The following is a 67,969-nucleotide window of genomic DNA, read 5'->3' as shown; positions in this document are numbered from 1 at the left end:
GGTGATCAGGCAGGCAGGCAGGTGAGTGGTTAGGATTCCAGTGGTCCCAGATTGCAAGAGGGATGTCTGGCAGTCAGACATCTCCCAAGGGGTCCCCAATTGGAGAAGGTGCAGGCTGTGCTGAGGGAACCCCCCCTCCATGCATGAATATCGTGCACTGGGGCACTAGTCTATATATATAAAAGTCTAAGTGACTGTTATGACTGGTCGACCAACAACTGGTCGACTGAATGACTAGTCGACTGGTCGCTATGACACACACTGACCACCAGGGAGCAGACACTCAAAGCAGGAGCTACTCCCTGGTGGTCAGTGCGCTCCCACAGCCAACCTCCCATGGCCAGCCAACCTCCCGTGGTCCCTCCCCCAGGCCAGATGGGCCCGATCGGCCTGATTGTCGGCCAGGCTGAGGAACCCCACCTGTGCACGAATTCGTGCACCAGGCCTCTAGTATTACAATAAAGACCTATTTATAGCAGTTTCTTTTGCACAGTACATCATGTTCAGCTACAAAAAAAAAAATTTACAAGGCATACCAAAAGGCAAAACACATTTTGAAGATACAGAGCAAGCTGAGAGATGACAAGAGTGTTGGAATTATCAAGAATGAGAGATAAGAATGTTGGAATTATCATAAAGGGAATTTAAAACAATGACTAATATGGCAAGAGCCCTATTGGATAGAGAAGAGTTGTGCAGTATAAGCAGAGAGATGTAAATCCTAAGCAATAACTAAAAATAATGCTAAAGATAAAAAACACTATAACAGAAATGAAGAATTCCTTTGGTGGACTTATTAGTAGCCTGGATATGGCTGAGCAGATAATCTCTGAGCTTGAGGATATATAATAGAAACCTCCAGAACTGAAAAGCAAAGAGAAAAAAATACTGAAGTAAACAACAACAGAATATCTCAGGACTGTGGGATAAGTACAAAAGGTGTTAACATGTGTAATTGGAATACCAGTAGAGGGGAAAAGGGAGAAAGGAACAGAAGAAATTTCTGAAATAATAATGACTAAGAACTTCCCCAAATTAATGTCAGACATTAAATCACAGATCAAGAAACTCAGATAACATCAAGCAGAATGAATTCCAGAAAACTATACCTAGGCATATTTTTTTTCAGATTATAGAAAATCAAAGATAAAGGAAAAATTCAGAAGGAAACAAGAGGGAAAACACTTTACCTATAAGAAAACAAAGATAAATTACATCTGACTTCTCCTCAGAAACCATGCAAGCAAGAAGAGAGTGGAGAGAAATAAAGTGTTAAGAAAAACCCACCAACCCAGAATTCTGTACCCTGCAAAATTATCCTTCAAAAGTGAAGGAGAAATAAAAAACTTTTTCAGACAAACAAAAACTGAGAGAATTTGTTGCTAGTAAATCTGCCTTGCAAGCAATGTTTAAAGAAGGTGTTTAGAGAAGGAAATAGGATAGGTCAGAAATTCAGATCTACATAAAGAAAGGGAAAGCATCAGAGAAGGAATAAGGAAGGCTTTCAGTCAAGATAGCATGTAGGTAAATGTGTTACTCAAATCCTCCCACAACCACATTAAAATTACAACTAAATTGTAATAGAACCATCATAACCAACTGAAATGTAGCTGAGTGGAAGTCCTACAACTAGGGATTTAAATAAGAAGTCACATTAAAACTAATAGGAGGGACAGAGACATGGACCATCTGGACCCACACCCATGTGTGGCAGATAAAAATTAGGAGAGATATCTTGGCTATGGAAACCCATCCTGAGGAGCAAGGGGTCCCAGCCCCACACTAGACCTCCCAGCCCAGAGATCCAATACCAAGAGGAGAAGCTCCCATAACTTCTGGATGTAAAACCCAGCAGGGATTGCCCAGCCTGTGTGGTTGAGCATCAACCTGTGACCTGGAGGTCACAGTTTGATTTCTGGTCAAGTCACATATCCTGGTTATAGACTTGATCCCCTGTAGAGGGCATGCAGGAGGCAGCCATTTAATGATTCTCTCTCATCTTCAATGTTTCTATCTCTCTTTCCCTCTCCCTTCTTGTCTGAAATAAAATATATATGTGTGTGTGTGTGTGTGTGTGTGTGTGTGTGTGTATTAAAAACCCAGCAGGGCTTGTAACTGAGTGAGATGGAAGGCTTGCTTGCTGGAGTTTGTCTTAAAGGGCTCGTGCATAGACTTACTTTGACTCACTCCCTCTGAGCTCCAGCACTGGGGCAGCAGCTTGAAAGGAACCAGGGACTGGGAGGAACTGAATTGTCTGGCATCAGGATGAGAGCTGGTGGGCAGCTTTCTGCCAGACAAAAGTGCTGGCAGAGATCATTTTTCCTTTTCTGATACCTGCCCACTCCTCCAGAGCCAGCAGGCAGGTGCTATATCTGAGTCTCTACCAACCTGGCTATTACTATTTGCCCAGCTCTGTTGATTCCCTGAGACGCTGGCCCACTCAACTTGTGGGCCCAACCCAAGTTGTTTCCAGTGGCTTTTCCATACAAATGACCTCTCTTGCATCATGCTTATAACTTTCCAAAAATCTCCCAAAAAACAGCATCTGACCTCTGTGTGCCCAGTACCTCTTGGTAAGTGGCCCCAGGCATGACACTAACAGCAACTGGCCATGGTTCCCACCTTGGCCTCTCCTGGGTACCTCCAAGCCTAGCGCAAGTGATAGCCATCTGCAGATTGCTCTATAGCTCATGCCTGGTGGCCCCAGGCAGGGCACAGGTGCTGGCTGACTGGTACCTCCTGGGAGGCCCCAGAGCCAGTGAATTTTCTGGATAGCTATAGACCACACCAGATTACAACCTTCACCAGCATCACACTCAGGGGGGCAACTCAGTGAGCACCAAAGACCCACAGAAGTAAGTCCTGCTCCATAGTGTCAGCCCCTGCCAACAGCTCTTCCTCTGTAGTCAGAGCTGGTCCTCACAGCTGATTGGCCTAGGGGTCAATACCTCCCACTGATGCCAACAGCAATCAAGGCTCAACTACAAGAGGACAATGCACATAGCTCACACAGAGGCACACCTGGAGCATCCAGCTTGTATGACTGGGGAGGTTGTGCCATTGGGTCTGATAGGACACTTATTACTCAAGGCCACTCTACCAATTCCATAAGACATAGCAGCTCTACCTAATACATAGAAACAAACATGGGAAGCCAGTCAAAATGGGAGACAGCCCTAACCGGTTTGGCTCAGTGGATAGAGAGTCAGCCTGCGGACTCAAGGGTCCCAGGTTCGATTCCAGTCAAGGGCATGTACCTTGGTTGCGGGCACATCCCCAGTAGGGAGTGTGCAGGAGGCAGCTGATCGATGTTTCTCTCTCATCGATGTTTCTAACTCTCTATCCCTCTCCCTTCCTCTCTGTAAAAAATCAATAAAATATATATTTTTAAAAATGTGAAGACAAAGAAGCATGTCCCAAATAAAAGGACAGGGGAAATCTCCAGAAAAAGAGCTAAGTGAAATGGAGGCAAGAAAACTACCAGATACAGAGTTCAAGTCAATGGTTATAAGGATGCTCAAATAACTTAGTGGGAACTTCAAGGAACTTAGTGAGAACTTCACAGCTTACAAGAGGACATATAGACCATAAAAAAGAGCCAGTCAGAAATGAAGGATACATTAACTTAAATGAAGAATACTTTACAGTAGAGTAAATGAATCAAATCAGTGATTTGGAATATAAAGAAGCAAGAAACACCCAATCAAATAAGCAAAAAAATAATAATTTTAAAAATGAAGATGCTGTAGGAAGTCTCCAGGACAACTTCAAACATTCCAACATTTGCATCATGGATGGAGAATAGGGAGAGCAAGAAATTGAAAGCCTATCTTAAAAAATAATGACATAAATCTTTCCTAACCTGGTGAGGAAATAGACATACAAGTTCAGAAAGCACAGATAATTCCAAACAAGAGGAACCCAAAGAGGCCCTCACCAAGACACATCATCATTAAAATGCAAAAGATTAAAGACAAAGAGAGAGTCTTAAAAGCAGCAAGAGAAAAGCAGTTGGTTATCTACAAGGGAATTCCATAAGACTGTTAGCTGAGTTCTCAACAGAAATTTTGCTGGCCAGAGGGATTGGCAAGAAATATTCAAATTTATGAAAAGCAAGGACCTACAACCAAAATTACTCTACCAGCAAAGCTGTCATTTAGAATCAAAAGAAATATAAAGAGCATCTCAGACAAGAAAGAGCTAAAGGAGTTCATCACCACCAAACCAGTATTATATGGAATGTTAAGAAGAAGAAAAAGAAAAAAGATCAAAATTATTAACAATAAAATGGCAATCTATATATATATAAAAGCCTAAGTGACCATTACGATTGAATGACCGGAACAACCAGACGACTGGCCATAGCTATGACATGCACTGACCCAGACCTTGCTGCTGGGGCCCTGACAGCCTGAATGTGGTTCACCTGCACCCCAAACCCAGACAGGAGGGAGGAGAGAGCCCAATTTATCGTGGAATCAGCCACTGGTTTGCTTGCTGCTGGGGCCAACCTCCGTAGTCCCTCCCTCCAGCTAGCCAATCTCCTAGTGTCCCTCTCCCCGGCTGGCCAACTTCCTGCAGTTCCTCCCCTCAGGGGGCCGCCCCCCCATCAGCCTCGGTTGCCGGCCAGGCCAAGCGACTCCATCTGTGTACAAATTAGTGCACCAGGCCTCTAGTAAATACATATCTATCAACAATTGAATCTAAAAAGCAAAATAAACCAGCAGAACAGACTCAGATATACAGAACATTTTGACAATTGCCAGATGAGAGCAATGTGTGTGTGTGTGGGGGGGGGGGTAGTGGTGAAAAGGTGAAGAGATTAAGAAGTATAAATAGGATGTTACAGAATACCTATGGGGATGTAAAGTACAACATAAGGCATATAGTCAATAATATTCTGATCTTATTATTTCCTTCCCTCTGCTTACGCTAGGCTTTTCTTGTTGCTCTCTTTCTAACTCTTTGAGTTGTAGGGTTAGATAATTTATTACCATTTTTTCTTGTTGTTGTTGTTTTTTTTTGTTTTTTTTTGAGATAGGCCTGTAGAGCTATGAACTTCCCTCTCAAGACTGCTTTCACTGTGTCCCATAGATTTTGGATTGTTGTGTTTTCATTGTCATTTGCTGCCATGATGATTTTTATTTCTTCTTTGATCTCTTTGGTAACCCAATAATTGTTTAATAACATGCTATTTAGCCTTCAGGTGTTTGATTTTTTAATTGTTTTTATTGTAGTTGATTTCTAGTTTTATTCCATTGTGATCTGAGAAGATGCTTGATGTGATTTCTATCTTCTTGAATTTGAAGAGACTTTGCCTGTGTCCCAATATGTGGTCTGTTTTTGAAAATGACCCATGTGCACTTGAGAAGAAAGTATATTCTATGGCTTTGGGGTGAAATATTTTGAAGATGTCAATTAATTCCAACTGATCTAGTGAGTCATTTATGATTGATGTTTCTTTGCTGATTTTTTGTTTAGAGAATTTGTCCATTGGTGTTAGTGGGGTATTAAAGTCCCCTACTATGATTGTATTGCTGTCAATCTCTCCTTTGATATCCTCCAGAAGTTTTTTAATGTATTTGGGTGCTCCTATATTGGGTGTATATATGTTTACCAGAATTATATCTTCTTGTTGAATTGCTCCCTTTAGTATTATGAAGTGGCATTCCTTATCTCTTATTATGGCCTTCATTTTGAGGTCTAATTTGTCAGATATAAATATTGCTACCCCAGCTTCTTTTTCATTTTCATTTGCCTGAAAAACCTTTTTCCATCCCCTCACCATCAGTCTGTGTGAGTCCTTTGCTCTGATTGGGTTTCCTGTAGACAGAGATATATGGGTCATGTTTTATTATCCACTCAGCTACCCTATGTCTTTTGATTGGGGCACTTAATCCATTTACATTTAAAATTATTATTGATAGGTACTTGTTTGTTGCCATTTTTATTCTTTATGCCTGTGTTCCTTCTTCCATTCCTATTGATTCTTTTTACAGCAGACTCTTTAGCATTTCTTGCATTGCTGGTTTGGTGGTAATAAACTCCTTTAGTCCTTTTTTTTGTCTGTGAAGCTCCTGATTTCACCCTCAATTTTGATTGATAGCCTTGCTGGGTACAGTATTCTTGGATTCAGACCCTTCCTTTGCATGATTTTGTATATTTCATTCCATTACCTTCTAGCCTGATGTGTTTCTGTTGAGAAATCAGTTGCTAGTCTGATGGGGGATCCTTTGTAGTTAACTTTCTGTCTCTCTCTGGCAGCCTTTAAGATTCTTACTTTGTCGTTGGTTGTTTGCCAATTTAATTATAATGTGTCTTGGTGTCAGTCTTTTGGGGTTCATCTTGTTTGGGACTCTGTGAGCTTCTTGGACTTGTGTGAGTTTTTTCTTCCCTATATCAGGGAAGTTTTCTGTCATTATTTCTTCAAACAGGTTTTCTATTCCTTGCTCAGTTTCCTCTCCTTCTAGAACCCCTATTATGCAGATGGTGTTTTGTTTCATGTTGTCCCAAAGTTCCCTTAGGCTCTCCTGTTTTTTAAGTGTTGTTTTTTTTTCTAGATACTGCTCTGCTTGGGTATTTTTTCCTACCTTGTATTCTAGTTCACTGATGTGGTCCTCCGCTTCTTCTTGTCTACTGTTGATGCTGTCTATTGAGTTCTTTATTGCAGCAATGTCATCTTTCATTTCTTCTTGGTTCTTACACATATTGTTGAGTTTATCTTCCATCCTTTTCAGCAACCTTACCACCATTGCTCTGAATTTTTTCTCTGACATATTGCTTGCCTCCATTTCATTTACTTCCTTTTCTGGTGATGCCTCCTTTTGTTGTGGGCTGTTTCTTTGTCTCCCCATAATCACTCTCTCTGGGTGTCTGGTTCTCTCTCTCTCTCCTGCATTGACTTAAAGGCAGAAAATACAACACAACAAGACACAATGCACAGGGCACCAAACACAAATGTATTCACAATACTAATAACCCCAAATAAAGGTGATCACCAGAGAAAAGAGAATTAGGGGATAGAAAAGAGTGCAAAAATGATATTGAGAAAAGGAAAAAATGTAAGAGAGAAAAGAAAGAGAAGAAAAAAGAAGGGGGGAAAATATATGTATATGGGGAGAAAACTCCAATAAAACAACAACTAATCCAAAAAAAGCAAATGACAAACAGTCAGATATGAATGCAAACTACAAACAACAACTAATCCAAAATATGTAAACTACAAATACCCAAACAACAAACACCCAGATGAATCTGAGGAAGCAGAGCTTATTTCCAGAAGGTAAGGTCAAGGAATTGAATGAATGGGGAAATAGCCACAATTAAGTATAGAGGAGATAGAAAGAGAATGACTGTATAAGAAGAAAAGTAAAAAACAAAATACAAAAAAAGGAAAAATCCATCTATGTATTCATTTACTATTGGAAAAGGAGAAGAGAGAGAGTAAATAGGCCTGAGTTGGTGATTGGAATTAGTTAAGCTATTAGTAGAAGAAAACTAGCAAGGAGAGGAAGAACAGAAGCAAAAAAAAGAAAACAAAACAAACAAACAAAAAAAAACAAGCAAAAAAACCAAACTAATCAACAATTGAACAACAACAGACAGCAAGATAGAAAAAGGCAAAAAAAAAAAAAAAAGGAAGAAAAAGAAAATTTGGATAGTGAAGAAAGAGAAGAGAGAAGTGTGTATGGACTTGGAGCAGGGAAGCAAAAATTAGATATATGAGTAAGATCAATTTTTAACAGGGAGTAAAAAGAAAGAATAGAGAAAAACTAAAGCAGGATCAGGGTAAGAGAAACAGGACAAAAAAGGGGGAAAGTGAGGAAGAGAATATTGGTATAAAGGAAAAATTGAGATAGAGTAAAATAATGCTAAAGGAAAAATAAAAATGTAGAACACTAGTCCCAAAATAAAATAAAATAAAGGAAAAATAAAATAAACTTTTAAAAAGGTAAAATAATAGTAGTAATAAAAATAATATAATAAATAAGGTAAAATCAACTGAGAAAAAATTTAGTTTCTTAAGTAAAAGATAAAAAATAAAAATGTGAAGTAATGAAGGTCATTCACATCCTCTACTGTTCTGCTTGGCAGGTCTGTTTCCTGTCAGGTAGACAGCACAGTATTGAAGTTCCCTGTGATCCACCGCTCCTCTGTGTCATAAGCCACAACCCTGTTTTCAGGCAGGCAGGATCTCTTTGTTTCTCAGCCTGCCTTCAGTTGTATTTACACAAGAGTCAATTTCTGATACAACCCCTGGGTGGCAGTGTTTCTGTATTAATATCCGGGGCTAAAAGGCCCCTCTACCCAGTGTTTAGATTGCTTTCCCTGCAGCACTTAATACTGGGTTGGAGGGACAGACTGCCCCAGAGCTGGTTTTCTGTTCGTCTCTCCCCACTCTGATCCCCAGGTTCCACAAAAACAATTTTCCCCTGCAGTCTTGGTGAGTGTTTTTAATTGGAAGATCCTATGTACTGGACTTAGCAATCAAAAGCAAGGATTTAAAAAGAAAAAAGAAAGCCAGAGGACTCCTGTCTTTTTCCCCTGGCACTGTGCAGCCGATATATTGGTAGAACTTCAGGCTGCCTTTCTGGGCCCAGCCCTACTGTGGGTTAATTTCTAGAATCCCCTTCTGCCAGCAGCCCTGTGGACCCCCTTCCACATTTGAGGGCTACACGGACCCCAACAACCACGGATTTTGTGGGGCGCAGCCTTCCTCTGAGACTCTAGTTTCCACTGCACGCGTTTTGCTCGCGTTTCTCCCTCCAGCCTGGATCCCAGATCTCACCTTTCTCTAGGCGATATCTGACCTTTCAGTCCATGGATTGCCTCGCCGGAATTAATTCGCCAGTTCCGGGTGGATGTTATTCAATTCAGCTGTTCCTTCTATCTGCTCTGTGAGAAGGTGCAGGGCACGTCCACATATTCGCGCGGCTTTGTCTCCCCCTTGACAGACTTTTTAGGCACCCGCGGTCGGAGAGGCTGGAGTCCCAGTGTTCCTGGGTTTGCAGCTGAGACAGTTGGTCCCTGGACCATGTGGTTGTAGGGCCCCGAGAGATCTCCCAGGTCTGCCCGGTTGAAGGTAAGGCTGGGCTTCAGATCACAGCTATTCTCCCCTTCAAGATGGTGCGGTCTCTGTGGCAGAGCCGGCCACTCCAGGAGAGATTTCAGCAGCAGTAGAGGCTGCCCGGCCAGGGGAGCCCGGTCCGCTGGTCTGCCAGTCCCCAACAGTCCCTTGGAACATAGCTGTCCCTCACTCACAAATACAGACACTCCCTGCACATCCACATACTCTCCTTTTGCTCTCTCACTCACACTATCTTGCAGCCTGCCATCCTGTTGGCCGCCATCTTGGATATTTTGGGCATGAAATTTAAAAAAAAAGTATAATTGATTGCTAAGAAAGAGAAAATGAAATAATATAAAATGCTCAATTAAAACAATTTATGAGAGTGCCTCTATTTTCCCACATCCTCAAAAATATGGTATTTATTTTTTTCTATATTTTTATTGATTTTAGAGAGAGAGGAAGAGAGAGATAGAAACATTGATGAGTGAAAAACATCAATCAGCTGCCTCCTGCATGCCCCCTACTAGATCTCGAGCCTGAAACCTGAGCATGTGTCCTGACCTGGAATTGAACCAGAAACCTCAGATGGTACTCAACCAACTGAGCCACAGGGCCAGTTGGTATTCATTTTTTTTCTTTTTGCCAATGTAAGGAAACATGATTTATATATCACACAGTAGTTCTAATTTATTTTTCTTATTATAAGGAAGTTTCTTTTTTCACTAGTGTGTTTGAAGTATTTGTATTTTCTTTCTGTGAGCTGTCTGTTGGTTAAAGACTTTTAAGGGGGAAAAAATGAGTTTCAGAATACTTTTTAAAAACATTATAGACCGGAAAATACTTTTGTGATTTAACTTTAGATTATTCCAAAAAAGAGTTGGAGAAATTTGTAAGGAACAATGTACTTACATATGATAGCTACAGTGACCTTAATGTATATGTAACACAGAGTAAAACTGAACATTTTCTGTCAACCTTCTAGTACATTTATCTTCATAATACATGAGTCAGAGAATTTGTGTCTAAAAGACTTGGAGTGAAATTTATAGGGAACTCATACAACTTAACAAAAAGAAGATAAACAATCCAATCAAAAAGTGGGCAAAGGAGCTAAATAGACACCTTTCAAAAGAGGACATTCAGAAAGCCAAGAGACATATGAAAACATGCTCAAAGTCACTAATCATCCGAGAGATGCAAATCAAAACAACAATGAGGTACCATCTCACACCTGTCAGAATGGCCATCATCAACAAATCAACAAACGACAAGTGCTGGAGAGGATGTGGAGAAAAGGGAACCCTCCTGCACTGCTGGTGGGAATGCAGACTGGTGCAGCCACTATGGAAGACAGTATGGAGTTTCCTCAAAAAATTGGAAATGGAACTCCCATTTGACCCTGTGATCCCACTTCTAGGAATATATCCCAAGGAACCAGAAACACCAATTAGAAAGGATATATGCACCCCTATGTTCATAGCAGCACAATTCACCATAGCTAAGACCTGGAAACAGCCTAAGTGCCCATCAGTAGATGAATGGATTAGAAAACTGTGGTACATCTACACGATGGAATACTATGCTGCTGCAAAAAAGAAGGAACTCTTACCATTTGCAACAGCATGGATGGAACTGGAGAGCATTATGCTAAGTGAAACAAGCCAGTCAATGAAGGAAAAATACCACATGATCTCACTCATTCATGGATAATAAAGACCATTACAAACTTTTGAACAATAATAGATACAGAGGCAGAGCTGCCTCAAACTGATTGTCAAACTGCAATGGGAAGGCCAGGGAGGGTTGGGGGACAGGAGGGAGGGGAGTAAGAGATCAACCGAAGGACTTGTATGCATCTATATAAGCATAACTAATGGACATAAGACACTGGGGGGTAAGGGAGGGCAGGGGTTTGTCAAGGGTGGGGGGGATAAAAAGGGCACTTATGTAATACCCTTTGTAATACTTTTAGCAAAAAATAAAAAAAATAAAAATAAAAAAAATAAAAAAGAAATCTTGACACCCTGGTCACATCCCAAACCAAAAAAAAAAAAAAAGACTTGGAGTGACATCAGCAAGGTGGCAGAATAGGAAATTTTAGCCCTTGATTCCCTACAGATACACAGATTTAACAATGATCTAAGTAACAAAATACCTTTATGAGAAATACAGAATCCAGTTAAGAAGTTGCAGTACTCCACACAAACACAAAGCTGGTCAGGTGCTGAATGGGTAAAAAGAGCAATTTCACTGTATCTGTATCACAGCTTAGCACAAATAAATTGTGACTCCTACTTTGGGGAGAGGTAGAGAGAGTGGGGCAAACTTCCACCTCCCTGGCCTTTCAGTGCACTTGCACCAGCTTCTGTCTCATGTCACGCAGAGCACTGAAAGAACTGGTATATGCTTTGGATAGCTAAGGAAATGGATACATTCCTGCAGCTGGTGTGGTTCTGGAGAAGAAAGAGCGGAGCATGCCCCCAAAGGAGCCAGTCTTTTAGTGCATCACCCAAGGGCTGGTTTCTTTCTCACTTCACACAGAGCACTAACATAGTCAGGGACCAGAGGGTACAAGAGATTGTGGACTCTAGGGAAAAAAAGAAAAGCCTGGATGCCTGGGAAAGCTAAGAATAAAGTCCCCAAATCTCTAGCCAGGTGCAGTGATGGAGATCTTTCCCAGTCAAAGCCAGTCTGTATAGTCTAGGAGAGGGGACTGTTTCTTAAAATGTGCAGGCATCAACATGAATCTACAAGGGATATGAAGAACTAAGAAAATACATACAATTAAAAAACAAACAAACTAAACCTCCAGTAACAAACACTTAAAAATGGAGATCTCTGAATTATTGACAAAGAATTCAAAATAATTGTTTTAAAGAAGCTCAGAATTACAGAGAACACAGGCAAAAATACAAATTTAGGAAAATTAAATGAAACCAGGAAATGGTACATAAACAAAATGCAAATATTAACAAAGGCATAGGAACAATAGCGGAGAATCAAACAAAAAATCTGAAGCTAAATAATACAAAAATTGAACAAAAAGAAAATCAGCAGAGGTATTCACCATTATATTTGACCAAACAGAAGAAAGAATCATCAAACTCGAAGATAGACCATTTGAAATTATTCAGTTAGGAGAGCAAAAAAGAAAAAAGAATGAAAAAGAATAGAGAAAGCCTGAGGGAATTATGGAACATGATAATGTATATCATTATGGAAGTCCAAGAATGAGAAAAAAAGAGAGATAAAGGAGCAGAAAGCTTATTTAAATATATAAGTGAACACTTCCCATCTGGAGAGGGAAATTTACATCCAGATGCATGAATCCCAAGTAGAAAGAACACTGAGAAGTCTGCTTTGAGACACATTATAATCAAACTGTCAAATTTAAGGACAAAGAATTTTGAGAGCAGCAAGTAAAAAGTGACTCATTATGTAAAAGGAAGCCCCCATAACACTATCACCAGATTTCTCAGTAGAAACCTTTCAGGCCAGAAGAGAGTGGGATGATATATTCAGTGCTAAAAGAACAAAACCTGTAAACCAAGAATACAGTTCTTCAGAATGAAGGAAAAATACTTTCTCAAACAAACAAAAGCTGAGGGAGTTCATCACCACTAGATCTGCCTTATAAGAAATGCTAAAGGCAATTCTACAAGTTGAAATGAAAGGATGCTAAAAATAGCACCATGAAAGTGTAAAACTCACTGTTTCAGTAAATATATAGACAAGTACTGGATACTGTAATAATATAATGGTGACGTGTAAAACATTTCTGCTTTAGTATAAAAGTTAAAAGACAAAAGTCACACAAATAACTATAAACACAAAAATTTATTAATGGTACACAATACAAAAATGTAAAGAGTGACATCAATAACACATAAGGGGAGAAGTAAAAGTGTAGAGTTTTGTATATGATTGAAGTTAAGTTGTTATCAGTTTAAAATAGACTTATAATTATATGATACTTGAGGTGAGCCTCACGGCAATCACAAAGAAAATACCTGTAGTACATACACAAAAGAAAAAGGAGGAAGAATCAAACCATATCACTACAAAAATCAACAAATCACAGAGGAAGACAGCAAGAAAGAAAAAGAGAGATAAGAACACCTACAAAACAGAAAACAATTTAAAAATTGGCAGGATTAAGTCTTCACTCATCAATAATGACTTTAAACCTATGGAATTAGAACTCTGGCCGAGTAGCTCTTAGACCGTCATCTCCATACACCAAGGTTACAGGTTGAATCCCCGGTAAGGGAACATACTAGTACAAGAATCAACCAATGAATGCATAAAGAAATGGAATACCAAATCCATGTTTCTCTCTCCATCGTTGTCCCTTCTTTTCTCTCTCTCAAATCAATCAATAAATAATAAAAGGAATCTGGGCTTTGAAGTCTTGAGTTACATTTAGGACTACTTACTAGCTGGGTGAACTTGTTGAGTTATAGAACTATTCAGAGTTTCAATTTCCTTATCTGCAAAGTAGAAATAATAGTATCCCTGAGTGATTAAACTTAAATTTCCAAAACAGTTTTTTCTTTTTAAAAACCTACTTTGTATCAATTCCCATGTTTTAACAGATCCCAAAGTTAAATCAGTATATAATTACAGTAGCATACACACCTTTATATTTATATGTCAGCATACATATACACTATACATACTAAAATATGTCAGACTAAAATATAATATACTTGGTGTATTCAGAATCAACCGGCCAGTTTGAAATTTTACATAAGCATTAATGCAGAAATACTTTAAAAAAGAAAAAAAATAATGCTGGAGCTGGTTCAAGAATTTACTTATATAGTTGAAACCCATTGAAAGAGATTAAGGAAGATTACTTGCCAACATTTTATTTTATTTTTCTTAAACTCCATTTTAAAATTTGTATTTGTTTTTCCATAAATACCTTCATTTTTCATATTTCAATATAAATGTTTGCACAGTTCAGCTGTTTGATAAAATATCCACAAGATGGTGCCATGGTTAATATGTTGACATGAGAATTTGAAAACTAGAAGGGAGAAAGTGTTTGACACACCATTACATGTGATAAAATTGCCGTCAAATTTTCATTTATTTGCTATAATACTCATTTATATATTTAAAATGTTCAAATTATTACATTTTATTATCAAAATTTTCATTGTTTGGAAACATTTCTTCAAAGGAAACATTAAACAATGAAATATTCAAAGTTGCTATTAGAGATACACATTACAAATTAAAGGATATGTTTTCAATCTCTTTCTCCATTTTTACCACCAAGATTAAGAATAATATCCAAATGGCATCCCATTATATATTTAAAATTATACACAGGCAAGGTCTTTGCTATGGACTGAATTATGTCTCTCCCTACCCCCAAATTCATATGTTGAAGACTTTACCTTCAATGTGATGGTATTTAGAGATGGGGCTAAGATGGGGGGGGGCGGTTATTAGGGTAGATGAGATACTAAGAGTGGGGCCCTCATGTTGGGATTGGTGCTCCTATAAGATAAGACACCAGAGATCTTTCTCTCTCACCAGAAAGGAAGAGTTTTCACAAGAGACTAATTGTACTAGCATCTTGATTTTGGACTTTAGGACTGTGAGAAAATAAATGTCTATTGTTTAAGCCACCCAGTCTATGGTACTTTGTTATGGTAGCCTGAGCAGACTAAAGAAGTCTTTAACAAAGAAAATTACCCAAGTTACAGAAAACAATTATTAAAAAATAAAAATTGCTTACACAGTAGATGGAAATTAGTATAGCTAATAATAATTAACTATTATTTATAATTAACCATATATAATTGTTAATATTTAAGGCTATTGCAATTCACCATAGCTGTAGTAATAATAGTTATATTGATGAAATATCTAATATAATCATTTTAAGGGCATGATCTGAAAGAAGAATTTAGAGGAGAACTTGATGAGTGGGTAGGGACAATTTCCAAAATAGCCAAAGGAGTACAGCAGGGATACATTGTAGTTTATGAAACAGCTGAATAGGGAAGCTAGAAAATGGATAAAAGTGAAGTAAAAAACCTGACTATGGAAAAGAGGAAGTTGAAGATGTATTTTGAGAATAAATTCTTAGGTATGGAATTGCTGGTCAAAGCATAAATATATAGGGTGTCCAAAACTGTATACACAAACTTTAAATAATTATAAAGGCAGTGCTTATTCAAATACATTTCATTTTCAAAATTGAGTTATCAGCTGTTAGAGTATGTCCCATTTGGGGGGACACCCTGTATATATAACTTATTAGATATTGCTGTATTTACCTCTATAGGGAATGTACTATATTTCATTCCCATCAGCAATGTATGCAAGCATTGTTTCCTGAAAACCTCGCCAGTGCAGTGTATTGAAAAACTTGTGAAGTTTGGCTAATCTGACGGTGAGAAATGGTAGCAGTGTAGTTTTTACTCAGAAGGATTCCCCTTAGAATTTCTTTTAGTGCAGGTCTGCTAGTAATGAATTTTCTCAGTGTTTGTGTATCTGGGAATGTTCTATGTTTTCCTTCAGTTTTAAAGGATGGTTTGGCTTGTTTGACAGGTTTTTGTTTTGTTTTGTTTTTTTAGTACTTTGAATATGACACTCCACAACTTCCAACCTCCAGATTTCTAATTAGTAAGCAGGTGTTAATCTTATTTAGGATATCTTTTACCTGAAGAGTTGCATCTCCCTTATTGTTTTCAATATTCTCTTTTTGTCTTTCAGCAGTTTGATTATGAAGTGTCTAGGTGTGGATCTCTTTCAGTTTATTCTACTTGGAATCTAATCTGCTACTTGGGTAAGTAGGTTAATGTTTTTAAGCAAATTTGGGAAGATTTTTAAAAATACATATTTTATTTATTTCAGGGAGGAAGGGAGAGGGAGAGAGCGATAGAAACATCAATGATAAGAGAGACTCATTGATCTGCCTCCTGCATGCCCCATACAGGGGAATCAAGCCCACAACCTGGGCATGTGCCCTGATTGGGAATAGAACTGTGATCTTCTAGTTCCTAGGTCGAGGCTCAACCACTGAGCCACGCTGGCCAGGGAGATTTTACCATTACCATTCAATATGATTTGGGGAGGTTTTGACCATATGTTTTCAAATATTCTTTCTGCTCTTTCTCTCCTTTTCTTCTGGGACTCCCCATTATGCATATGTTATGTTTATGATGTTCCACAGGTCTCTGGGTCTCTGTTTATTCTTCTTTCTTTTCTTTAGACTGGATAATGTCAATTATGTGGTCTCATATGCATAATGGTATATGTGTATAATGCATAATGGTAGTCCAGGAAGTATAGGAGAGCGAGAAAGGAGCAGGAAAAAATGAAGAAATTATAGCCAAAACCTTCCTAAATTTGATGTAAAATTTGATTAATCTATACATCAGAAAAGCTCAACAGACTCTAAATAGGATAAATAAAAATATCCATACCTAAACACAGTCACAGGCTTCTACAAGCCAGGCTTATGGTTTCTTTGGCAACACAATTTCCTAAAATGTTTAATAAGTTTCTTATTTACTTCCAGACAGTTCTGTGTGCTAATAATCACATTCCAACTTGTTTTCTCAAGGCTAATTTATCCATTTATCTATTTTTAAAATATGTTTTTATTGATTTTGGAGAGGAAGAGAGAGAGATGATTAGAGAGAATAATCTATCGGCTGCTTCCTGCATGCCCCCAAGTGGGGCTCCATCCCACAACCTGGGCATGTGCCCTGACCAGTAATCAAACCATGACCTCCTGGTTCATGAGTGGAGGTCATGAGCCACACTGGCTGGGCTATCCACTCATCTATTGATGATCACTTGGGTTTCTTTCATATCTTGGCTATTGCAAATAATACTGCAATGAACACAGGGGTGCATATATTCTTTTAAATGAATGTTTTTGAGTTTCTTCAGATATATATGCAGAAGTGGAATCACTGGGTCATAAGGCAGTTCCATTTTTTAAAATATATTTTATTGATTTTTTTTACAGAGAGGAAGGGAGAGGGATAGAGAGTTAGAAACATCGATGAGAGAGATACATCGATCAGCTGCCTCCGCACATTCCCTACTGGGGATGTGCCTGCAACCAAGATACATGCCCTTGACCGGAATCGAACCTGGGACCCTTGAGTCCGCAGGCTGATGCTCTATCCACTGAGCCAAATTGGTTAGGGCAGGCAGTTCCATTTTTATTTTTATTTTTTGGAACCTCCATATAGAATGTAAATTGTAATTAAAACAAAAAAGACTATTTATATTTGTCTGGTTTTTTTGTGTTTTTTTTTAATCCTCACCCAAGGATATTTTTCCATTGATTTTTAGAGAGAGGGGAAGAGAGAGGGGAAGACAGAGAAAAATATTGATGTGAGAGAAGCACATTGATTGGTTGCTTCCTGCAGTGCTCCGGCCCCTGCTAGGGCAATTTTGTGTGACTTTAGATACAGTGGTTCTCAACCTTCTGGCCCTTTAAATACAGTTCCTCATGTTGTGACCCAACCATAAAATTATTTTCGTTGCTACTTCATAACTGTAATGTTGCTACTGTTATGAATCATAATGTAAATATCTGATATGCAGGATGGTCTTAGGCGACCCCTGTGAAAGGGTCGTTCGACTGCCAAAGGGGTCGCGACCCACAGGTTGAGAACCGCTGCTTTAGAAGATAGGGTAGAAACAGGATAAAAGCTTAAATGAGGAAGATTTTAGAAAAATACTTAATTTCAGAAAATACAATTGTCCACTTCAATATAAGTTCCCTGTCACTGGCGGTGTTCAAGTAAAATTTCTATGATCATTTGTTGAAAAACTTCATGAGGAATTGAACTGTTTATAGGGAGTTTTAGTAGAATGTAGTTAATGCCTTTAGGCTTTATATTCTTTGATATTTTGTTCAACTAAAAAATTTCAAAATATCCCTAGGTGATTTGGCTCAGTGCATAGAACGTTGGCCTGTGGACTGAAGAGTCCCAGGTTCGATTCCCGTCAAAGCACATACCTTGGCTGCAGGCTCCTCCCTGGTCAGGGCCTGGTCAGGGCAGGTGCAGGAGGCAACCAACCGATGTGTTTCTCTCACATCAATATTTCTCCCTGTCTGTCCTTCTCTCTTCCACATTCTCTAAAAAGCAATGGAAAAATATCTTCGGGTGAGGATTTTTTAAAAATTTCAAAATACATTATTATTTCATTTGTTAAAAAAACCAAACTCCACATAATGAATAAAACAAAGCAGAAAGATGAGATTATTGCAAGATTTTTGACTTACAAACTAGAAAACTAAAGGCTCTGGGAGTAATGAGTTCCAAGTTGCTCACAGACTAAGGGATTTGTATGGGATTAATAAAGAAATTTTTTTGCTTTTTCAGCTAATTGGCTGCTTAATGGTCTTCTTTCTTATTTGGATCAGGGTAGCCAAGTCAGGGGAACAAAGAAATCCAAAGATGAACAGACTTGGCATTTGGTTATTGGCTGGTATCCTCTGCTGATTTCTAAGAAGAGCTGTATTCTTATAAAGTTAGGTTAAGTTTCCTTTATGTGCCTGCATTGACCATCTCCATTTGGTCCTTGACATAAGTGACTTCATTTTAGTTTGGTTCTAATGTTGTTAATTAATCTTCTGAAGACCTAATATTAGGCATTGGTGAAGCACCATAGCATATAGTAGATATGATCATAGTTTTTGGAGCAATTATCTGAGTTCAGGTCTGGTTCTGCCACTTACTAGCGTTGTCACCTTGGACAAGTTACTTAACATCAATATTTTGGAGGTTTTACCTAGCCAAGAGCAATGTGTTTTCTCATTTGTAAAATGAGAATAATAGTACCTACTCCATGAGATTATTATAAAGATTTAATGTCTTCATATTTGTAAAGTGCTTAGAACAGTAACTGACACTTTGTAAGCATTATAAAAGTAGTGTTAAAAATATTGAGTGTTTTGCCTAGCCAGTGTGGCTTAGTGGTTGAGCGTCAACCTGTGAACCAGGAGGTCGGTCACGGTTGGATTCCTGGACAGGGTACATGCCTGGGTTATGGGCTTGATCCCCATTGGGGGGCATGCAGGAGGCAGCCAATAGATGATTCTCTTCATCATTGATGTTTCTATTTCTCTCTCCCTCTCTTTTCCTCTCTAAAATCAATAAAAATAATATTGAAGGTTTTTAGTAAAAGTTTTAAGAGGCTCTAAGGTTAAGACTGAACTCTGTATTTTATACGGTGCATTTAAATGTTAAAATACATAGTGTTTCTTCTAATATAGACTTTTTGGTGCTGTTTTTATTGTTGTTGTTGTTAATCCTCACCCGAGGATATTTTCCCATTGATTTGTAGAAAGAGTGGAAGGGGTGAGGAGAGAGAGAGAGAGAGAGAGAGAGAGAGAGACATCAATGTGAGAGAGACACATCAGTTGGTTGCCTCCCTCACACAGTCTGACCAGGGCTCGGGATGGAGCCTGCAACCAAGGTACATGTCCTTAACCTGAATCAAACCCGGGACCCTTCAGTCCTTGGGCCAACAGTCCATCCACTAAGCCAAGTCGGTTAGGGCTTGTTATATTTTTTAATGAGGGGATCTTTGCATGTCACAGCTTAAAATAATAGCTCTAATAAGATAAGTAAATTAATGATTCTCTGCTATGTAGATATTTATACATTCAAACCTTAATTACTTTGTTATTTTCGCCCCCCCCCCCCACATTTACTCCACATCAAGTTTAAATTCCAAAGTGTTTCTCCCCTAAGTTATTTTAAGGCCTGTCTTTCATCACTTTGTTTTTGCTCACCCCAAATGCAACAATACCCTTGCTTAATCAGGTTAACTTATGCATCTGGAATTGCAACATAAAGTCCCAAAACAGCACTTGAGAAATTATGATTTATACTTAATGTGTTACAGGTGGCTTCTTAGGACAAATGCTTATTTCTTGTGTCATTAAAATGATAAATTTCTAAATCCTCAAATTGCATTTCTGTTAAAAGTTTCCTGTAGTTCAATTTCTTCTTAATATGGTTTTGCATACACATTCCAAAATAATACTTTGACCTTATGTTTACAAGAGCAAAATTACCATTAAAATCCTAGAAGCAGATGAATATTAACAAATTTCCTGCTATTAAAACATCATAAGTTATTTAGACTAAACTGTACCAGATTTTATAACATGTTCTAGAGATTGTCTGGTAAAAAATTTGCATCAGATCACTATCAAAACCAACAGGAATGTAATGGATGAGATAGTCTCAAATATAAATTACGACAAAATAAGCAACTACAGTAGTTTTTAACATGCGATCTGTTAGATTAATTTTTGAGAGCTTGACTAGCAGCCAATTTATATCTTTTGAGAATATTATAATTCATTTTTAATTTCAAAAAAGGTTTACAATGAAATAAATGCAGTAATCATGTCTTAAAAATACATTTGACTATACCTTTGCTAAATTAATGTTTTACAATTTAAAAGTTACTTTAAAAATGAATTTAGGGCCCTAACTGGTTTAACTCAGTAGATAGAGCATTGGCCTGTGGACTGAAGAGTCCCGGGTTCCATTCCGCTCTCCCTCATCATTGATGTTTCTATCGCTCTCTCCCTCTCCCTTCCTGTCTGAAATCAATAAAAATATATTTTTAAAAAATTAATTAAGGGACCAAACACAGTTTCCAATAAGCTTTTGTGTGACTCTGAAAACATCTTTGTTTACTTACAGATTAAGAATATATTATACTGCAATAATACAGCTAGATTGTATATTAGACACACCTGGACATATTGTCAATCAAGTATGCATCATTTGGTTCAGAAATATTAATTCTGTATAACTCTGTATATGACATCTTAGGAAAATACTCTTTTGCTAATTATTAAATGAAGATGGTTGTTTTCAAAATTTTAAATATGACAAAGTAACTTTAAAAGTGCTATGAATATAGTAATTTCTATACTTTATAATGTTTAATGCCATTGTATTCCTGATGAATGATTATATAAACAAGCTGTGCTAGCTTGATTTGCCCACTTTTATTTCTCTTAAGGCTACTCTTAAGATAAGATTGTAGATCTACTTGGGCAATATCATCTATGCCCTATTTAAATCATTTGCCTGCTAAAATTGTTTCTGGCCCGGCTGGTGTGGCTCAGTGGTTGAGCATTGGCCTATGAACCAGGAAGTCAAGGTTCAATTCCTGGTCAGGGTACATGTGTGGGTTGTGGGCTCGATCCCCAATAAGGGGCCCGCAGGAGGCAGCCAATAAATGATTCTCTCATCATTAACGTTTCTATCTCTCTCTCCCTCTCCCTTCCTCTCTGAAATCAATAAAAATACTTTTTAAAAAGTAAAATACAAGTGTTTTCTGGGAATATAAATGACTTTCAATATTTGAATGTCTACCTGAAGGCAGTAAATTTAGTGTCATCCTTGTATTAAATCAGGAATTGTAGAGTTGTGTCTTTTGAGCCTATGGACCATAGAAAAACCCTAGATTCTACTATGAAACATGTAAAAGAAACTCAATGGAGTTGCCTACCAGGGTTTTCCCCAATTCTTCTAAGTCATTTACAAAATTTTAATTGTGCCAAATTTATGTCAGACTCTATGCATGTATTAATAATACTGTTTTAAAAACAAAATACTAGTAAACAGAAATGGTTTTCTCAAGGCTACAATGTAGTGAAAGAGTCAGACAAATAACAAAAACTTATAAGACAGCTTGAAAATGCTATGGCAGGGTGCTAAAAGAACATAGCAGGAGGTTCCTAATTGTGCCTGAGGTGGCTTTGACAAGATGCTGATTGAATTAAGACTTAGATTTTTATGTAAATTTCTAGGGAAATTTTGGGGTAGGATAAGAGAATGCAAAGGATGTTCCAGGCAGGAAACAGTATTTGCAAAAGCAAAGAGTTTCAGTGTGTGGTATATTATTTTTTAAAACCCATTGAATATTTAGGTATAGTAAGTAAACAGGAGCCTTGTCTGAAAGGCAAGGTTCAGGTCAAAAGTATCTTCAATGAAATCCTATAATTAAAAATGTTACTCTGAATAAGACATATTTCAGACAGTTTAATAGTGGCCATAGTATAACTTTTCATTGAGCTATCATATACATAGAGCAAAATGAATTAAGTGTACAACTCTATGAATTTTTAATATATGAACACCTTTTAAACTATCACCCAGATTAAGATTTAGAACATTTCCACCACCCCAGGTTCTCTCATACCCTTTCCCTCTCTATAACCACCCCTCATCCATGGAAACACTATTCTAGTTTATATTACCATAGATTAGTTGTGCCTGTTCTCATATTCTTCTTAGACTCTCTTTTTTAACTCAACGTAATATTTGCGAGATTCAGCTGTGTTAATGTATGTAGTACTAGGTTATCTTATAGCTGTGTAGTCTCTCCTCTAATTTTATTACAGATGTTTATCCACTTACATTGTTTTCACTTTTTTGCTACAATAAAACAAAAGTACTATAGACATTTTTTACATAGTTGATATGTTGTTTTCATTCTTTGATAGATAAATCCATTTATTTCTGTTGGGTGCATTTTCTTGGAGTAAATTTGGATGTTTAGGTTTAGTAGATAGTGCCAAAAAGTTTTCTAAAGTGATTATACCAATTTACATGCTCACCAGCAATGTATAAGAGTTCTGGGTGATCCACATCTTCATCAATACCCAATGTTCTTATTTTTCATTACTCGCTGTTATTATAGATGCAAAGTGGGATTTCACTGTAGCTTTAAATTACATCTCCCTGATGAGAATGATGTTGATTCTTATTGGCCATTTGGATATCTTTTTTTAGTAGTATTTGTTCAATTCTTTTGTCAATTCTTTTTATTTTTTAAAAAAATTTATCTTTATTGTTGAAAATACTACAGATGTCCCCTTTTCCCCCCAATACCCCCATCACCCTAATCCCCTCTCCCAGGCCTACATCATACTATTATCTGTGTCCATGAGTTGTGCATATCCTATATTATAAAAGGGTAATATGCAAATTGACCCTAACAGCAGAACAGCCAGAACGACTGCTTGACCAGTCACTATGAAGCACACTGACCACCTCTTGGTCCTTTTCTCTAGCCGGCAGGCTTTGATGGCAAACAGAGAACCGGGGATGGGTGGTGGGTGATGCAGACAACGCCAGCCCAAGGCCCCCACCCCACTGGTCACCCCACACACAGAGGGCGACCTGCGGTGAGGGCGGGGCTGGTGAGCGGGTGGGAATGGCCAACCTCTTCGTCCCTTCCCCTGGCCGTCAGGCTCTGATTGCCCAATGGCAAATGGGGAACTGGGGGTCGGTGGCGGTGGAGGGCAGGATGGCTGCAGGCAGCCGGGGAAGATGGCCCTGATTGCAGGCCAGGCCTAGGGACTGTACCCACACACGAATTTCATGTGCCAGGCCTCTAGTCTATATATATAAAAGCCAAGCAACCAGAATGATGGAACAACCAGAACAACCAGAATGACCTGAATGATCGGTTGCTATGATGTGCACTGCGGCAGTCAACCAGTCCGATCAGGGTCCCGATCGGACCCCCAAACCTCCTGTGGCCCCTCTCCCTGGACAGCCAACCTCCCACGTCCCCTTCCCCCTGCTGACCTGGCCCCAATTGGCCCCCATAGGGGCAGGCCAGCTGGACCCCACCTGTGCATGAATTTGTGTACCAGGCCTCTAGTATGCATATACATTCTTTGGGCTAATCTCTTCCCACTCCCCCCACCCTTTCCTCTAAGATTATTCAGTGTGTTCCATGCTTCTGTGTCTCTGAATCTATTTTGTTCATCAGTTTATTTTGTTTATTGAATTTCACATATAAGTGAGATCATGATGTGATACTTGTCTTTCTCTGACTGGCTTATTTCACTTAAGCATAATACTCTCCAGGCCCCTCCATCTCAAAGGGTAAGAAATGCTTCCATTTTTACAGCTGCATAGTATTACATTGTGCAAATGTACCATAGCTTTTTATTTACTCACTAGAGGTCTGGTGCACAAAAATTTGTGCACTCGGGTGGGTCCCTCAGCCTGGCCTGTGCCCTCTCACAGTCTGGGACCCCTCGGGGATGTCCACCTGCTGGCTTAGGCCCGCTCCTTGGGGGATCAAGCCTAAGCTGGCAGTCAGACATCCCTCTGGCAGCCTGGGAGCCCTCGGGGGATGTCCATTTGCCAGTGGGGAGCAGGCCTAAGCTGCAGTCAGACATCCTTAGTGCTGCTGAGGAGGCGGGAAAGGCTCCCACCACCACCGCTGTGCTGGCAGCCATCAGCCTGGCTTGTGGCTGAGCAAAGCTCCCCCTGTGGGAGCGCACTGACCACCAGGGAGCAGCTCCTGCATTGAGCATCTGCCCCCTGGTGGTCAGTGTGTGTCATAGTGACCAGTCATTCCCAGTCTTTCTGCTGTTAGGGTCAATTTGCATATTACCCACTGAGGTGCCTGGCCAGCCTGGGTGAAGGGCTGATGGCTGTTTACAGGCTGGCCAAGCCCCCCAGCAGGGACCCTCACCCATGGGGGTGTGGCCAGCCTGGGTGAGGGGCTGAGGGCCATTTTCAGGCTGCCCACAGCCCCTTCAGGGTGGGGTGTCCCACTGGGGTGCCTGGGCAGCCTGGGTGAGGGACTGATGGTCGTTTTCAGGTGAAAGAAATAGACTTACAAGTCCAGGAAGTGCAGAGAACCCCAAACAAAAGGAATCCAAAGAGGAACACACCAAGACACATCATAATTAAAATGCCAAGGGCAAAAGACAAAGAGAGAATCTTAAAAGCAGCAAGAGAAAAACAGTTACGTACAAGGGAGTACCCATAAAATGTCAGCTGATTTCTCAACAGAAACTATGCAGGCCAGAAGGGAGTGGCAAGAAATATTCAAAGTGATGATACCAAGAACCTACAACCAAGATTACTCTACCCAGCAAAGCTATCATTCAGAATTGAAGGTCAGATAAAGAGCTTCACAGATAAGAAAAAGCTAAAGGAGTTCATCACCGCCAAACGAGTATTATATGAAATGCTGAAGGGTATCCTTTAAGAAGAGGAAGAAGAAGAAGAAGGTAAAGATAAAAATTATGAACAACAAAGTGACAACAAATACATATCTATCAACAGTGAATCTAAAAATCAAGTGAATAAAAAAATCTGTCGAACAGAATAAACTGGTGAATAGAATAGAATCAGGGGCATAGAAAGAGAGTAGTTTTCACTAAATTCCTTGAGCATCCTTATAACTATTACTTTGAATTCTATATCTGATAGATTGTGTCCCTCCATTTCATTTAGCTCCTTTACTGTAGACACCCCCTGTTCTTTCATTTGGGGCCTGTTTTTTTTTCTCCTCGTTTTTGTTGTCTCTCTCTTTTTTCATCCTCACCAAGGATATTTTTTCCATTGATTTTTAGAGAGAGTGGAAGGGAGGGGGGAGATAGAGAGAGAGAGATATTGATGTGAGAGAGATTCATCAATTGGTTGCCTCCCATATGTGCCCTGACCCTGGCCAGGATTAAGCCTGCAACCGAAGTATGTGCCCTTGACTGGGAATCGAACTCATGACCCCCCAGTCCTTGGGCTGACCCTGTAACCAATGAGCCAAACCAGCCAGGGCTTAGCTGTCTCTTTGTGTTTGTTTCTATGTACTAGATAGATCTGCTGTGACTCTAAATTTTTGTGGGGTGGTGTTATATAGTAGATGTCCAGTGGTGTGGTCTCCTTGATCTGCTGAGATGGGTGCTCTAGGAATGTTTCTTGTGTGGGTTATGTGGGCCCTCCTTTTGTAATTGAGTCTTATTGAGTCTTAATTGCTGTTGGCTCATTTGTGGGTGAGATTGACCTCAGACTGACTGACTATGAGGATCAAACCCAACCACAGTGTGTGAACTGCTGTGCAGGTGCAGCTGGCTCCCCAGCCTACGCAGTCTTACAACTCCTGCTCCCACTCCCCCCGCCCCCTGGTGCTTTCTGCTCTGCCCTGGTGCTTTCTGCTCCATCACATTACATTCCAAGAGCTTAGCTGAATTGTGGTGATGACCGCCAGTGAGAGAGTGGGGGCACTATGGTCCACAGTTGCACCTCTGGAGCCCTTGTGCTCACTCCCCATTTTGGCCTGTTTGTTTTATGTCCTGATTGTTGGTGTTATTTTTAATTATAAGTAGACATTGTATAAAATAGGACCATAGAAAATACTGGCTATGATATTTTATCCCAGATATAGTTCACTCTTTCTCTAAGTAAATGGAGTAAGGTGAAATCATGTTAGAACAATCTGGAATTGAGCTGTGGGGCTGAGAAGCAGTTTTAGTAAAGCCCTGTCCACCTCTGATTTGTCCCTGTTCTTTAGAGGTGGCTCTTCTGAGCTTTTCATTGAAAGCTTCATAGGTCTGCAGTATTGACCTTCTCTGGGAGAAGTCTGAAACACCACTGGAGTTTTAGTCAAAGGTTTGAACACCATGAAACACAAATAAATTTTACTCTATCTTTTCAGCCCAGATCCCATCCTCAAGTGCAACCATCCCAGGGTTGTTGTTTTTTTAAAAATATATTTTTATTGATTTCAGAGAAGAAGGGAGAGGGAGAGAGAGATTGAAACATCAATGAGAGAGAATTACTGATTGGCTGCCTCCTGCACACACCCCCTCCCCTCCCCCAGTGGGGATTGAACTAGCAACCCAGGCATGTGCCCTGACAGGGAATCAAACCATGACTTCCTGGTTCATATCAACGCTCAACCATTGAGCCATGCCAGCTGGGCCCAGGCTTTTGATTAAAAGTCTGATTAGTCTCTGTCTCCTCAGCTCTAAAATTTCTATGGAATCTTTGAAGTTTTGAACTTAATTCTTTTGTTTCTCTCCTCATGTACATTTAAAATCTGGCAGTTTTATTTTTCTTTTCTTTTTTTAAATATATTTTATTGATTTTTTTACAGAGAGGAAGGGAGAGGGATAGAGAGTTAGAAACATCGATCAGCTGCCTCCTGCACACCCCCCACTGGGGATGTGCCCGCAACCAAGGTACATGCCCTTGACTGGAATCGAACCTGAGACCCTTCAGTCCGCAGGCCGACGCTCTATCCACCGAGCCAAACCGGCCAGGGCTCTGGCAGTTTTCTTGAGAGGGAAACCTGTTGTGTGTTTATTGCAGGCCCATTCACTTTAGTGAGACTCTGTATCCTATGTACCATGAGATTTTACTCAGCCTCCCCGGCCCAGGCTCACCAGCTTTCTGATCTGTTCTGTCAGAAAACCCCCCCATGTGATAAACTGGTTACACATTTGAGGTGCTTCTAAATTCCAATTCATTATGCCAGCCACTGTGACTATCAAATGGTTTTTTGTTTCTTTTTCTCCCAAGGAAGTCTTCTGAATAAGCTAAGCCCAATTCCTCTGTCTGTGCTTAGAATCAGCAAGTATAATGAGAAAAGAAAACAATTGGCTATTGTCAGCTTACCTGGAGAGGGCTCTTCCCGCTGAAATTTTAATTCATCTAAATGAATACTGATATATTTTAAAATATGATTTTTACAATTTATACATTTTTTTTCTAGTTGTTGCAAGAGAACATTGGTCTATCCTTTCCACTATATTCTATCCACAAGTGGAATTATTATTATGATTTACAGTGAATTTTCCTGATCACTAATTAAGTTGAGCTATTTTCATGTATTTATGGGCATTGGATTTTTCTTTTCTTTTTTTTTTTTAGTTAATTCTCACTAGAGGATATTTTTTCCATTGACTTTTTTTTGTTTTCAGAGAGAGTAGAAGAGAGGGAGAGAGGGAGAGATAGAGAGAGGAAGGAAGGGAGGGAGAAAGAGAAAGAAAGAAACATCTATGTGAGAGACACATCGATTGGTTGCCTTCCACATGTGCCCCAACTGGGGCTGGGGATTGAACCTGGAACTCCAAGACCACTTGACTGTGAATCAAACCCATGACCCTTTGGTGCAAAGGCCAATGCTCTAACCACTTAGAAACACTGGCCTGGGCCGAATTTTTCTTTTTGTGAAATACGTTAGTCTTTTGCCTCTTTTTTCATCTGGGTTACCATATTTTTCCGTGTATAAGACACTATTTTTTTCTAAAATCAGATTGAAAATCAAGGGGCATCTTATACATGGTAGTCAGCCAAGGAGGGAGCTGCGCAGGTATGTAGTTGCTCGGACCTTGTCAAACAGGCTTCCTCCAATCATGAGCATTATTGTTACTGACATCAGCTGATGCCGTAATTGGAGGTGGAGGTGGAGAGTGTGCAGATGCAACAGGGACCAGAACGTATGAGCCCATAAAGATGTCAAAAAACAAAAAAGATAAGTACCGGTAAGCGATTATCTTACTCTGCAAGATTCAAACTGAGTATAATCAGCTATGCAAAAGAGCATGGACATAGAGCTGCAGAGAGAGAATTTGGACCTCCTCCCACTGAATGTATGAGCAGACAGCAGAGAAAACAGGAAGAACAACTCCTTAAGATGCCAAAAAAAGAAGGCCTTAAGAGGAAAACTAGCAAAATGGGCAAACTTGGAGCAGAGGCTTAAGACTTGGATTATGGAGCAGTGCCTGAGTGGCTTATGTGTATCAACTAAGCTTATTCAATGTCAGGCAAGAATGTTTGCAAGCGAAATGAACATTGTTGATTTTACAGGAAAGGCAAAATGGTGCTTCAATTTCATGAGGAGAGAAGGGTTGGCCATGAGACCATGAACAAAGTTAGCTCAGAAAATGCCACCAGTTTATGAGGATGATCTCACATATATAGGCAGTGACTCAGAAGACAGCAGTGATACAATAGAAGTTGAAGAAATATGTCTGGAACTAATAGTGATGAAGAAGAGAGCAGTGATGCAAATGAGGTTGAATAAAGTGATATGCTGCATAATATCATAGTACTAGTATGTAAACATTACCTTGAGGTAATTACTAAATAAAAATGTTTTCTGTTTTATGTTTAAAATATTTATTTCTTAATTTTGGGTTGGAAAAGTGGGGGGCATCTTATACATGGGGCATCTTATACACAAAAAATAAGATATCTACTTTTTAATGATTTGAAGCACCTTTTTATATATTTTTCTAGAATAGGTCCTTTGTAACTTTTATGTATTGCAAATATATTCTCTCTCCCTGTAGCTTTTTAAAAAAGTTTTCTGTGGCCCAGGCTGGTATGGCTCAGTTGGTTGGGGTGTCTTCCCATGCACCAAGAGGTTGTGGGTTTGATTTCCAGTCAGGGCATGTACCTAGGTTGCGGGTTCCATCCCCACTCAGGGGCATGCAGGAGGCAACCAATCGATATTTCACTCTCACATTGATGTTTCTCTTTCTTTCTTTCCCTCTCTTTCTCTCTTCCTTCCTTCCTTTCTAAAATCAATAAACATATCCTTGGGTGCGGATTAAAAAACGTTTCTATGGGTATGTAATACATTGTAAGAAAAATGTTTGAAAATATTTGTCATGTTGAGCTTGAGATGCCTGTAGACCATCTAAATGGAACTGTCAAGGCCACTATTATAGATTTAGGAGTGTATTTGACACTTTTTATGCATTGCCTATGATTTTCCACTAGTCTTACTGGCCCTCAGCTGCTTGCTCAGCCCCAGCTACTGCCCCATGACCAATTCTACAGACTCCAATGGATCCAACTGGTTTCACAACTGAATCTTGAAGTATCTGACTCCTCCCATAAAGTCCAGACTCAGCTGAAGGATAATACTACAGAGTATGAGATCTTGCTTGTCCAGGAAGTACAGGAGAGGCCAAATGACTGGAAAGCATAACTCTTTAGGGGCAAACTTTGACAATGGGAGACAGGACACAGGAGTAACTAGCCAGTAAATTCTCTCTTCATTCTTTTCTAGTTTCATTCTTTTGCATGTAGCTGTACAATTTTCTCAACACCATTTATTAAAGAGACTGTCCTTTCTCCATTGTATATTTTTGGCTCCTTTGACATAAATTAATTGACCACATATGCATTGGTTGCAAATCTTCTTTTGTTGAAAATAGAACAAAGAATAAATAAATAAATACCATAGTATGGAGAGATCATTTGAAGGGCCACAAGAAGTTGTTGGTTTCTTTGAAGTATTTTCCAACAGTATAGATCTCATGAATCAGATCTTCCATGCAGATGATGCCATATTTACCAAGAGATTGAGCAATCAATGTGTTATGTGTCAGGGCAATTGCTTTTTGCTAATTTGGCTGTACCATGCTTATAGTTCAGTTCATTTACTGACTTCAGGTTTGAGTATCCCCATGTAATATATGGTTACACAATTTTCAACAAGTTAATTGAAGCCATGTCAAGCTTAACAAAGGTTCCTCAGATATGGGTTAAATTCTCCACTCATGCCCTAGCCAGTTTGGCTCAGTGGGTAGAGTATCGGCCTGCAGACTGAAGGGTCCTGGGTTTCGATTCCGGCCAAGGGCACATGCCCGGCTTGCGGGCAATATCCCCAGTGTGGGGCATGCAGGAGGCAGCCAAGCAATGATTCTCTCTCATCATTGATGTTTTTATCTTTCTCTCCCTCTCCCTTCCTCTCTGAAATCAATAAAGATATATTTTAAAAAAATTCTCCACTCATATGAGCTGCGCTTGCCAAATGGGCTGAGCAAGCTCCCATTATGTCTAAAGAAGACCTTAGGGCAGAATGCAGAAATATTTGAGTAGGAGACTGGCAGTGTGAAGTGAATTGGAATGACCTAACACAAATACAGTTTAAATCAGAGATGAATTGTGGATATGTGATATGGGTGGTACCAGAGACATGTCACAGAGGTAGAGAGTACAACTGTTATAATAATTATTTTTTTAAATTAAGGATGGAGTTGCCTCAGAACATGATCAGCTAAATTTGGAATCATTACATTTCAGTGCTTAACCTTCCTTCTAAAATTCAAATTTAGTTTTTGGTCAAGTTAGGATGCAGTAAGAATAGAATGTTTATTACATTTATGTTCATTGATTTTCTATTACATGCAATTTGCAGTCTATGTAGGGGAGTTAAGGTATTTTATAAGATGTACAAATTGGTGAATGATTCAGAATAAAATATAAATAAGTAAAGTGCCATAAATTTAGAGACAGGGTGTGTTCAGGAAAGGAGAACATTCTTAAGCTCATTCTTAAAATATTAAAATTTTTTCCTATGGGCAGAGGTGTACTTAGTGTATTTGATACCAGAATTGGTTCATTTTGTAAACACATTTTTCCTCTAGATGGAAAATTATTTTTAGTAAAGAGCAGAAAATGAAATGAATAATCATAATGTCAGAAAATAAGTGCAGACAGTGAGAACTTTTTTTATTGAGATACTAGAGGCCCAGCACACGATTAAATCGTGCGCGTGTAGGGCCCCCTAGGCCTAATCTGCCATCAGGGCCATGTCTGCCACCCCATGAAGCCTCACATACTCCGCAGACGCTGCTGGTGGCCCACAATGCTCCAGAAGTCCCGCCCGCCACGGCTGCCGTGGGACCCATCAATGCACCTCCTGGTGAGTCCGGTAGTTGGTCGTGATGCCGTGACGGTGTCATGACCACAGGCCTTTTATGATATAGATAATTGACATACAACATTATATTAGTTTCAGGTTTACAACATAATGATTCAATATTTGTGTATATTATAAAATGACTAGAGGCCCAGTGCACAAAAATTTGTGCACTCAGGAGGGTCCCTCAGCCCGGCCTGTGCCCTCTCGCAGTCTGGGACCACTTGGGGGATGTCCACCTGCTGGCTTAGGCCCGCTCCCTGGGGGATTGGGCCTAAACTGGCAGTCAGACATCCCTCTGGCAGCCCGGGAGCCCTCAGGGGATGTCCACTTGCCAGCGGGCAGCAGACCTAGCTGCAGTCAGACATCCTTAGCACTGCTGAGGAGGCAGGAGAGGCTCCCACCACCACCACCGCTGTACTGGCAGCCGTCAGCCTTGCTTGTGGCTGAGCAGAGCTCCCCCTGTGGGAGCACACTGACTACCAAGGGGCAGCTCCTGCATTGAGTGTCTGCCTCCTGGTGGTCAGTGTGTGTCATAGTGATCAGTGATTCCCAGTCGCTCTGCTGTTAGGGTCAGTTTGCATATTACCCTTTTATTATATAGGACAAAGGCCTGGTGTATGGGTGGGGGCCGGCTGGTTTGGTCTGAAGGGTGTCCCATATCAGGGTAGGGGTCCCTCTGGGGTGCCTGGCCAGCCTGGGTGAGGGGCTGAGGGCCGTTTTCAGGCTGGCCACACCCCCTTCAGGGAGGGGGGTCCCTCTGGGGTGCCTGGCCAGCCTGGGTGAGTGACTGATGGCTGTTTGAAGGTTGGCCACAGCCCCTTCAGGGTGGGGGTCCCCGCTGGGGTGCCTGGCCAGCCTGGGTGAGGGGCTGATGGCTGTTTCCAGGCTGGTCAAGCCCCCCAGCAGGGACCCTCACCCCATGAGGGTGTGGCCATCCTGGGTGAGGGACTGATGGCTGTTTGCAGGCTAGCCACAGCCCCCAGCCACCCAAGCTCCCAGTGGAGGCTGGCTGGAAACAGGTATCTGGGATTTATTTAGCTTCTATAATTGAAACTTTGTTGCCTTTTGTGGAGGCCACAGCCGGCCAGAGCTGGCGGGAAGCTAGGCTTCCTCCATCACTGGGGCAACCAAGCCTCCTGCTTGCTCCAGCTCCGTGGCTGGGGCCACCATCTTGGTTGGGTTAATTTGCATATAGTCGCTCTAATTGGCTGGTGGGCGTGGCCTGGGCATAGCGAAGGTATGGTCAGTTAGCATCTTTGTCTTTTATTAGTGTAGATTACCACAATAAGTCTAGTTAACATTCATCACCACATGTAGTTAGAAAAATATTTTTGTGTGTGATGAGAACTTTTAATATCTAGTTTCTTTAAAACTTTCAAATATACAATACAATATTATTAACTATAGTTACCATACTGCACATTACATCCCCAGGACTTATTTCTTTTCTTTTTTTTTTTTTTTTTTTTTTTTTTTTTATTTTTTTTTATTTTTTTATTTTTTTATTTTTTTATTTTTTTATTTTTTTATTTTTTTATTTTTTTTTAAAATATATTTTTATTGATTTCAGAGAGGAAGGGAGAGGGAGAGAGAGATAGAAACGTCAATGATGAGAGAGAATCATTGCTTGGCTGCCTCCTGCACATCCCCCAACTGGGGATCGAGCCTGCAACCCAGGCATGTGCCCTTGACCGGAATCGAACCTGGGGACCTTCGGTCCGCAGTCCAATGCTCTATCCCCTGAGCCAAACCAGCCAGGGCTATTTCTTTTCTTTTAATTGATTTTAGAGAGGAAGAAAGAGAGGGAGGGAGGGGGAGAGAGAGAGAGAGTGATCCCTTGCCTCCTATGCACGCCCTGACTGGGGATCACACCCACAAACTAGGTATGTGCCATTGATGGGGAATCAATCCACAACCTTCCAGTGCATGGAACAATGCTCCAACCAACTAAGGTACACTGGCCAGGGCGGGACTTATTTATTTTATAACTGAAAGTTTATACCTTTTGACCACCTTCGCCCTTTTTGCCCACCCCTTACCCCCTGCTCCTGGCTATCATCAATATGTTCTCTATAGAGCAGACCAGTGGTTCTCAGAGAGGAGGAGTATTGGGAGACTGGGTAAATAAGGTGGAGGGATTAACAAGTACAAATTGGTCATTTCAAAATAATCATGGGGATGTAAAGTACAGCATAGGGAATATAATCAATAATATTGCAATAACTATGTATGGTGCCAAGTGGGTATAGGAAATATTGGGGGAATACTTTGTAAAATATATGATTGTCTAACCACTATGCTGTACACCTGAAACCAATACATAATAATATTGAAAGTAAACTGTAATTGAAAAAGAAATGTTTTTTGTACTTATGAGTTTGGTTTTTGTTTGTTTATTTAGATTCCATATATAAGTGAAATCACCTGGCATTTGTCTTTGTCTGTCTGATTTATTTCCATTAGCATAATACACTTAAGTTCCACCCCTTGTGTCACAAATGGTAAGATTTCCTTCTTTTTATGGCCGAATAATATTCCATTGTATATAAATGCCACATTTTCTTTATCCAATCATCTATTGATGGACATTGGGGTTGTTTTCATATGATGGCTATGGTATATAATACTGCAGTGAACATAGGGATACATATATCCTTTTGAATTAGTGTTTCATTTTATTTGGATAAATACCCAGAAGCAGAATTTCTGGATCATATGATAGTACTATTTTTAATATTTTGAGGAACCTCCATATACTGTTTTCCATAGTGGCTGCATCAATTTTCATTCCTCTCAACAGTGCACCAGGGTTCCCTTTTCTCCACATCCTTGCCAACATTTGTTGCTTGTTGTTTTTTTAATAATAGCTATTCTAACAGGTGTGAAGTGATATCTCATTGTGATTTTGATTTGCATTTCCCTGGTAATTATCAGCACCTTTTCATGTACCTGTTTGCCATCTGTTTGTCTTCTTTGGGAAAATGTCTATCCAGGTCCTCTGCCCATTTTTATTATTATTATTATTATTGATTTCAGAGAAGAAGGGAGAGAGAGAGAGAGAGAGAGAGAGAGAGAGAGAGAGAGAGAGAGAGAAACATAAATGATGAGAGAGAATCATTGATTGGTTGTTTCCTACATGCCCAACACTGGAGATCGAGGCCGCAACCTGGTCATAATCGAACCCAGGAATCAACCACTGCTCCATGCCAGCCGGGCTCCTCTGCCCATTTTTAAATAAGATTATTTGTTGTTTTGATATTGAGTTGTATGAGTTGTTTATATATCTTAATTATTAGACCATTATCATATACATGATTTGAAAATATTTTTTCCCAATTGGTAGGTTTGCCTTTTCATTTTGTTGATGATTTCCTTTGCTGTACAGAAGCTTTTTAGTTTGACATAGTCCCATTTGTTTATTTTTGCTTTTGTTTTGTTGTCTTTGCTTTTGGTGTCATATCAAAAAAATCATCACTAAGACCAATGTAAAAGAACTTACCATCTGTGTTTTCTTCTAGGAGTTTTACGGTTTCAGGTCTTATGTTCAAGCCTTTAATCCATTTTCAGTTCATTTTTGTATATGGTGTAAGATAATGGTCCAGTTTCATTCTTTTGCATGTGACTGTACAATTTTCTCAACACCATTTATTAAAGAGACAGCCCTTCCCCCATCATATGTTCTTGGCTTCTTTGTCATATATGCATGGGTTGAGAATCTTCTTTTGTTGAAAATAGAACAAAGAATAAATAAATAAGTATCACAGTATGGAAAAATAAAAAATAAAGGATTAATACTTTTAATGAGTTTATTTTTTAAAGGGGAAAGAAATGTATATTTACATATTGTTCTGTTGCAGTAATGAATAACATTTTATTTTTTATCCTTAATTTCTGCATATTTGTCAATGACTTCATCAAAATTGATCTTAATATACCCATATTTAATAGAGAATATAGCCAGATTTGTCAATTTATCTTTACTCACTGTTGATTGGAGAGAGAGAGAGACAGAGCGAGAGAGGGAAAAATCAATGATGAGATGGATTCATCAATCTGCTGCTTCCTACATGCCCCACACTGGGGATTGAGCCTGAAACTCGGGCATGTGTCCTGACCGGGAATCGAACCGTGACCTCCTGGTTCATAGGTTGACACTCAACCACTGAGCCATGACGGCCAGGCAAGAACTTTTTCTATTGACTTTAATTTTTATAAGTTTCTTTCAAATAAAAGCAACATATCTACAAATAGTTAGAAAAAGTCTTAAACAAAAAGATAAGCTTGGCAAAGATTCACAAAAGTCCCATTTAACGATAAATTTTAGACATTACATATCTGTTTCTTTAAAATTGATTTTAGCAGCTTTCAAATGTCCCTGAATTTAAAATTTTAAACACAGATAAGGACTCCATTTAATCATGTAAAATGACAGAATTGAAGAAACTCAATTCTTTTTTCATCTGTTATTACTTATATCAAAAAATTCTGTTTAAATGCAAAATATTTAGTAGCTCAGGGGTTGGAGACCCCTGTAGTAAACTCAAACAATTCTGAACCATTATGAACTTACTTTAAAAACAAATGTGAGCCCTGGCTGGTTTTGCTTAGTGGATAGAGCATCGGCCTGCGGACTGAAGGGTCCCGGGTTCCATTCCAGTTAAGGGCATGTACCTCAGTTGCAGGCTCAATCCCCAGCCCTGATTGGGGCTCATGCAGGAGGCAACCAGTTGATGTATCTCTCTCACATCAATATTTCTCTCTCTGTCTCCCCCCTCCCCCTTCCACTCTCTCTAAAAATCAATGGAAAACTATCCTTGGGTGAGGATTAACGGCAACAACAAGAAAGCATCTGAGTCTGAGTGTCTTGGAGGCTGATTCCAAATTAAATTTTGTATCCATGTAGAATGCAAAAATGTGCTAATTGGAAGCTTATCATTAAAACTGACAGTGTAACCACAAAATTATTTAGAAAGAGACCGAGGGCAATTTGGATATTTATAACATCATATGAAATTATCAACTTAAAAATTAACCTTCTATATTTGGTCAAACATTTAATTAACTCATCCCTAATGCCTTGGCAGGGCCAGACCAAATGATTCCTCAGGCCTTATATGGCCCGCCGTTCCTCACCCCTGGTTTAGAACTTAGACTAACAAAAGATTTTGGGAAGAGGAATATTTGATCACTTGACATGATTTCAAAGTGCTGGTGCATGGTGAAAATAAAAAGCAGATGTACTTTGAGTTAGTTTTGTTACTGTTTTTCATTCTCTAAACTTAGTTCCCTCTTATTGTCTTCATTCAGAGCAGACCCCTCCCACTACCCCATCCTTGGTACATTACTAACTCTAGATAGGTTTCAAGCTTTAACCTAAACTATATCTCTATTCCTGGGATTTAGACTTAAAAGACCAGATTGCTAGACAAACCAGGAGTTTGCATGAAGTTTGGGGAGTAGAAAGAAGTCATAAAAGCAGTAGAGTGAAAAGAAAAATGGGGGACTGCCCTAAGAAATGGGTCCAGTTAATGGTGGACCCACATCCTTGCCCAAATTTGGTATTGTTAGTGTTCTAGATTTTGGCTATTTTAATAAGTATGCAATGTTGTGAGTTTGGGACGTTTTTGAGGGACATTACAAATGTAAAGTGTCCTTTTCATTATATCATTTTAAGGTTACATACCACCAACATGACTTATGACTATTGATGTTGACCTTGATCACCTGATTAAAGTAGTGTTAGTCAGGCTTCTTCACTATAAAGCTATTATTTTTTACCCCTTTCTATATGGTACTATTTGGAAGAAAGTCACTATGTGCAGCCCACATTGAAGAAGTAGGAACTTGTGCTCCTCTTTCTTTAGATTGGAATATGTCCAATATTTCTTTGGAATTCTTCTGCATGGGAGATCTGTCTACTTCCCTCTATTTATTAATTTATTCAGTCATTTATTTACATCAGTATGGAGTCATGGATATTTATTTTATACTTTGGGTTATAATTGATATATATTTATTTTTTTGCTCAAATTGTTCCAGCTTTGGCCATTAGGAGTTCTTTCAGTTGGCTCCTATGCCCTTCTTACATATCCCATCAATGTGTGTGTGTGTGTGTGTGTGTGTGTGTGTGTGTGTGTGTGTGTGTGTGTGTGTGTAATAATTCCTACCTTCTAATACCATAAGATGAGATAGGCTTATCTTGTATATTTTTTACCACAGTCCAAGAATCATCCATCCCTCCAAGGAGCCCTAGTTCCTTTTTCATGAAAAATAGCATTAGAAGCCAAGATCTAGGTGCTAAATGTGCTCATTGTGTTTAGGGTGTAATTTCTTCTAAGCCCTCTCAGCTGACAGAACAAAGAAGTATGTGTGCATACACTAGCCCAACTCACATATATACACACTGTGATACATATTTCTATATTTAATCTTCTGTATCTATATGAATTAAACATGCATTCTTACTGATGTCTCCTACTCTAATCCATTACCACATCCATCATGCTAGCCTGTTCCCCTAGCTTATCTGTAACCTCCCACTCATAAGAGGATTTATATATATGATCTTTTATAATCTTTTGAGATAGCTATTATTATCTCATTTCATAGACTGAGACTCAGAGATCATACATTTTTTTCAAAGACACAGATTAAGAGGTAGAAGTAGGACTTCTGGGGGGAAAAAGAACACATGGAAATGAAAAAGTATATGGTTTGTGCAGTCGTCTCTCCTCGTGAATCAGTAAGGTGGCTTAAGGCTATGTTGGTATAAAACTAAATTAAACATGGATGGATTTGAAATCATGTTAATTTTTTCAATATTGCGTACAACCTTTGAGAAGCAAACTATTATATTGAAGATCTGTTATTAATTACATATCATCTCATGAATCGACTGCAAAACTTTAAATTTGTGTTATATCTTCTAAAAGAGGCATAACCTGCTCTTAAATAATAATAATTTGTGTTGTATATTTAAATAAATTGATTAAAGAATAATAAGTAGGAGAGGAATAAGAGCGAGGGAAATTGTACCTCTAATAAAATTTTTCCTGACCCACTTAAAAATCTAAAACAACAGCCATGCCCCCCTTCTAAATATGGCCTATTTTGAAATATTTATCTTTTCTCATTGAAAAGTGGGTTCTGAACAGTATGGTGACTACCAGAAGCGAAGGGAGTGGGGGAAGTAAAAGAGGATAAAGTGGGGATAAATGGTGATGGAAGGACACTTGACTTGCAGTGGTGAACACACACTGCAATATACAGATGATGTATCATAGAATTGTAGACCTGAAACCTATATATTTTTATTAATCAATGTCACCCTAAAAATTCAACTTAATAAAGATGGGTTCTGTGATAAAAGAACTTATGAAACACTGCATATATATCGATCTCCTCCTGTGAATTCACATTTGCTTATTAAAGTAACTGATGAAACCTTCAACAAAAAGGTCAATACAACTTTTGTGTAACTGTTTCCCAAATTGGATTGTCCATAGAATGCTTTCTTCATGTAAGGGCTGTGAATAGCTCTTAGATCTATATTTGGAATACAATTATTTATTCGTTTCATAAGAGAAGGGACTTGGTTTATTTTTTCTGTTTTCAGAATCTTAAACAGAGCCTGGTACATAGTAGGTACTTGTTGAATATTTGTTGAATAAGTGGCTGAGCAAATGTTTATTAAGCATCTTTTATATGCTGGTCACAAGGAATACAATAGTAAAAAAAATAAACATGGTTCTTGCCCTATGTAACTTATAGCCTACTGGAGAAGATTGTAAATAAGCAAGTAAAAAAATAAATTATAGGTAAAAGTTGTTAAGGAAACAAAGACAAAGTTGAAGTTGACAGTAGAGGAGGTGATGGGAATGGTACTTTAGAAGATAAGCAGCTAGCTCTTTAAAGCATTTACCAAAACAAGTCAATAGTTAAGCAAAATCTGAATATTTCTAACATCAACCTTCATTCAGAATGCATTGCATGTTCAAGAGGATTTAAATTAAGATAGTTTTATAAAGGGACTATTTCAGAGATGTGGACAAGTTTAAGGGAAGAAGAGGATATCAAGAACCAAAGATAGCCAAAGTCATTAGCACCTTTAGAACTGAAAGACAAGGGAGTGAGCTATTGGGGGTTGGATGAAAAAAAAATCTATACTAATAATAGAGGAATATGCAAATTGTCCGGTACACTGTTATGTAACAACCAATCAGGATGGAGCAGGGCCGTGGTAGAGAGCTCTCAGCACACCTGTGCCAGGGTCTGAAGGTCACGGAGAGGAAGGGAGAGCAGGTAGGCAGTTAGGGGGCTCAGGCCAGGAGGGGGGAGCAGTTAGGGGCATCAGGCAGGCAACCAAGTGAGCGGTTAGGAGCCAGTGGTTCCAGATTATGAGAGGGATCCCGGATTGGAGAGGGTGCAGGCTGGGCTGAAGGACCCCCCCTCCCATGCACGAATTTCATGCACCAGGCCTCTAATGTTTAAGAATCTAGGTCAGTGGGGCTGGTGTGGCTCAGTGGATTGAGCCTCTTCCCAAGCACCAAGAGGTCCCCGGTTTGATTCTCAGTCAGGGCACAAATCTGGGTTGCAGACTGGATCCCCAGTAGGGAGCATGCAGGAAGCAGCTGATCAATGATTCTCTCTCATCAATGTTTATATTTCTCTCTCCCTCTCCCTTCTTCTCTCTCTAAAAATCAATAAAAACTATTTTTTAAAAAGAATCTAGGTCATATGTAGACAGTACAAATAATATCTGCATAAATAGGCCAAAACTGTGATTTCAAGTAGCAAAAACCAAGTTTGTCTTCTTAACTGTTTCAGCACCCATCACAGTCCTCAGATGTAGTGGTACTCAAATGTGTATTGAATATATAAATTGCATCTAAAAGACATTAGTTTCTTGAACATTAATAATCTTATGTGTTTAAATGGAGAGTGCTTATCTCTTTTAAAGAGTTATGATTTTTCTAAAATTTTGAATATAAAATAGTTACTGCAGTTAAAAAGTCGAGTAACTTTTATAAGACTCTGAAAGTTTCAAGTTTAGAACTATGTCCTATTTGGCAGTTATATATTTCAAATGAAGAAAACTATTCTCTCATGGGACTAGTGAAGAAACCAGAGAAATCAGCAATAAACTAAAAAAGGTTTGAAAGGATACTGGCACAAAGGTGTAAAACAGGTTTTCTTTTATATTTTCTTTTAAGTGTGTGAGCAGTGAATTAAAGAGTTTTAGAAAAAGAGTATTTTTTTCCATTTAGAGGAATTTGCCATGAATTTGCATATATTATCACATTATTCCATTCTATATGAAAAAGATAGATTAAGCATTGTCTTAGATCATTAAAAATACCTTTTTTAAAAAAAAAGATTTGGTTAGGTTACATAAATTAACTCACATTTGAAAGCATGATATACATGAAAATATTTTATAGAGCATTATAAGCACTAAATGCTGGGTTTATTTTTCTTTCCTAGTTTCCTACTTAGTCTCCTATATTATATATGTATGAAATTATTTAATATTTATAAAATAAGTAATTAACTGATTATGCTGCAACATTATAGCCAAAATCGTATTTTTACCAAAATCAATTTATCTAGGTGCTTTGGGTAGGGTCCCCAGAGATGGGTATAACTCAGTCTTGGCCAAAGTCATAGTAATTACTTTACAGGTTGGTCTACCAGCTAAGTAGAACCAATGAGGTTCAGTGATGAAGAAGGTAAGAAGTCATCAGATTCATAATATATTTTGGTGATGCAGTAAGTAGGATTTGCTAATAGTACAGATGGTATAAGAGGAAGAGAGGAGTCAAGGCTGATTATTAATACCTGAGCATTTCGATGATGGTGGGTCATTTACTGAGATAGAAAACACAGGAGAAGAAGTAAGTTTTGTGGAATAAAAACTAGGCGTTTAGTTTTGGATATAATAAATTTGACATGCCTAGTAGACACATAATAAGAGATGTCAAGTAAACAGTTGTACAGATGAATTTAAGAGAAATTTAGAATTCCTTAGGGTAGATTCCTAGTGGTAGAGTTGCTGGATCAAAGGTCATTGCATTTTAACAGAGTTGTGCTGGAGCCAGCTCCTGCTGGCTCATGAAAACTGATTGTTAAATTTTCAAGAATTTTGTGAGCCAGTTATCTGAAATAGACACTTTAAAAATTAAGTTATATAAATTTACATTTAAATACATTACTTTTTTAAAAAATGAAAATGGGGGTACTGTCAGAAGAGGCCTAGAAGAGTCAGGACTCTCACCACTGCCCAGCAGTAATGAGCCTACTTCCCTCCTCCCCAATACTGTCAGTGCAGGTCACATGGGGAGCAGTAATGAGGCTCTCCTGTCTTTCCTAAGCAGGAGGTAACAGTTGAAGCACTAGTGGACAGCCAGAACTCCCATACTTGCCCAGCAGTAATGAATAGCTCCCACTCTGCATGTCAGCAGAGTCCAAATCAGAAACTTGGACTTCTAATCCAACCTGGCAGTAATGAGGTGATGTGCCACTTTTCTCCTCTGCCATAGCAGAGTCATAGAAACCTGGCTAAAACAGATAAAATCCAGAGTCTCATACACACAATCCCCAATACCCAAGTGTCAGTCAAAAATCATGCTTCCTACCCAGAATGAGGAAAATATCAAACTGATTTATGAAAAAAAAGGACAATCAATAGCTGGTAACCATAAATTACAGAGATGTTAGACATATTAGACCAGTGGTAGACAAACTCATTAGTCAACAGAGCCAAATATCAACAGTACAACGATTGAAATTTCTTTTGAGAGCCAAATTTTTTAAACTTAAACTATATAGGTAGGTACATTGTTATTAACTTAATTAGAGTACTCCTAAGCTGGCCTTTGCTAAAAACGTCCGCAATCTGATTGAGGTACGTTCGCTGAGGTCGACCTCTTTCAACTCTCCCATCCACACTCGTCTTGTATACTTGTTTTGTCTATCTCCTTTCAGAAAACCGACTTCTGCGCATGGGCCACGAAGTTTCAATCGCACTGTACGTGCACGCCCACACGTGGTATTTTGTGGAAGAGCCACACTCAAAGGGCCAAAGAGCCTCATGTAGCTCGAGAGCCGTGGTTTGCCGACCACTGTATTAGACCTTTTAAAGCAACCATCATAAAAATACCTCATTGAGCAATTACAAATATGCTTGAAACAAATGAAAAAACAGAAAGTCTTGGCAAAAATTAGAAAATGTAAAGATGAACCAAATGGAAATTTTCAAATTGAAAAATATAATAACCAAAAGAAAAATTCAATGGATGGACTCAACAGCAGAATAGAGGGATCACAAGGAAGAATCAGTAACCTACAAATAGAACAATAGAAATAACTCAATCTGAACAACAAAGAAGAAATAGACTAAGAAGGAAAAATGAACAGATCCTCAGGAATCTGTGGACTACAACAAAAAAATCTAATATTTATGTGATCTAAGTCCTAAAAGGGGAAGAGAAAGAGGGCATAGCTGAAAAAGTACTTGAAGAAACAATGGCTAAAAATTTCCAAAATATGGCAAAAGACATGAACCTACATATTCAAGAATCTGAATGAACCCCAGAAAGAATAAATCCAAGGAAATCCAAATCAAAACATCATAGTCAAACTTTTGAAAACTAAAGACAAATTAAAAATTTTGAAATCATGGAGAGAAACAATGCCTCATCTATCAGAGAAAATTCAAATGACAATGGCTTTCTCATTAAAATTCTTGGAAGCCAGAAAGAAGTGGTGCAAAACTTTTTAAATGCTGAATGACAATAAATCTTAACCTAGAATCATTCCCAGAAAAAATATCCTCCAGGAATTAAGAGAAAACCAAGACATTCTCAGATGAAGGAAAACTAAATTTGTCACTGTAGATGTACACTAACAGAATGATTAAAAGAAGTACTCAAGGAGAACCAAGATGGTGACATAGGTAAACACTGGTACTCGCTGTCTCCCACAACCACATCAAAATTACAACTAAAATATAGAGCAAACATCATTCAGAAGCACCTGAAATCTAGCTGACTGGAAGTCCTACAACTAAAGAAATAAAGAAGAAAGTGCATTGGGACTGGTAGGAGGTGTGAAGGTGCAGAAGGGGCTGGGCTGACACCCACGTGTGGCATTTCTTTAATTGGGAGGGAGATCATTTCTGCAGAGGTCGCCTGTGAAGAGCACTGGGTCCCAGCCCCACACCAGCCTCCCAGCTCAGGGTTCCAAAGCTGGGAAGAGAAGTCCCCATAACTTCCACCTGTAAAAACCAGCAGGATTGTGACTGAGTGACACAGAGGCTGCTGGAGTCCCAGGTGTTTCTCTTAAAGGGCCCCCACACAAACTTACACAGTCCCGTTTCCTCTGAGCTCCAGCACTGGGCGGCAGCTTTGGGAGAATCCAAGGACATATGGGGAGGAACTAGACTGTCTGGCATCAGAGCAGGAACTTGGGGCAGCTTTGTCCCAGACAGGATCTTCACAGGGGTCATTGTTCCTGTGCTGGGACCTCCCTTGTTGCAGAGCTGACTGGCAGCCATATCTGAGTTTCCATCAGCATGGCCCACACTCTTCGCTCTGCCCTGGTGATTCCCTGAGACCTAGCCCCAATTTGCAGCCCCCTCCAAGCTGTTTGCAGCTGCTTTTCCATACGAATGGCCTGTCCTGGCTCAGGCTTCAGACTTTGCTAAAATCTCTTAAACAATCAGCATGCCCCAAACCTATCAATAAAAGACCTAAGACCCGGTACTAGTACCAGCTAGCCTTACCTCACAGTTGGGCCTCATCTGGGTACTGCCTAGCCCAATACAAATAGCAGCCATCTGCAGATCTCTCTGTAGCTCTTGCTGGGTGGCCCCAGGCAATGACTGACAGTGCACCTGGTGGATAGCTATAGACCATACCAGATTACAACTCTACACATCCACAAGTGACACACACAAGGGGCAGATTCAGTGAGCACCAAAGCCCCACTGAAGCAAGTCCTGCTCCATAGGGTTATCTCCTGCATAGCAGCTCTTCCATTGTAGACACAGCTGGTCCTCAGAGTCAATTGGCATGGAGGTCAATTCCTCCCAGTGACGCCACAGCAATCAAGTCTCAACTACAAGACTGTACCCAGCCCACACAGGGGCGCACCTAGAGTGCCCAGCTCAGGAGACTGGAGAGGCTGAGCCACTGGGCCTTACAGGACACCTACACAAGGCCACTCTACCAATTCCAGGACACATAGCAGCTCTACCTAATACATAAAAACAAACACAGGGAAGTAGCCAAATGTGGAGACAAAGAAACAGGTCCCAAATGAAAGAAGTGGTCAAATGGTTTTCAATAATGGTGTCAAGCTCATTCAATGGGGGAAAGAATAGTCTTTTCAACAAATGGTGCTGGAAAAACTGTATATCCATATGCAAAAGAATGAAGTTGAACCCATACCATACACCTCAGACAAAAATTAACTCAAAATGGATCAAATACCTAAATGTAAAAACAAAAACCATAAAATTCTTAGTATAAAGCATAGGGGGAAAGCTTCATAACATTGGATCTGGCAATGATTTATTAGATATAACATCAAAAACACCAGCAACAAGGAAATAAAAGGAACTTTGTAAATATTAAAAATCTTCATGCATCAAAGAATACTATCAAAAGAATGAAAAAGACAACCCACAGAATAGGTGAAAATATTTGCAAATCACGTTAGATGAGGAGTCAACAAAATATTTAAAGAATGTCTACAATTAGTCCAGCTGGTGTAGCTTACTGTTGAACATCGACCTATGAACCAGGAGGTCATGGTTTGATTCCCAGTCAGGGCACATGCCCGGGTTGCGGGCTTAATTCCCAGTGGGGGTGTGCAGGAGGCAGCCAATCAGTGATTCTCTCTCATCATTGATGTTTCCATGAAATCAATAAAATATTTTTTTAAAAGAATGTCGAGGAAGCCCAGAGGTCAGAGTGGGACCATCCAGTTTGCAGCTCCATGGAACCATAAAAGACACACTCAGGGGACAGACTCAGTGAGCACCAAAGCCCCATTGAAGCAAGTCTTGCCCCAGAGGGGTGTCTCCAGCACAGAAGTTCTCCCACTGCAGACACAGCTGAATTTCACAGCCAATTGGCCTGGAGGTCAATTCCTCCCAGTGATAACTACAACAATCAAGGCTTAATTACAATAAGACTGTGCACAAAGCCCACAAGGGGGTGCACCAAGAGTGTCTACCTCAGGTAATTGGGACACTTAGCACAGAAAGGCACTCTATCAACACAGTGAAGCATAAAAAATGCCGAGACAAAGAAACAGGACACAAATGACAGAAATGGAGGAAAGCAAACTGCTGGATATAGAGTTCAAAACCACAATTTTAAGGTCTTTAAAGAACTGTCTAGAAGCCGCCGATAAATTGAGTAAGGCCCTCGAAAAGACTGGTGAGACCGCCGATAAATTTAGTAAGACCCTCGAAAAGACTGGTGAGACCGCCGATAAATGTAGTGAGATCTTCAAGAAATCTAGTGAGACCCTCAATGTTGGATAAAGTACCAACTAGAAATTAAACATACACTGACTGAAATAAAGAATATTATACAGACCCCCAACAACAGACCAGAGGATCGCAAGAATCAAGTCAAAGATTTGAAATACGAAGAAGCAAAAAACACCCAACCAGAAAAGCAAAATGAAAAAAGAATCCAAAAATACAAAGATAATGTAAGGAGCCTCTGGGACAGCTTCAAGCGTACGTACCAACATCCGAATTATAGGGGTGCCAGAAGAAGAGAGAGAGCAAGATATTGAAAACCTATTTAAAGAAATAATGACAGAAAACTTCCCCTACCTGATGAAAGAAATAGACTTCCAAGTCCAGGAAGTGCATAGAACCCCAAACAAAAGGAATCCAAAGAGGACCACACCAAGACACATCATAATTAAAATGCCAAGAGCAAAAGACAAAGAGAGAATCCTAAAAGCAGCAAGAGAAAGAAAATCAGTTACCTACAAGGGAGTACCCGTACAAATGTCAGCTGATTTCTCAACAGAAACTATGCAGGCCAGAAGGGAGTGGCAAGAAATATTCAAAGTGATGAATAGCAAGAACCTACAACCAAGATTACTTTATCCAGCAAAGCTATCATTCAGAATTGAAGGTCAGATAAAGAGCTTCACAGATAAGAAAAAGCTAAAGGAGTTCATCACCACCAAACCAGTATTATATGAAATGCTGAAAGGTATCCTTTAAGAAGAGGAAGAAGAAGAAAAAGGTAAAGATACAAATTATGAACAACAAATACACATCTATCAACAAGTGAATCTAAAAATCAAGTGAATAAATAATCTGATGAACAGTATGAACTGGTGATTGTAATAGAATCAGGGACATAGAACGGGAATGGACTGACTATTCTTGGGGGGGGGGAAGGGGTGTGGGGGGTGTGGGAAGAGATTGGACAATAATCGTGCACCTATGGATGAGGACAGTGGGTGGGGAGTGAGGGCGGAGGGTGGGGTGGGAACTGGGTGGAGGGGAGTTATGGTGGGAAAAAGAGGAACCAATGTAATAATCTGAACAATAAAGATTTAATTTAAAAAAAAAAGAATGTCTACAGCTCTACAACAAAAAACAAACAATTCAATTTTAAAATGGGCACAAGAATTGAATAGATATTACTTGTAAGAAGATATACAAATGGCCAATAAGCACATGAAATGATGCTTAACATTATTGGTCATTAGGGAAATGCAAATCAAAATTATGAAATGCCACTTCACACCCCTTTCTGTCGATTGCTTGCAATGAATCAGTAGATCACTTTGGGTGGCACTGTCATCTTAACAATATTAAGTTTTTCAATACATAAACGTGGGATGTCTTTCCATTTATTTATGTCTTATTTTATTTTTAAATTCTTTTCGGCAATATTTTGTAATTTTTATTGTACAAAACTTTCATCTCGTTTAGAGGCACCGCGGCGGGGATGGCGGCTGGGAGGCCGTGTTCTGAGAACGCCGCAGCTGCATTGGGTGCAGTGACTTCTGCTAGAGCAGATTCAAGCAACAGCGGCCTCCTGATCACCATACGCTCTGCCTGGGGAACAGTTGCCGTGTGTGAAGCCTCCCTCCACCAGCCAGAAGAGCCGCCACAGCTGTGAACAGCACCCACCAGAGGCTCTGTATCAACAGAGGAGCCGCTGCTACCACAACCGCCCAAGGAGCAACCACAGCCCGAGGAGCCACTGCCACCCAGGGAGCAGCCACTGCCACCCAGGGTCCAGCCACTGAACGATTCAACAACTAGTCATGTCAGTGAGATCAAACATGGGCAGACAAAGAAACCCCCAAAGGAAAGAAAAGGAGGACTCGCCAGAAAAGCAACTGAGTGAGACAGAGATATGCAACATGACGGACAAAGAATTCAGAATAAGGTTCCTAGAGTACATGCACCAGATGTTCAAGAAGCAAGAAGAAACAGATGAAAAACTCAACTACTTATGCAAGAAGCTAGAAGAAACAGATGAAAAAATCAACAACTTAAGTAAGTCCCAAGAAGAAATGAAGAGCGACATAGCTTCAATAAAAAACTCCATTGAAAGTATCAACAGTAGACTGGGAGAAGCGGAGGACCGAATTAGTGAATTAGAAGACAAGGAAGCAAAACACACTCAAACTGTACGGCAAATGGAGAAAAAAATTAAAAGACAGGAGGAGAGCCTAAGGGAACTTTGGGACAACATGAAACGAAGCAACATACGAATAATAGGGGTGCCAGAACAACAGAAAGATGAACATGGATTAGAAAACCTATTCGAAGAAATAATATCAGAAAACTTCCCTGAGGTGGGGAGAAAAAAGTCACACAAGCCCAGAGAGTCCCAAACAAGGTGAACCCGAAAAGACCCACACCAAGACACATCATAATTACCATGGCAAATGTTCAGGATAAAGTGAGAATCTTACAGGCTGCAAGAGAGAGACGGAAAGTAACATACAAGGGATCTCCCATTAGATTATCAAATGATTTCTCAACAGAAACACATCAGGCCAGAAAAGAATGGACGGAAATCTACAAAGTGATGCAAAGCAAAGGACTGAATCCAAGAATACTCTATCCAGCAAGGCTATCATTCAAAATTGAAGGGGAAATAAGAAGCTTCACAGACAAAAAAGGGCTAAGGGAGTTTATCACCACCAAGCCAGCCATGCAAGAAATGCTAAAGGGACTGGTGTAAAAAGAAGAAATATCAAGCTCAGAAAGAAAACAGCCACACACACAAAAAAAAAGAAATGGCTACAAACAAGTACCTTTCAATAATAACTTTAAATGTAAATGGACTAAATGCTCCAACCAAAAGACATCGAGTGGCTGAATGGATAAAAAAACATGACCCATACATCTGCTGTCTACAAGAGACCCACCTCATTAGAAGGGACTCACACAGACTGAAAGTGAAGGGATGGAAAAATATCTTCCACGCAAATGGAAAGGAAAAGAAAGCTGGGGTAGCAATACTTATATCTGACAAAATACATCTCAAAGTGAAGGCCATAACCAGAGATAAGGAAGGCCACTTCATAATACTAAAGGGATCAATACAACAAGAAGATATAACCCTGGTAAACATATATGCACCCAATGCAGGAGCACCCACATACATAAGAAAACTTCTGGAAGATATCAGGGGAGAGATCGACAACAATACAATCATAGTAGGGGACTTTAATACACCACTGACATCACTGGATAAATCCGCTAGACAAAAACTCAGCAAAGAAACAGCAATCCTAAATGACTCACTAGATCAGATGGACTTAATTGACATCTTCAGAACACTTCACCCCACAGCTGCGGAATATACATTCCTCTCAGGTGCTCATGGGACATATTCAAAAATAGACCACATATTGGGTCACAAGCAAAGTCTCCACAAATTCAAGAAGATTGAAATCATAAAAAGCTTCTTCGCAGACCACGATGGCATAATGTTAGAAATAAACTACAATAAAAACAACCCAAAATACTCAAACACTTGGAAGCTGAATAGCATGTTATTAAATATTGATTGGGTTACCGATGACATCAAAGAAGAAATTAAAAACATCCTGGACACTAATGACAATGAAAACACAACAATCCAAAACCTCTGGGACACAATGAAAGCAGTCCTGAGAGGGAAGTTTATAGCTCTACAGGCCTATCTCAAAAAACAAGAAAAAATGGTAGTCAATCATCTAACTCTACAACTCAAAGAATTAGAAAGAGAGCAACAAGAAAACCCCAGAGTGAGCAGAAGGAAGGAGATAATAAAGATTAGAGCAGAAATCAATGAAATAGAGACCAAAAAAAACAATACAGAAAATCAATGAAACCAAGAGCTGGTTCTTTGAAAGGATAAACAAGATTGACAAACCCCTAGCCAGGCTCACCAAGAAGCAAAGAGAGAGGTCCCAAATAAACCAAATCAGAAATGATAGAGGCGAAATAACAACAGACCCCACAGAAATACAAATGATTGTTAAACAATACTACGGGCAACTCTACTCCAACAAACTAGACAACCTGGAGGAAATGGACAAATTCCTAGAAAAATACAACATTCCAAAACTCAATCAGGAAGAATCTAAAAACCTCAATAGGCCAATAACTATGGAAGAAATTGAAGCAGTCATCAGAAAGCTTCCAGCAAACAAAAGCCCAGGGCCAGACGACTTTACAGGGGAGTTTTACCAAACATTCAAGGAAGAACTAAAACCTACCCTCCTCAGACTACTACAAAAAATTCAAGAGGAAGGAACACTTCCAAGCTCATTCTATGAAGCCAGCATCACCCTAATACCAAAACCAGGTAAAGACATCACAATGAAAGAGAATTACAGGCCAATATCCCTCATGAACATAGATGCCAAAATCCTCAACAAAATCTTAGCAAATCGGATCCAGCAGTACATCAGAAGGATCATACACCATGACCAAGTAGGATTTATCCCAGAGATGCAAGGATGGTACAACATCCGTAAATCAATAAATGTGATACATCACATAAACAAATTGAAAGAAAAAAACCACATGGTCATATCAATTGATGCAGAAAAAGCATTCGACAAAATCCAACACCCATTTTTGATAAAAACTCTCAGAAAGGTGGGAATAGAAGGGTCATACCTCAACATAATAAAAGCCATATATGACAGGCCCACAGCCAACATCATACTCAATGGACAAAAACTAGCACCATTTCCCCTAAGAACAGGAACAAGACAGGGATGCCCACTCTCACCACTCCTGTTCAACATAGTACTGGAAGTATTAGCCATTGCAATTAGGCAAGAAGAAGAAATAAAAGGCATCCAAATTGGAAAAGAGGAAGTAAAACTGTCCTTATTTGCAGATGACATGATATTATACATACAAAACCCTAGAGACTCCATCAAAAAACTACTAGACTTAATACATGAATTTGGCAATGTAGCAGGATACAAAATTAACCCCAAGAAATCTGAGGCATTTCTATATACCAATAGTGAACTTTCAGAAAGAGAGATTAGAAAAACAATCCCATTTACCATCACACCAAAAAAATTAAGATACCTAGGAATAAACTTAACTAAAGAGGTTAAAGACCTCTACTCAGAAAACTACAGGACGTTGAAAAAAGAGATAGAGGAAGACATAAACAGATGGAAGAACATACCATGTTCTTGGATTGGTAGAATCAACATCATTAAAATGTCCATACTACCCAAAGCAATCTATAAATTCAACGCACTTCCCATTAAAATACCAATGGCCTTCTTCAAAGATCTAGAACGAACTCTCCAAAAATTCATCTGGAATAAAAAAAGACCCCGAATAGCTGCAACGATCCTGAGAAAGAACAAAGTAGGTGGGATCTCAATGCCAGATATCAAGCTGTATTACAAAGCCACTGTTCTCAAAACTGCCTGGTACTGGCACAAGAACAGACATATAGATCAGTGGAATAGAATAGAGAGTCCAGAAATTAGCCCGAACCAATATGCTCAATTAATTTTTGACAAAGGAGGCATGAACATACAATGGAGCCAAGATAGTCTCTTCAATAAATGGTGTTGGGAAAATTGGACAGATATATGCAAGAAAATGAAACTAGACCACCAACTTACACCATACACAAGAATAAACTCGAAATGGATAAAGGACTTAAATGTACGACAGGAAACCATAAAAATTCTAGAAGAATACAAAGGCAACAAAATCTCAGACATATGCCAAAACAATTTCTTCACTGATACAGCTCCTAGGGCAGTTGAAACTAAAGAGAAACTGAACAAATGGGACTACATCAAAATAAAAAGCTTCTGCACAGCAAAAGAAACCATCAAAAAAACAACAAGAAATCCCACCTCGTGGGAAAACATATTTGCCAACGTCATATCTGATAAGGGCTTAATCTCCAAAATTTATAGGGAACTCATACAACTTAACAAAAAGAAGATAAACAATCCAATCAAAAAATGGGCAAAGGATCTAAATAGACACCTTTCAAAAGAGGACATTCAGAAAGCCAAGAGACATATGAAAACATGCTCAAAGTCACTAATCATCCGAGAGATGCAAATCAAAACAACAATGAGGTACCATCTCACACCTGTCAGAATGGCCATCATCAACAATTCAACAAACGACAAGTGCTGGAGAGGATGTGGAGAAAAAGGAACACTTGTGCACTGCTGGTGGGAATGCAGACTGGTGCAGCCACTATGGAAGGCAGTATGGAGGTTCCTCCAAAAATTGGAAATGGAACTCCCATTTGACCCTGTGATCCCACTACTAGGAATATATCCCAAGAAACCAGAAACACCTATCAGAAAGGATATATGTAACCAGATGTTCGTAGCAGCACAATTCACCATAGCTAAGATCTGGAAACAGCCTAAGTGCCCATCAGTAGATGAATGGATTAGAAAACTGTGGTACATCTACACGATGGAATACTATGCTGCTGTTAAAAAGAAGGAACTCTTACCATTTGCAACAGCATGGATGGAACTGGAGAACATTATGCTAAGTGAAACAAGCCAGTCAATGAAGGAAAAATACCACATGATCGCACTCTTTCATGGATAATTAAGACCATTACAAACTTTTGAACAATAATAAATACAGTGGCAGAGCTGCCTCAAACTGTTTGACGGACTGCAGTGGGAAGGCCAGGGAGGGTAGGGGGACAGGAGGGAGGGGAGTAAGAGATCAATCGAAGGACTTGTATGCATCCATATAACCATAACTAATGGACATAAGACACTGGGGGGGTAAAGGAGGGCAGGGACCTGTCAAGGGCGGGGGGGAAAAAAAGGACACTTATGTAATACCCTTTGTAATACTTTTAGCGAAAAAAAAATAAATAAAAAATAAAATAAAATAAAATAAAAAATAAAAATAAAAATAAAAACTTTCATCTCTTTCGTTAAATTTTTTCCTAATTATTTTATTCCTTTTGATGCTATTGTAAATGGAATTATCTTAATTTCCTTTTTGTGTTGTTCATTGCTAGTGTATAGGGATGCAACTTTTTGTGTGTGTGTTGATTTTGTATACTGCAACTTTGCTGAGTTTATTTATTAGCTCTAAGTTTGTGGTGTGTGTGTGTGTGTGCGCGTGTGCACGTGTGCGCACGTGTGCACGCATGTGTAGAACCTTTTGGGTTGTCTACTTATAAGATCACATTATTTGTAGACAGAGGTAATTTTACTTCTTTCTTTCTAATTTGGGTTTCTGTTATTAGTGAAAGGATTATAGTATATATTAGAATTAAGTAAAGTTAGTCCTCCACCTTTATTGTTCTCTTTAAAATCATTTTGACTCTGATAGGTACCTTGCATTATAATATAAATCAGCTTGTTACTTTCTACCAAAAAATAGCCTCTAGGCCAATGATGGCAAACCTATGACACGCGTGTCAGAGGTGACACACGAACTCATTTTTTTGGTTGATTTTTCTTTGTTAAATGACATTTAAATATATAAAATAAAGTCTTTATTTATATATAAATATTTAAATATATAAAATAAGTCTTTGTTTTACTATGGTTGCAAATATAAAAAAATTTCTATATGTGACACGGCACCAGAGTTAAGTTAGGGTTTTTCAAAATGCTGACACCCTGAGCTCAAAAGGTTCGCCATCACTGCCTAGGCATTTGAATGTGATTCTGTTAAATCCATTAATCAATTTGAGATTAGTGGTACTGGGCTTTCTAATCCATAAACCCACTATATTTCTCCATTTATTCACAGATTTTATCAGCAATATTTGTGGCTTTCCATGGGCAGGTGTGTACATGTTTTTACTAAGTTAATAACACTAGTGTTATTAACACTAATTTGTGTTATTATGAAATAACTTCCTTTCTAATGTCTATGCCTTTTATTTCTTTTTCTTGCTTATTTCACTGCCTAAGAAAGTCAATAAAAACTGAATAGAAGTAGTGTGTGTGCACCCTTGTCTTGTTCCTGATCTAAGTGGGAAAATAGTCTAACAATTAAGTATGAGGTTAGTTATCATTTTTGCATAAATGCCCTACAGAGGTTGAAGAAGTTCCATTTTATTACTATTTTTAAACTTTTTATCATGCATGGGTATTGAGTTCTGAAAATGCTTTTCTACATCTATTGAGATAATCATATGACTTTTCTCCTGAATTTTGCTAATGTAGTGAATTAAAATGATTGACCTTTGAATATTAAACTAACCTTGCACTTCTGCTCTAAAGTTTACTTGCTCAAACTGTATCCATAGTGCTGAATTCTATTTGCTAATATCTCATTAAGAAGCATTGTATCTTGTAGCAGGATACAAAATTAATGCCCAGAAATCTATGGCATTTTTATACACCAATATTTAACTTATAGAAAGAGAGATTAAGAAACAATCCTATTTACCTTGCACCAAAAAAAAAATTAAGATACCTGGGAATAATCTTAACTAAGGATGTAAAAGACCTGTACTCAGAAAACTACAGGACACTGAAAAAAGAGATAGAGGAAGACATAAACAGATGGAAGAACATACCATGTTTATGGATTGGTAAAATCAACATCATTAAAATGTCCATACTACCCAAAGCAATCTATAGATTCAATGCACTCTCCATTAAAATACCAACAGCATATTTCACAGACCTAGAACGAATACTCCAAAAAATCATCTGGAATAAAGAAAAGACTCCAAATAGCTGCAGCAATCCTGAGAAAGAAGAACAAAGTAGGAGGGATCACAATACCAGATACCAAGCTATATTGCAAAGCCACTGTTCTCAAAACTGCCTGGTACTGGCACAAGAATAGACATATAGACCAATGGAATAGAATAGAGAACCCAGAAATCGACCCAAACCACTACGCTCAATATTTGACAAAGGAGGCAAGAGCATACAATGGAATCAAGACAGTCTCTTCAATAAATGGTGTTGGGAAAATTGTACAGATACATGCAAAAAAAATGAAACTAGACCATCAACTTACACCATACACAAAAATAACCTCAAAATGGATAAAAGACTTAAACGTAAGACAGGAAACCATAAAAATCTTAGAGGAATCCATAGGCAGCAAAATCTCAGACATATGCCGAAGCAATATCTTCACTGATACAGCTCCTAGGGCAATGGAAACTAAAGAGAAAATAAACAGACCTAGCCGGTTTGGCTCACTGGATAGAGCGTCGGCCTGGGGACTGAAGAGTCCCAGGTTCGATTCCGGTCAAGGGCATGTACCTTGGTTGCAGGCACATCCCCAGTAGGGGGTGTGCAGGAGGCAGCTGATCGATGCTTCTCTCTCATCGATGTTTCTAACTCTCTATCCCTCTCCCTTCCTCTCTGTAAAAAATCAATAAAATATATTTTTTAAAAAATAAAGAGAAAATAAACAAATGGGACTACATCCAAAAAACAGCCTCTGCACAGCAAAAGAAACCATCAACAAAACAACAAGAAAGCCCACCGAGTGGGAGAACATATTTGCCAATGTTATCACCGATAAGGGTTTAATCTCCAACATTTACAGGGAACTCATACAACTTAACAAAAGGAAGATAAACAACCCAATCAAAAAATGGGAAATGGACCTAAATAGATACTTTTACAAAGAAGACATACAGAAAGCCAAGAGACATATGAAAACATGCTCAGAGTCACTAATCATCTGAGAGATGCAAATCAAAATGACAATGAGGTACCATCTCACACCTGTCAGAATGGCTATTATCAACAAATCAACAAATGACAAGTGCTGGCGAGGATGTGGAGAAAAAGGAACCCTAGTGCACTGCTGGTGGGAATGCAGACTGGTGCAGCCACTGTGGAGAACAATATGGAGTTTCTTCAAAAAACTAAAAATGGAATTCCCATTTGACCCAGTGATCCCAATTCTAGGAATACTAGTAGCCTGGTGCATGAAAATCATGCACATTAAAAGGGAATTAATTAGCAGAAATATTTCAATATTGCTATTTGCCCTTTCTCTATAATAGAAGTGTGAGAGATGAAAGGATATTAGTAAAATGTATATGAAAATAATAAATTTATTAATAAATAAACAGTAACAATAGGATATAACAACAGAGGCATGATATAAAAACATGATATGAAAACAACAAAACCATGATATAAAAACAACAGTGATGCAAACAATGACTGATAAAGTGATTAAACTTATTCTAATATCTCTCTGTACACCACATTAAGAGTGAAAACACTTTCAGAGTGCTTGACTAATTACCCTTGTGCTGAAGTATTTAGAACTTTAACTTTAACATCACATGCTCTTCGAACTCAAGAGAAAACAACATATAACTGACCATGTGTGAAAACGGGTTCAGGAAGGAATATCCCTACTCTGTCTAGAGTTTGTCCTTGTGATTTATGAATAGTCATCACAAATGCTGGCATCACAGGAAACTGTCATTGAATCAATTTAAATGGGAGGCCAGTGTCAGATGGGGACAAATCAATTCTTGGAATCTGAACAACCTCTCCCTCTGCAGATCCTGTTAATACTTCAGCTTCGATAATGTTAGGTCGTAATCTTTTGATAATAAATCTGGTACCATTACAAAGACCCCATTTACTATTAAGATGATTGCATCCACTTTCAATTTTAATTTATGACACAGCATTTCCAAAGGAGTAATACTATTAAGAAATTTGGCCCTAACCGGTTTGGCTCAGTGGATAGAGCATCGGCCTGCGGACTCAAGGGTCCCAGGTTCGATTCTGGTCAAGGGCATGTACCTTGGTTGCGGGCACATCCCCAGTACGGGGTGTGCAGGAGGCAGCTGATCGATGTTTCTCTCTCATCAATGTTTCTAACTCTCTATCCCTCTCCCTTCCTCCCTGTAAAAAATCAATAAAATATATTTTTAAAAAAAAGAAATTTGATGGGAAAATTTTCCTTTTCAGCATCATCTGTGGAATCAATGGAATCATCACTCAAATATGTGTGAAAATTTCCATCGAGTATATCCAAAATTTCTTCATTTAATTTTTGAACGTGCTCATTTTTTGGACAAAGAATTGCACATTTAGATATATTTTTAATATTATCTATAGATATAGTATTTCCAAAGGTAGCTTCAATAATAGATCCATTACAAATCATTTCATAGGGGGTTTCAATAATATCCATTCCTAAATGAAAACTGCTATCAAGTTTGCCATCTCCAAGTTTTACTAACCATTCACTATAAGCAGAATCCTCTGATCTCATATTTGTTGTAAGAGACAACTTTCTGGCCTCACCGGTTTGGCTCAGTGGATAGAGTGCCGGCCTGTGGACTGAAGGGTCCCGGGTTCGATTCCAGTCAAGGGCATGTACCTTGGTTGCGGGCACATCCCCAGTGGGGAGTGTGCAGGAGGCAGCTGATCGATGTTTCTGACTCTCTATTCCTCTCCCTTCCTCTCTGTAAAAAAATCAATAAAATATATTTTTTTTTAAAAAAGAGAGACAACTTTCTGAAACATCCCCACACATTGCAGTACTTTAAACTCGTTTGTACTATGGCCGATCATATAGCATGCGGTACAATACTGAGACATTGTCGAAAATCCCCTCCAAGAAGGAGAACTTTCCCACCAAATACAACATTCAAATTTCTCTTAGTAATCTGTATATGGCATTTATAGCATGACTGGATGCCATGGTGCATTCATCAATAATGAGAAGTTGGGCCTTTTTAATAGTTTTAGCAACTTCACTGTTTATATTGAGTCTAGAAATTGAAGTTTCATTTAGTGGAATGGGTAATTTATATTGGGAATGAAAGGTGCTTCCACCGAGAAGTAAATTTGCAGCAATTCCTGTAGACGCTGTGGGTAAAACAGTACTACCACAACCTCTAATATAACGTATTAAAACTTTATAAAGATATGCCTCCACGCTCCGAGGGCCAGTTCCTGCCTCAAACCTCGTCCTCCCAGGAAACAGCTCGGGGAGGGTGCAGCCGTTTCCAAGACGACCCCTGCAGGACTGACTTCCTTCTGGTTGGTCGAGCCTTGGTCATGACGTTACACCCGGGGTTTTTATATAAATAGATATCCCAAGAAACCAGAAATACCAATCAGAAAGGATGTATGCATGTCTATGTTCATAGCAGCACAATTTACAATAGCTAAGATTTAGAAACACCCTAAGTGCCCATCAGCAGATGAGTGAATTAAAAAACTGCAGTATATTTACACAATGGAATACTACGCTGCTGTAAAGAGGAAGGAACTTCTACCATTTGCAACAGCATGGGTGGATCTGAAGAGCATTGTGCTAAGTGAAATAAGTCAGTTGGAGAAAGATAAATACCACATGATCTCACTCATTTGGGGAATATAATGAACAACATAAACTGATGAACAAAAACAGATCCAGAGACAGAGAATCATCTATCAGACCGTCAAACCTCAGAGGGAAGACAGGGGAGTAATGCTGATGTCATAAAATGAGTTGGAAAGTATTTATACTTCCTCTTTTTTCTGAAAGATTTTGTGTAAGGTTAGCATTGGTTCTTCCTTAAAAATTTGATAAAATTAACCAGTGAAGTCATTGGTACCAGGGGTTTCCTTTTTAAGGAGTATTTTAATTAATTAAATCCTCACCTGAGGCTATTTTTTCCATTGATTTCTAGAGAGAGTGGAGGACGAGGAGTAGGGAGAGTGAGAGAGAGAGACATCGATGTGGTGAGAGAGACACATGGATTGGCTGCCCCCTGCACACACCCCTAGGCGCACCTACCAGGGTCGGGACCTACAACTGAGGTAGGTGCCCTTGACCAGGAATCAAACCTGAGACCCTTCTGTTCACAGGCCTATGCTCTAACCACAGAGAAAACTGGCCAGGGCTGCAGGAATATTTTAAACAGCGATTTTCAACTGGTGTGCTCCAAGAATTTTTGAAACATTTAATACCTATTTAGTTAGGGGCACTGACCTCTTTTACTTTACATTATCAAATAAAAAAATGACAACAGCCCTGACTGGTTTGGCTCGGTGGATAGAGTGTCGGCCTGTGAACTGAAGGGTCCCGGGTTCGATTCCGGTCAAGGGTATGTACCTTGGTTGCAGGCACATCCACGGGGGCGGGGGAGGGGGAGGGCAGCTGATCAGTGTTTCTTTCTCATCGATGTTTCTAACTCTCTATCCCTCTCCCTTCCTCTCTGTAAAAAATTAATAAAATATATATTTTTTAAATGACAACAGCCAACACAACAAGAGCTGTCTGATGTGAATGCCCTTCTTGAACCATAAATATACAGGTCATATAATAGAGTTACATCTAATTGGTCATCTCACATAATAAGGTCGCCTCTGATTGTTTAATTCTTGGTACCAGAAATCCTTATATACAAGCACTAGAGGCCCGGTGCATGAAATTTGATCACGGGGTGGAGCGGGGTCCCTCAGTCTGGCCTGCACCCTCTCCAATCCGGAATTCCTCAGGGGATATCCAACTGCCTCTCGCAATCCGGGACCGCTGGCTTCTAACTGCCTGCCTGCCTGCCTGATTGCCCCTAACTGCTCCCCTGCTGCCTCGCCCCACACCTGAGACCCAGGATTCCCTCCTCTGGCTGGTCGCAGGCACCTGGGACCCGGGCTTCCCTCCCTCTGGCCAGCCACAGGCACCCAGGACCCGGGCTGGTTTCACCTGGGCCAGCCGCAGCCGCAGGCACCCTGGGCCGCGGGGCAGGCGGCTTGTCCCTCTCTTGGGCCAGGCCGCAGGTGTAGCTGCTGGCACCCTGGATGGTGGGGCGGGCGGCTTGTCCCTCTCTTGGGCCACAGCCTGGCTGGTCTCCATTCCTCTCTCCCCAGTCTTGAGTGAGCCGTTATAGCGTGACGGCATGAGGGCATGATGACCATTTGCATATTATCTCTTTATTATATAGGATAGACACCTGATTTTTTAAAAAGTCACTTTGGAGCAAAAAGGGTAGATAATTACTTTTTTTTTTTTTTTTTGGTAAATCAATCACAATTATACATTTTTTTTGCCAGGAGAACAAAAAATATATTCTTTGGTGTGCCTCAGAATCTTAGTAATTATTTTATGGGTGCCATGAAGTGAAAAGGGTTAAAAGTTGTTGACCTAAGCATTGTCTTTATTTATTTATTATTGATTTTTTTAGAGAGAGAGAAACATCGATGATGGGGAATCAAACCAGCAAACTTTTGGTGTATGGGACAATGCCCAGCCAGCTGAACTATACTGGCCAGGGATAAGCATTATCTTTTATCCTCCCCTTAAATCTCTTTAAAACTAAAACTTTAGGTTAACAGGTGTTCTGGATTGAATTATGTCCCTCCCTATTTGCTCCCCCCCCCCACCACCACCGAAATGTTGCAGTCCTAACCTCCAGTACCTGTGAATGTGATCTTATTTGGAAATACGAGTCTTTGCAGATCATCAAATTAAGATTTTCAGTGGGCCCCAAATCATTATAACTGGTGTCCTTATAAAAGTGGAAATGTGTATGCAGAGGCAGACATACACAGAGGGAAGATAATGTAAAGATGCAGGGAGAACACTATCTGCAGCTAAGAAACACCTGAGGCTACTAGGGGAAAGGAATGGAAAAGATTCTCCTTCAGCCTCAGAAGGAACCAACTCATCTCTGGCTTCTAGCATCTAGCAGTGTGAGGCAGTGCATTGCTGTTGTTTAAGCCACCCAGTTGTGGTACTTTGCTATGGCAGCCCCAGGAAACTAATATGGTAGGGATCAGTGGATGCTCCCCAGAGCAGCACTCACTTTCCCTCATTTTTAATCTCTGTAGATTTCCCTTTACTTTCTCACCAGTGAAACTCTGCATTCCAAAGTATGTTTTTTAAAAAAAATATTTTATCCAGCAGCCTGTTTGGGTTTTTTTGGAAAGGTTTATTAGGAAATCTAGTCTTCAACTTGTTAATGAAAGTCTACTTGACTCTTCCAGAGTAACTTTCTGAAAATGGCGTTTGGTTTATCTTGGTACTTATTAATTTCCAAGTCTAATTTATTATTTCTTTTGTTCCTTTATTATGCATCATATCCTATTATGCTCTGTACATGGTATTTTCTCATTAGTTCCTTGAAGGTTGAGAGGGTGTCTTACTCACCTTCTAATACTCAGTATGTAGAAAAATACCATACATATAATAGGTAGTTAATAAGTGTGGTTATTAAACTGAATGTACTTGAATATTGGTCACATGCATAGGTGTGTAAGTTGGTGAAGTGATGACTTTAAGTCTTAATTCAAAGTTCTTATTCTTAATCCACAAATGTCTATTACTCAAGGTTATAGTCACTTAAGAGGGATTTTCTTTTCTTTCTATTAATATAAAAATCTCAAGTGTATGGCCTTCCAAGTCTCCTAAAGTATGAAATAACTAATAAATATAATTCCTAATTATTACAACCCTATAAAGTAAATTATTGTTCCCATTTTACAAATGAGGAAACGAGGATCAGAAAGGTTAAGTGCCTGTTTCAAGATGAGACACATAGTAAGTACAAGGGTTAGAAATAAAATTTATCTGGCTCTAAGCCATTCCTTCACTATCTTGCACTGAGTACTTACTTTGGGTCCCATCATGCAATGATTATGAAACTTCTAGGTATTTTTCGATTCCCATTTGAATCAGAGCTATAACAGTCACTTACTCCAAAATAATGAAGGCTTAGGTCTATTATCTGTCTAATACCAATTATATGCTTATAGTTTTTCAAACTACCTGCTTATGTATGCTTTTTAGAATATACTTTATGTCCATGCAGTTACTTTCCATTGTTCACCTGATATATTGGTTAGATATAGACAACCTCAGAGAGTACATGCTAGAAAAAGTCAATTATTTTAAGGTGGCTTTTCCTTTTTTTGCTCAGTAAGGGACAGTTTTCCACTGTAGTATATTTAAATCGTATCATAAGCCTCTTAATAAGATTTTGCCTAATGAGGCTGCTTTTTTGGTGCAGTCTGTGCACATACTACCATACACTTGCTCATACCTTGCTTCCTTTCCAGTTGTAAACTTTATGTTCCCAAATAGTTTTAAGTTCCTTGAGGTCAAGAATGAATTTTGTTCCTTTGTATTCCCCATAATAATAGATGCCATTTATTAAAGGGTTACTGAGTACCAGGAAATTTATACACATTTCATTTATTATTTACAATAACATGGCAAATTGGGTATTATTACCCCCATTTACAGATGTGGAAAGTCTTGGGTATAATTAGTCCCAAGGTTGTAAACCTATTAAGTGGCTATAATGATGGGTCCTTAATGTGGGAGTGTTGAATTGACTGATTATGGTAATTTCCCTGAAAGAGTTTTCCATCTGGCAATAATGAAGAAAAAAAAAAGGCATAAGTTTGTATTCTTATGTTATAAGTTACCAGCCTGTGACCAGGGGCAAGTTACAAAGCATCATTAATCTGTATTTTCCAGTTTGTAAAATGCGAGAATAAAGCTCAATCCATGAGATAGTTATGAATATTAAATTAAGTAATACAGAAGGAAATAATAAATGCTGATTTAGTAACTTACTTGGTTTTGTTTCTTTTCTTTCTCCTTTTACTGAAATGTAAGCTGAATTAATATATGTATAAATTAAGAAGTACCAAAAAGAAAGACATTTATTAAAGTATCTCCTATTTTTCTTTGTATACATACAATTTAACAGCCTACTAGATATTGACAAAATTCAATATAATGCAGCATTTTTATATGCTAACATATTCATAACTATATTAAAATATCGTTGGATAATCCTCCCAGATCAATTACTGTCACATATTCTGAATAGAGACCCACTTGTTTTTTAGGATGTTCATATCGCTTTCCTAAATATTTAGGACTTTATTTCCTACAATATTGGATAAGAAATCAGTAATTTTTTTGTATGTTTTTTAATTGATTTTTTCTTTATTGATTAAGGTATTACATTTGTGTCCTTATCCCCACATTACTCCCCCCAACACACACTCATGCCCTAGCCGCGCCCCCCCCTCCCCCCCCAGTGCCTGTGTCCATTGGTTAGGCTTATATGTAATCTTTTAATCTAATGGAAATAAATTTAAATATTTTGTTCTTAGCATGCCTTTTACCCAAATTAATAGGATATTGTGTAAGTCAGTTTTTCTGTTGGTTGATTTAATGTCATTGTTGTTCTGTAACTTGAATTTTATGTCTGAATTGTATGTTTTGATCTGACTTTTCTTCAAGCTATTCTGTTCATGAATAAAGAGAAACCTGCCAATAGCCATACACAGCGTTCTATAATTTAAATCTATATATTTAAACTCAAAACAATGATATATTACTATACTGTAGAAATGTTAAATTAATCTTACATTGATCCTAAATATTATTATGTATTTGTTCAAAAATGTGCTACTAAAAATTTCCACAATTTTATCCTGGTCATTCCAGTCAGAACATTTTCCTTAGAAGGCACTGATCTTTAAAGTTCTTTTATGTAGGTAAGCCACAAACTTTATTTGCTGATCTGAGGGTTGGTGCATGATCTTTCAATAGGACCAGATGAACTAAAAGGTCCCTTTGAGTATTTGGGGAGGGAGGGGGGATTTTAAAAGTTAGAATGATAATAAGTTGGTGTTGTATGTTTTATAGATATTAGTCATATTTTGAAAAACTGCATTTTAAATCTTTAAAACATGATACACAAACCATTTTAAAGAAATTGAAAGCAATCATATATTTTCAACTGATGTTCTTATGTACAGTTCTTTTATATTTCTATATTAATATTTCCTACAACACATCTGTGAAGTCCCTCTGGATGCAAAATATATGTATTCCTTCTTTTAACAGTCTTTGTGTAAAGTCACTTGCTTTTCCAGTAGGTACATGGTGTATTTAAAAAATTATAGGCAATTTACACTAGCTCAGAGTCATTTTGATTACTCTTAAGCAAATTAGCCAGCATTTGGTCAGTATTGTGTTCTCTCCCCTGTGGCCCTACTTGGGCTTTACATTAAACAGCCCCTCAGTCTAGTCCAAATGTCCAATTATACCCACTTACCATTTTAGAATGGTGCTGAACTTGCTATTTTGGGGCAGAATGTGTGTGTGTTGTATTTAAATAAAACATATGTATGTAATTTAAAAATATGACCATAAATAGTAAGTGGTTATTGTCTAGCTATGTGTTTTAAAAGCATTATCCATGTGAAATGGTAAAAAATAGACAAACAAACAAACAAACAAAAACTTCACTGGAAACTGTAAAATTATCCATACCAAAAAAATTAATTTGTTTATAATTCCCATGATGGTGTAATGAAAAAATAATTTTTGGTCTTATTTTCCCTGCTTTTGAGTTCTTGAGCAAATATCTTTTACTGGTCTTGTTTTGTCCTTGGTTTTGGATTATTTAGCAAATCGCCCATTATGTAATTAACATGAAATTAACCTACATGTAGGCTATCTAAAACATTTAAAATATCCATTCTTCTTGCTGCTATCACAATTCTATTTCTAATAGTTCAAATTTGTTTACATTAATTGTGAATGTTACATGGCCTTCATATACATTTGCCTCATGACAAGAATTTGAAACAAAACTTAGGCAGAACTAGGGTCTGCATCAGTGTTTTCAGTTCTAAGATTTTAATTTCTTATCCTTCCTTGAATCATTAATGAAAATGATCTCACTTATACCTTAAAAATTATCAGCTTATATTTCTGTAGCAGATCATAATTTAACATCTTAAAGTGAACTGGTAGTATTTTTCAAAATATATATTTGCTCAGTACTGAACTTTGGTAAGAAATATCTAAACATACACACATATACAGAAAATATTCATATAGGACAGGTCCACAAAGTATTATTTTGATTATCTGTCTAATACCAATTATATGCTTATAGATAAACATAGAAAAGTTAAGTCCATGTGTCAAGTGCAAAAAAAAATACTACAATAAAAATAGACCATTTACCAGTAGTTGTAATTTATTTTTAGAAAATGCTTTTGATCTGATATCATCGTTCTCTCCATATTTTTCTATAAGTATCTACATTTTAACTTTTTATTGGTGAAAACAATTAGCTTTATCTTAATATGGCAAATTAAAATATATTAAATTATTTTCCAAAGACCAGAAATTAAATTTAAGATTTTCTAAATCTTGTTTGTGTGCTGAAAATCATAGCATATGTCAAAATACTAAAACATTTTAAGATTCCAACTAATTTATATTCATAACCTAAATACAAACTTGCAACAACCTAATACCTACACTTGCTTCACTGAACTTTATTTTAAATAAAATACAGGCTGAATGCTTGCACCCATAGGCCTATCATCAGTTTAAATTAATAGGAATAATAATTACTTTCAGCATCATGAAATATTTTTAAAGTTGAAGTAATATTTGTGAATAGAGAAATAGATGGCCGAGGAAGCAGGAATAAAGGAGAATTGGAAACCTCTTTGTACGTGCTTTTTTGTTCATCACCTAAAATGTGGAAGCAAAAAAAAAAAAAAAAAAATAGGACAGTCAAAAATATAGGTGAGAATAGTGAAGTATTTTTTTTTTAAGAAAAAGACTGTGCTTTAACTGTATTTTACTTAACATTGAAAAAGAGACCCTGGACTGATCAATTACCTTTATATGATGATGATTATATAATGTCTTTCACAATTAAAAATAATACCACAATACACACTATTGCTTATTTAAATATTGAGGAAGGGAATATTGTACTATTCATTATCATCAAATGCTACTCAATTTAATAAATTGATCCCATTTATTCTTCTAATATATGAGGTTTTTAAATGTTCAACTTGAATCATCACCATACTATAACTGATTTACAAATTAATTATTTTAGGCCTTTCAAATGTTAACATTTATTTATACCTGTTCTAAACTTTGACAAAAGAAGAAATGCATGCTTCTTTTAAAATGGCCTGTATAAGTTCGGTCTGAAGTTCTTGAATTAGCAGAATGGCCATCATCAGAATGCTGCTGCATCATTGAGGATAGTCTCTTCTTAATACAAATATCTGAAAGAGAAACTGTGGAACAAGAACTATTTAGGCCCATGTGGCTTTTACAATAGTTCTAAAATGTAGGAAATGGAGATATTGTTACATTAGCTGTACACAGAATAGCCAAATTATAGAATAGTTAGTCCTAAAGACCAGTAAGTTTTATTTTACTTTAGGAAATCATGCTTCCAAGGCATAAATTTTAAATTCAGGGCAGACTTCTTTAACCAGCAAGTTGTGCAAACTGTACAGTTAAGAAGAAACAGAGGAGTGGAAGTGGACTATATTTTAATTTGGTTGTGATATTTTGGTTGCATTTCTAAATTAAAACTTTAACATTAAAAGATGTCAGTTCTATATATGAACTTTCACTATTCACATAACTAATCTGAAAAACTAAGGCATAGAACTAAAAAAAAATGGCATAATAGTGCTTTATATGGTCACGATAAAGTACCAATTTCCTCTAAATAACTACTGTACTGATGAAATGTAAGAAAAAGCAGAAACTTCTGTTTCCAAACATTTTAATGGATATTTTTGAGCTTTCCACCTATTAATCCCAGAAATAGTCCCATAATTTTAATGTTAAGAGACACTATCACTATTATACTAATTTGAGTGCGTTTGAGGTCTTGCTAAATTATTTCTTCTTTTATACTATTGATTACATGTAGGATTTCTTTTTAGTATTCAAAAATAAATGATGGGTAGTTTGGATAAGGTTTTTAAACTTCCTCCCAAAAAGAGCTGATATTTTTAGCTGACTAGCTTTTTAGGATGGGGGTAGTGAGAGAAGAGAAAAAGGCTGTATATAGAATTATTGAATAGGCCTACATACTGACCAATGAGGATGGGGGCGGGGAGAAAGAGAGGTGAGGTGGAATAGCTGAAGTGTAATAATATCTGTATTTCTTTTTTTAAATGTACAAATTCTCCTGCCGCCCCATCCCCTCCCCTTCCTCGTATGTGCTGGTACCTCTGGATGGTTCAGAAGCCATTTTAGAACTCAGGAAACAAAATGTGAGTTACACTTGTGCTTTGGCAGGTGCTGTGGGTAGCAAGGATAACCTTCGCTCGCTTGCCTGGTGTGCTACCATGCTGTTGTTATTTGATGTCTTTGAGGATTAAAGAAGGCACAGAAAATTCCAAACCCACATCCTAACACCTGAAGCTCGCACAATATTTCTGTAGCAGATGGTAAAACATTTCATTGGCACCTTCATTTACAAAGTCAATACCCAGATTCGGGGAAAGTTTATTCTTTTGTGGCATCTTTTGAAGATCCATATTCCATTTTCGGATCTATTCTGGGTTGAAAAACCGACTCCTTCTAGGTATTTTGCGCACCCCAGCTCCACACAAAGTCCCTGCAGGCCTGCGATTCTCGGTGTTTCACTCTGAACGTGCATTTTCAATCCAGGACGTTTAGTAATTTAGGGGGGCGATGGTAACAGCAACACCACAACGAATCTTCATGAACAGTCTATGGCTGAGAAGCCTGAGAGGTTATTTGCCGCCACGCATTTGGACGCGAGGCTCGGAGCCCGGCTGTCCTCAGCTGTCAGGGGTGGCTGGGGGGAGGAGGGAGAGGAGGGAAGGCAGTGCTGGCATTGGCACTGGGCAAGGAGTGGCTCCAGAGTTCGGCAGCCAGCTCACCTCTGCAGAGAGCTGGGCACTCACCGGCCCGCTAGCCCCTGCGCCCGTGTCGCCCTCTAGCCCCAGTCCTCAGGCGCAGGTTGCCGGAACTATCCCGTGGGATGGCTGCCGCCTCCTGGGGGACAGTCGCCGGAGGCTCAGGCCGGGGGACCCGGCCGCCCCGGTGGCCCGCAGCTCCCGGGAGGAGCCGGGCACCGCTCTCCTCCCGCCCCAACTCCGCTC

The 67,969-nt window shown here is 38.8% G+C and overlaps 1 long non-coding RNA gene across 1 annotated transcript; it reads right to left on the bottom strand.

Annotated features, from left to right (window-relative positions):
* Positions 1 to 31,347: 31,347 nt before the first annotated feature.
* LOC111825703 lies at positions 31,348 to 35,115 on the bottom strand. The gene is made up of 2 exons (XR_002828903.1): positions 35,061 to 35,115; positions 31,348 to 31,611 (listed from the first exon to the last, which is right to left on the bottom strand). It is a non-coding gene; the product is annotated as an uncharacterized LOC111825703 (long non-coding RNA).
* Between the last annotated feature and the right edge of the window lie 32,854 nt (positions 35,116 to 67,969).

Source organism: Myotis lucifugus, unplaced genomic scaffold (genome assembly GCF_000147115.1).
Source record: "Myotis lucifugus unplaced genomic scaffold, Myoluc2.0 scaffold_37, whole genome shotgun sequence".
Classification (NCBI taxonomy): domain Eukaryota; kingdom Metazoa; phylum Chordata; class Mammalia; order Chiroptera; family Vespertilionidae; genus Myotis; species Myotis lucifugus.
This window is presented reverse-complemented; position numbering and strand designations above follow the sequence as displayed.